The sequence below is a fragment of the Emydura macquarii genome, unplaced genomic scaffold (assembly GCF_026122565.2).
Source record: "Emydura macquarii macquarii isolate MOO-44397 ecotype Brisbane River unplaced genomic scaffold, CSIRO-AGI_Emac_v2 contig_1483, whole genome shotgun sequence".
Lineage (NCBI taxonomy): Eukaryota > Metazoa > Chordata > Testudines > Chelidae > Emydura > Emydura macquarii.
In genome coordinates, this window is record NW_027131620.1 from 16,702,388 (window position 1) to 16,763,752 (window position 61,365).

The window sequence follows — 61,365 nt, forward strand, 5'->3', positions numbered from 1 at the left end:
TTGGCGGGGGAGGGAAAGACATTCAGACAAGAGTTTTCCTTCTTTAAGCTTGTACCTTCTACACTGAATAATAATGGATGTAGTGTCAAATGAGCTGAGTCTTTTCACAAACCTCGTTTGTGTTAGAAAAGGCTATGAGGTCTATCGGTGCAATGTGTGGCTGTGAAATCATAGAATGATAGAAATATAGGGCTGGAAGGCACATTGAGAGGTCTAGCCCAGACCCCTGCGCTGAGGCAGGACCAAGTATATCTAGACTGTCCCTAGGAGGTGTTTGTCTAACCTGTTCTTAAAACCCTCCAATGACAGGTATTCCACAACCTCCCTTGGAAGGCAAGTCTAGAGATTCATTAGTTAGGATTTTTTCCTAATATCCAACCTAAATCTACCTTGCTGTAAATTAAGCCCTTATGCTTTTTGTCCTACCTTCACTGGACAAGGAGAACAATTGATCACTGTCCTCAATATAATAGCCCTTAACACATTTGAAGACTGTTATCAAGTCCTCGCTCAATCTTCTTTTCTCAAGACTAAACATGCCCAGTTTCTTTTTAACCTTTCCTCGTAGGTCAGGTTTTCTAAATCTTTTATCATTTGTGTTGCTCTCCTCTGGCCTCTCTCCAATGTATTCACATCTCTCCTACTGTGTGGCGCCCAGAACTGGGCTCTGTACTGCATCAGTGCCAAGTAGAGCAGGACAATTGCCTCCCTTGTCTTACACACCACACTCCTGCTAACACACGCCAGAATGATATTAGCCTTTTTTGCAGCTGCATCACGTTGTTGACTCATATTCAGTTTGTGATCCGCCCAGATCCTTTTGAGCAGCATTATCACCTAGTCAATTATTCCCCATTTTGTATTTGTGCATTTGATTTTTCCTTCCTCGGTGTTGTACTTTGTACATCTCTGTACTGAATTTCATCTTGTTGGTTTCAAACCAATTCTCCAATTTGTCTGCATAGTACTTCACAGCACTGCCTTGTTTTTCTGCTCTTCCTCTGAAGTGGTAAGACTGTAAAAATATTAAACATGTTGTCATGAATTATCAGTTGACTGGCCACCATGCTCCCGTCCCATCAATTAGCTTCTCCTGCATATATGCAAATGGTGGTGTTAGGCATCCTTGAAGACCACATACCCAGTTGAATACATTAATGGTTTAACACCCTATTAAAACCATTACCACCCAAAGAGCAGTAGAATTGAATGACAACAGAAGAACTGTGAGGTCTGTTATGATGGAGGAGGGGAAGTGCGAATTACATAACTGAAGAGAAATGTGTATATAGTCAGAAAAACTTCCCTGGCGCCATCAAAACTGAAACGTTTCATGAAATTGTGTCAATTTAGCTGAAAAAAAGAGTTCTGAACATGTCAAAACATCCCATTTTAACATTTTTGGAATTAAACGTTTCAATGTTTCATTTTAAAATTATTTTTTTTCATTTTGTACAGTACTATATATTATTATATCAAACGAGATTTTAAAAAGTGAAAATGAAACATTTCAGCTGACCCAAAACAATGTAAAAAAGCTTTTCCTTCGCAGAGATTTGTCAGGTTTCACTCCTATTTGGGATGAAGCCAAATTTTGAAATGTGGGTGGTTGTGGCTACACATGCACAACATGATTTGTCTTTTCCCTGTTATAGTGTGCAAGTCCTACTATATTTCCACTGTGTATTATCACTGTCAAATATATATACGTATACATACATTTGTGAGGTCCACGTAATTTTTGCAGGTGCATCTGTGTGCCTATTTTTGTGCACACCATTAATACATTTGATTGTGTAGATCAGCCATATGGGCATGTGGTGAGTGCTTAGACCTTTAAACTCTATTTGCATTTGCAAGTCTTTTATGCAAAAATGCACATGGACCTCGGGTCTCACTTTACATTCATGGTGAAGGAGGGAGAAGGGGGGTAAGAGTTAGAATGAGCTTTACAGTAACACACAGTTAATACACAATTAACTGTAACAGGGAATGGGATTCATGACCTAATTACAGGACTGTTTCAAGCAAAGTGAGTAAAATGCCCTGGATGAAGGGAGCGCAGTAAGTTTACCTTGTCTTGAGGCTATGGCCAGCTAGTCCCAGGGAGGTGTTGCTAAGATTCTAATTCCACTCAGCCATCTGGGTTGGAGACTGTATATACATGGTCACAATTGCTGCTGAGAGCAAGCCACACAGCAAGCGTGCTTACCCTATACATGAGATGCTGTTGCCCAGAGACACCGGTAGCCTAGAATCTGCTATAGGAGACCCAGGTTCTGTACACTGGAGAGTGCAGTCTGTGCACGTCTTGGCTGCAAAACATCCTTTGTGCCACCCTGTGGCAAGGAAGGAGAAAAATCCCGATTTCAGACCTAAGATTTCAAAAGTCAAGCAGCAAGCTCAGGGCTCGGCCTGAAAGGTTGAAGCTGCCAGTGTCCCAGTGTGCGTACGGGAGAAAGAGACCTCACATTTCAGGAAGTTAGGGATGGAAGATCAGCTTCAGAAGTCACCATCCGGCTGCACTTTTAACATTACCCTGTGTATTGTCCTGTTTGTGGTTTCATGGGGTAATTTTTCAAAAGGCCTGAAGCCTGACTACCTCCTGTTATGTGGGTGCAATGAATTCACACCCACCTTTTTCTGCCTGCAAAATGAATAGTGGGCACCACTCAGACCACCTGCACCTTACAGCATTAATCTCATCTTCAGATTTAATTGAAAAGCCTATTGGCAGGACAATGTGCTAAATTCACAGACCGGTTGGAATAACCACCCAGCAACATAACAGCCTTCCCATCTAATAAAGCAATTAATCTGACTGGAAATATGTAGTGAAAGGAGCCAGTGTCCAGATTTGTTCCTTCAGGTCTGTTGCAGGTACAAAAATGTGGGCCCTAATTGCTCCCACAAGAAGGGAGGTGAGGCTCAGCTCTTTTGAAACTTTGGATCTATAAGTCAGCATAAGAGAAGCCTCTGTGTGTGTTTGTGTGTGTTGGATGTTAGGAAAAACTCCAAGGACAGTTCCATACTGGAATAGGTTACTTCAGGAAGTGGTGGAATCCCAGTCACTGGAGGTTTTAATAGGTCAGACAAATACCTGTCAGGGATGATCTAGGTTTACTTTATTCTGCCTCAGTATTGGGGGGGCAGGACTAGATGACCTCTTGAGAGCCCTTCCAGCCCTACCTATCTATGACTCTATGCATAGTGCGTGTGGGTGTGCAGGATGTATTTGAACAATTGTGTGTCTCTACATCCATTGTCTATGTGTCTAAATATACAGGACATGTTTGCATATACAGGTGAATGTTCTGTGCTCACCATTTCAAAGTTGACCTTTATTGCATTTCCACACCACAGTATAGGAGTGTATCTATTCTTATTCTAGTCACTATATCTCATTCTACATGTAGGAGAACATTGAGCTAACTGTGGGGCAGCTGTTGGTAAAGGCTGACTTTTCACTGGTGACCACTTCATGTGTCCTGGACGCCGAAACATATGCGTGTGCACATGGGTGTGTCTCTGTGCATGGATGCATAAGACTAGTAGCAAGTCAGGATTCAGAGAGCAGATGACTTGTTCTCCCATCGTGCACATTACATGTATAGCCATAGATTCTAAGGAACCCAGGAAAGGCAGCAGGAGGAGCTAGTGAAATCATCCAAGAGAGGCGAGACACTAGAGCCCCGGTATGGATTCTCCAAAGCTAACAGCCCACTCCCAGGCTGCTGATTGTGGAAAGGCTGCATTACCATCTGTCACCTTGACTAGGCATAGAAGCAGATGGCCAGATTTCCAAAAGTGCTCAGGTCCCCAACCCCCATCTCAGAATAATTAGCTGCTGGGTGCTGAGCACTGTTCAAAATCTGGCTTTAGGGTTTTAATCCCACTCACCCACTCTTATCAGGATCAGTTCCCATTACCTATGACTTCACCTTTTCCATTAGAATTACATATAGCAAAACCATGCCCCAAAACCATATTCACACCCTGTTCTCATCTCAGCGTAGCAGTGATGACTGTGTGTGTTTCACACTTCAGTCTGTAACGGTGTCACTTTTCCAGCAGAGGGTTCTAGAGCCCCTAACATAAGGGAATAGAAAGACAACTGCTGCTTTTAGTTGGCCTGATTGCTTTCTGCCAGGGAGTTATTTTACAGCCTTTCCATTCTAGACGGCAGCTGGTATTTCTGGGCTGGAATCTCTGTGGGGTATTAGGTTTGGAATATTTCTTTGCAATAACATGCATATCATCTCACAGCTTTCAGTTACGTCTTGACGGGGGCGAGAGTCTCTTTTATTTCTCCCAAAAACCAAACACGCCCAAAACCAATACCCTGCATTAGGCTGAAACCACCCTTCCAGCTGAGGAAGGCAGCAAGTATTCTGGAACCTGTGAATAATATGGCAGGGGTATCTGAGTAGCATGTGCTGGCCAATGAGCAGAGTAGGCTACCTCTGTAGTGCTCCCACACCATCCACCCCAACCCCTCGAGTGACATTGCCATTTGGGGCTGCTTTGCCCACTTTTTGAAAAGTTCTTCCTTGAAATTAAAATCTGTCCCATAATTAGAATGACTTCCCCTCTGCTGTGCATGTAGGCGTTCATAAATTTGTTATTGTAGGATTGCTTATGAGCACAGATCTGCATACTAGCTCGTTATTTATTGAAGGGTCTCCTCCCTGAGTGCTGAAACGTTGTACTCTGATTTGTTACAGTACTGTACGGTCACTCGTGAGCGATGGGCAGCACATCCTGCTCTGTTATTGTAGGGTCTCCCCCATAATGCTGAATTGTGTGCTGTTCACAGCAAAGTTTTAAAAAGCCAGAACTGACACATCTGTTTTGAAAAAGCATTCCTTAAAAAAGCCCTGAAATTTGCAGAGATTCTCAGCCACACAATCCTAAGCATTCCTTTAAAAAATGAAGTAAGGCTGCCATGTCCTAAACAGACCCTCCCCTGGCCTTTGACTCTAAAAATACACAATAAATAAAGTGAGCAGATAATTGTTTATTATTGCACGTAATCCAGCAGAACTGATTTAAAATTCTGGCTGGTATTACACCAATCATAGTACACATCTTGCAAAACCTGTGGAGAAGGCGTTCCTTGTGAAGAATAAAATCTTTGTAAGACCTGAAAAGTTTATCAAAATATCCTAGTCATTTTTGAAGGCATGCAGTTTGAGGTAAATCTGTTACTCTGCATCTAGAGAAACAAAAGCCCTAAGGGCTTATGTCACATAAAAGCAAATCTACCTACTTTTTTCAGAACATTGCTGGGAACTAAGCATATTACTAAGTGTACATCACATGCATACAAAACTGGGAGCGAAATCACCTCCGCATTTTTGAAAAAAATCTGGTTTTGTGCTTAGAGATAAATAAAGATCTCTTAGATTTCTCAATCATATACATGGTTAAATAAAGCAACAGGCATATTGAAACTGTACAGCTGGCATCTAAGTGCCAGCAAATGGGTTATAAAATTTCAAAGCAACTGAGCCTGGTGTTTACAATATATTTATATTTAGAAAAAGAAAGGGGGAAAAAAGATGAATTGCTCGCACCCTGTGCTGTGAAAGTTCCTAAGAGATACTTCCCTGTTTTTTCAAGGCTGGAACAGCCACATGGTTTCCAGACAGGGATCAAATTAATTTCTCCTCCCACAATTAATATCATGTAATTGCTACTGTTGCAACATTCCTGAGCTAAATAAAGTCACAAAATAAACGTGGTTTGGGGCAAAAAAAAGAAAAGAATTATCGTCACTCCTGTATATCTTAATTTTATCTTTAACAATGGATAAATTATACCTAAACTGCACAGAGGATTTTACACCTGTGTCTCCAGTCTGTATTAACCCCTGCACATTTGCCACATTGTATCTGAAATCTTTACAGATTGGCATTTGGAACTGTCTGGTTTTTTTCCTTTAACCATCATTTTTCTGCCATTCTTTTCTCTCTCTCATTTTCTCCCTGCTAATACTGTGTTGTGGGCCTTCAGAGTACATGACATGCATGATTAATTGTAGATATATTTTTCAATTACCTTAGAAATTGATACAAAATACAAATTGATTTTAAAAAGGAAGAACTGTCCAAGCACTCAGTCTCACACTAAACTGTAACTTCATCTGTGCCATCTTTATATACTTATATTGCTAAGTGTCAGAACATATCATGGAGGAAGCATCTCACTACAAAAGTGCAGTAGGGCTATCAGTTTGTATTTCTTTGTAAGTATTATTGCATCTCACTAAGGCCTTTAAGTCCAGAACAGCAGAACAATGCCTAGAATTATCCCCTCTTTATTTTATTGCTGGTTAAAGCCTATATGCTGTGTATTTTACATCAGAGTCTATCTGGACCACTTGTTTTGTTCTTTTCACAAAAAAATCTGACCTCTTTCATTTTAATTGTGCCACATACATTTGTTTGAAAAATCCATTCCGTTTTGTTGGAACAACAAGGTCGGAAGGCCATGTCTGCAGCCCAAGCATGAAAGAGAGAAGAAACTGGAGATGTGCAATGATGGCACCTCTGTATTTTGAAGCAAGTTGCCTTGTTTAATAGCAACTTACAGCAGATTCTGAATACAACATTTTAATTGAGTTTTTTTTTTTTTTTAAAGGAATTCAGGCCAAACATTTCTTCTCAGATTACAACTGTGGACTAATTTTCTGCAAAACGATCCTATCTAACGGCCGGTGATGTGGACAACTCTCAGCAACAAGACCCAATGCCTGTGTGCTGCATAGTCCGTAAGTGGACATGAATGAACAGCCTGTGATTAGCCAATCTGTCAAGCTTGTATAACACCATGCAACCTGCCCACTGGTTCTTCAGCAGCAGCATCATGTGATCCAGCTCTGTGGTCATGGGCTGTTTCCTTGTTTTACACTCAGCCCAATTTTAGTTGCCCCTCAGCAGGAAACTATTACAGAAGACAGGAAATGAAATGCTTTTGGTTTCTTCACCGTGGATGATAGTAGATTCAATGATTTCCAAGTATGGGTTCCCTTAAGGCTATGCCTTGTGAGTAAACCATTTAACCCCATTTCTGTAGCAGCAGGGGAAGAAGCCTAAGGCTTTTGCTGACAGAGGACTGATAATACACTTGGGTTTAGAGGAATGGTTGAACATCCCCAGCTGTAGCATGGCTATTAAGAGTGTCCCTGGCTATCATGTGCATTGCATTATCTATTTGTGTTTACTGGTATTCTCTGGAAAAATCCCTGACACTGAGTCAGTCAAGGGAGTCAAAGAACACAAGGCATTTAAGAGTGCATGTTTGTACAACTACAGATAAAAATCCCTCTTCCTTGGCATGATCAGTGACTTTGGTGAGAACACTTTAAGGCAATGGCTAGTTCCAAGAAAGGCAAGAACGAGGAAGGACTGCAGAAATCCAGGCTTCTTCTTGGACTGAAGAGTCATCCATCGACTGGAAGCAGTGAGGCTAAGCAGATAATCAGAAAGCTTTCTTTTAAAGGTCATGTTTGTTGTGCAACGTTGGGTTCTAAAGTCCTCTTTGATGGTTCCATAGGTCTGAGAGCTTAATCACTGCCAAGGTCCATGGTCTACATCAGTGGCAACACCTGTTCTGGACAAAGATCAGTGGAAGAATCAGTGAGGAGCAATATGTACAACCATTCATATTTATGTTGTATGAGAGCATGAGGAGCTTGTGCTCAGAGTGAATGTGCTAGGATGGCATCTCCCTTTCTGCTTGGATAAGAGGGTCTCTCCTTCCCTTTATAAGGGAGGAAGCTGGTGGTCCTTGAGGCTGAAACACCTGCTTCACATTCTTCATGATGTCAGGGTGCAGATTTGGAATGAACTTGACCTGGCCACTTTCAAAAAAATCTTTTTAAATTTAAGTCAACAAAAGTTTACCAAGCCTGGCTGCTCAGAGCTGCTGTTTATTCTGCTGCAAAAGGCCATAAAGAATATGAATGTATTTCCCTCACAGGTTTCATTCACAGAATTGGAATAATGATTAATAAATTAAGCTAAATAAAGCAGTGCTTCGTTGAGCAGTTTTATCTACCAGTCGCCCCAACAGAAAAGGAGTTTGATTCAAGCTTTGAATGGATATGGGCTGAAGAAGGGCCCGTGAGCATTAAGTTTGGGTTTGAGGCCAAGTCAGGACTAAGGTTAGGATGAAGAGTCAATAGTTTTCTTGCAAGTTTTCAGCGCAAGATGGTGGAAAGCTGGTGTGTATTTATGAGAGATTTACTCTTTGGGCCTGTAGTCTCACAGGGATCGCATGCAAGATTTTAGCACCACCAAGCCTAAGAAAACCCTCTTGTTTTTGTGAGTTCCAATAAATATTCTAGCACATTAAAAACCTGGCAGCAATGTTCAGGGGAACAGAAAATTTGAAGTGACTTTTGGAGAACATTCATGGAAAACAAATGTCAAATTCAGCATCAAAAGTTCTTGCACTGGAAATCTTACTCTAGGAGTCATGGTCAGCTAACTGGAGCGAGGGAGAGGAGGGGCAAAAGTATATCATGTGACTTACATCCACTTAAAGCAGTTCAGATTTGAATGCTGAAAAACTAATTCCCCCCATGAAAAAACAACTGACCAAGAATTCTTCATTAAAGTTATTCCACAAATAATTTTGATAATGAATACATTTAAGAATCTTTATTTGTTTGCAAACTAATTACAAACACAAAAAGAAGTGACACTTATTGAATAAATTATTTACTATCAATTGTTTGCAAGTTGGTCATATAAAAGAGTCAAAAATTGGAGTCACCCTTTAAGGAAATATTTGAAAAAGCAGTAGGGAATTTTCTCCCACTGAACTCATTTCACCATTTCATTTCCGTGTATTTGTAGATCTTACCTTGTCTGAGGGGCACATCATGTCAGAAAATGTACAAATAAGATGGCCAGACCAATATTCAATAAGATGACCATGCAGATCATGATTGTATTAGGTTCCTAAGGGAAAAAAAAAAAAGCAGAGTATTATCCACCATGATTCAAATGAGGAAACAGATACAGTTCCCTGAGCTACCACCCAATTCAAAAGACATTTTTAACCAATTTCTTTAAAAAATGGGTGCCTACGTGTAGGCGTCTAAATAACTGGACTGATTTTCACAAGTACCGAGTATCCAGCAGTTCCCACTCTTGGTCCTTTGATTAAATCTTTTCTATCTGACCAGGCTGAAAATAGATCAGACCAAGCCAGACTCCCTGGTCTTGGGCAAACAATTTGTACAACTCATTTCAAGTTGCTTTTAAAAATTCCACCGCCTCTGCCACAGAGTGTCCCTGTTTGTAATGCTACTGTCTTTATTTTTGTTAAATTGTCCTAATTTGGGGGACAAAAAGATAAAATAGCATGTGAAGAAAAAAGCCATTTTCTTGTGATATTGATCTTCTGTCGCTGTTGTTTTGTTGTAGTATTGGACGTTCTAACACTGCCATGGGGCTGAGAGAAAAGCAATTTTAATTTCCTCGTAGGTGGAGAGATGGATGAAGCATAGGCCTATATTATACACCTACATCTAATGCGTGAAAACTGCTCCAGGAATAGGGACAGACAAAGGAACATTTTTAATACAATGCTGGAGAATAATTTTCTGTCTGACAATTTGTTTTTCACGGGACTAGCTGTGAAAGTTACTTTGGGAGAAAAAAAAAATCTTTCCCAAATGGCTGTGGGGTCCAAAAGGGAACTAGACGCCTGTAAATGATTACATTGCATCACTGAGGCTAGAGACTGTCGATCACTTTTGGTCCCTTTTGTGTCATGCATGTGAATTGCCCAGCCAGACTGCAGCAGCATCTGGTGTCACAATGACCAGGGAAGGGAAGACCATTGCCTGTAACTGTGGCAGGAGAAATGAGCTGCTAACAAAAGTCAGCAAACTGAATGCATATTACTTTCAGGCTGACTGGTAACTGGATTCCTTCTCAGGGGGACAGTTTTATACAGTAACCTGAGTGTAATAATCAGTCACTCTCACACACTTGTCACCGGGGCTGCCTCAGACTGGTTCAGAATAACATTTTAACAGAATTCTGCCTTCAAGCAATGAAGCCTTTATTGAGCCATGGGTCCAAACCAAAACCTCAGATTTAACTGCCCCCAGGACTTGAGATCCTGATCTGTTGGCCAGCCCCTTCCTCTCTAGTAGCAAACTCAAACCTGGCATCAGAACACAAACATGAGCTTCAGGGAAAATTCAGATCCCAATTTCAGGGCAGGGGCCTGTCCCAATATCAGAGAGGAAGAATAATCCAGTAGTTAGGGAAGTAGCCTGGGGCACAGAAAACCTGCTTTCAATTCCCCACTCTGCCACAGAATTCCTGTGTGACCTTGGGCAAATCACTCAGGCTGAGATATTCAAAAGCAACTAATGATTCTGAGTGTCTTAAATTTGGGGAGCCTAGCTTGAGATATTGGAAAGGGACCTGATTTTCAGAGGATGGGTGCTCAGCACTTTCTGAAAATGAGGGCCCTTTAAATGGCCTCAAGTTGGGCCCCCCAAACGGAAGCACGTAAAATCACCAGTTACTTTTAAAAATCACACTTGGTCTCCCTGTGCCTCACTTCCCCATCTGTACTAACGCAGAGCTGTTGTGGGATAAAATACAGTAAAAGATTGTGAGGCGCTCAGGTACTATGGTAACGAGGGCCATAAAAGTTCCTTTGATAGATTATATGGATAGGGGTTTTTGACATGGGCATCTGACCACTAGGCCACTATGTTGGCTTTAGACCACTGGTTCACTTGATAGAGGCCACCTATCCCTCTGGTAGTAACAAGGGTTTTTGGTTACTGCTAGGAAGAGGTAAGCCACTGAAGGTAAAATAAGGACCCCACTCTAACATTCACCCAAACCTCGAAGCAGAAAGTCATACCCAAACCTCATCTGACAGTCAAAACAATTAATATTGGTAACAAAAGATTCCAAGCATCTATTTCACCTGAGACTGGAAGGCTGGAGACTATCGAAATAAGAAGAGAAACACTACCCTCGTGGTATTACAGGTCCAGTTAAACCCAGCAGACACTGGGAAAGCCAAGTTTTATGAGGGTTCCAGCCTAATTTCTAAGCCATAAAGGTTTGAAGAAGTCTCTGAAACTCTAAGTATCTAAATCTTTGGACTCTTTTGAGGTTCACCTATTAAAAGTCACTGTCTAGTTGTCCAGATACAAACCAGTGAGCTGGAGGTGAAAAGCCAATTCCCAGTCTCCTGAACCATCCTGTTGCTAGCAGGAAACCCTGCATTAGGCCTGGATATAACTACACCAGAGACCTTTCATAGTTTCATAGATATTAAAGCCAGAAGAAACCTTGGAGCATCTAGTCTGACCTAAAGTTGTATTAAATTTAAATTACCTTCTAAAAGTTAAAAACTAACCAAGACACTGGAAAGATGTTTCACTAGAAGCTGAACTCTCAAACCAGCCTTCCAAAGTGCATGTGCAGATTTTGTACCCACGCCCTTGCACATGCAGACCGGTGAGAGATGTGCAGCCACTCACGGTGAATGCACAATTTCAGAAGCTGCTTTGAAAACCTGGCCCCACGTGCATGAAATTCCCATTCTACATAAGGCTACCGTGCAACATCACCTCTTCAAATTCATCCTCTTCCTGTGCCCCTGCTTCAGGGGAAGGCTCCTTCTGAGCTACCACTGTAGGTATGGGTTTAGCCAGAGCCTTGGTCTGAGTCTTTTGCTCAGGCTTGGCTTCAGTCGCAGCTTCCGTTTCCATGGCAGCCTTGTGCTCGGCTGTATGGTGTTGCTTCACCTCTTGTTTATGATTGGGCTCTGGTTTGGGCTGCTCCGGTTTAGATTCTGCTTTGGGCACCGGTTTCTCTTCAGGTACTGGTTCCTGCTGAGTGACGGGTGTACCTCCCCTCCCCTGAGGTTCTGCTTCATGTTCAATAGCCCTCACCTCAGTTCTCGGATCTGGGGAGACCGACTTGGTAGGTGATTTGGGGACAGGGAATGGTTCTTCCTCAAAGTCCAAGGGGGGAGTGACTGGGGAGGTCCTCACTGCGTAGCTGTGATAGCCTTGGTATAATTCGACGTTTGGTTCTTGCACTATCCTCTGAAGGGGTTTGATCTCCATCTGGTCGGCTGAATTCCTCATATTGCTGAGTCGAGTGGAGCTCTGTGATGCAGGTCTGCTACTGGCTGCTGCCTTTTCCCTGTGTGCCAACAGCGCACTGGATGGCGTGTTGGGCCTACTTCCTGTGCGGCTCCCGTCTCTGCTGTGACCCCCATTCCAACTGCCAGAGCTCAGGAAGCCATCCTTCTGTGAACTCTGCCTTGCCCGCTTTGCCTCCGGTGGCGTTCCAACGGGACTCGGAGATGGTGTTTGGGCTGGACTTTCCTTGTGGTGGGCAGAGTCTTTCTCGTGGAGCTGAGGGCTTTCTGGAGGGGTTGGTGGTGGCGGCGCTTTGGTGGGTGGTGCTACCTCTTCCATGTTCCCCGCATTCTCGGCATTCTCAATGATTTCCTGGAGCAGCTTTCTCTTCTGGTACTCAGGGCCTGAGAGAGAAGAAAGGAAGGAATGTTCAGCATCCTTTATGAGTAGACGGTCACCTACTTCCAGCCTCCAGGTTCTCATGAGCTAAAGAGCATGAGTGAACACATGCTCAATGGCCCCTTCAGATACTGGTTATCATGTGGGAACGCAAGGGACCCACTTTTCTGATGCCCCAAGACCTGGCAGCTGTTTTTGAGGGAGCAAGTTTGTGCCTGAAAATAACTTCACCTACATTTTTGGATCTGCACTTCACTACAGGTGCAAATACTACACACCAAGTGACCTGATTTGTAGGTACAAACAGGAAGTTAGATTCTAGCCACAAATATGCTGCACAGACCCAATTTTGCACCTCCAAAACTAAATATCTGAAAATCAGGAACAGGGTGTTTTCAGAATCATAGACATTATAGATGGGAAAGATCCTGTAGTCTATTGAATTGGCCAGAATTGCTCCCTCCAGTTAAAAGCAGGACCTGCTCACAGACGGCAACGTCTTCGTTGTCACTTTGTCAAGATCCTAGCCTAGGATAAAGTAAACCAGAGAGACAAAGTGGGTGAAGGAATATCTTTTATTGGACCAATGTCTGTTGGTGAGAGAGACAAACTTTCGAGCTACACAGAGCACTTCAGGTCGAGGTAAGGTAACTCACTCTGGGTGTGCTTCCTACAGCCCCGCTGCCTGAATGCTGCCGGGTCAGCTCTGTGCTGTCTCGGTCATGTACTCTATATAAAGCACTGAGTTCAAGTAAATAAGCCTTTACCTTAAAATATACTGAAGCCCTCTTATGGGGACTGTTTAGTTCGACAGGAGACAGTCTAAGTCAATAGCTTGGATGTGACCCAGCAGGAAGATGGGGTACCACCCATACTATATTTTTAAGGACAGCCCTAATTTCATGGGTTCATAAAGTTCTGAGTTATGCAAGGTCAGGCTGATCCAGGCACCAGTCGGTGATTCCACACTTTCCTATCGGAAACTGGCACATGAACCCTGCAGGGTTCCATTGAAAAAACAGATAATTTGCAGGAAGTCAAGGAGGTTCTTTTCAACTGGAGAATATTACTGCATTTCATTCAAGTTCCTCCCAAACCAGCCTTTCATTTGCATTTCTCAGCACTAACCAGTCCTGCTTCATTTCTCCAAGTGAGTGACTTAACCAGCTGGGACTTTTGCTGAAGATGACACCCTAATCCGGGTTAAAGGATACACTGAAAAACCCTAGAGAAAATTCTCACCCTCTCTGTTAATATATCTGCCAACTGAAGAAAAATCTCTGCTATTCTAGGGCATGGATGAGAGGGAAATAAAAATTCTCGCATATACCGTTTTAGCTCCTTTCACCCAAGGAGCAAAATGTTCTTTACAAACGATCAGGTACCACAATCAGAGCTAAGCAGAAGAAGCACAGTGAGGTAGCTGCTGTTCTCTCCATTATGCAGATGGAGAAGCTAAGGCAAAGAGACATGCGGTGACTTCCCAAGGTCACACATTGTCATGTGAAGAGCTGGAATAGGACCCCAGAGTTCTGGCTGTGCTGAGTATATACCCACTGGTTTCAGGCAGATTTGTACTTGACACGGCTCAACCATGCCTCAACTGCCACTACTAGTGTGAAGGGAGCTAGTGCGAGTATGTGTACACGTGCAGGAGAATCACACCCCTAGTTGGTAGTGTAGACATAGCCTCAATCTCACCTTCTTGTTTTTCTCCAGACACCTTCATTCCCATCCTTCTGAAGCATATGCAAATGTCTCTCACTCTTATATTCTTTGTTCAATATTCGTATTATATTCACTTGCCCTAGAAATTTGTTCCATGCATTGATTTCCCTTTGCTGGAAGAATGGACTTTCTAACCATCCCATGTGAAAAGAGCCAGGCTGGATTTTCCACAATACATCTAAACTCAAAAAATCACACATGTTTTCACAGAAGGGATTCACTGCACATTGGAAAGAGAGGCTTCGCTCTATCTCTGACGCTGCCCTTCAAACAGACAGTTAAGGGAAAACTGAGACAAGGAGCTATAGGTCAAAATAATAGATCATTCCTTGATTGGACTTTTCTGCACCTGCATGGGGAAAGCCAAACGAGTCATTCAGGCGAAAGGGCCTGCTGTGACAGCAAAGTGTGTAGATGGAGCCTGACTGTAAGCAGATACGCAGACTGTGCAATGTCCAGCTAGATGACGCCTGGCATGGAGATCCTGTTCATAACCGCAGAGTAAAGACCGATAGCAATTCTACAAGGTGACTCCAGGATTTAGGTTTCACTCTGACCTCATCTGACTTGCTCATGTCAACACATCTTAGATTATTGTTTGCTTATCAGTAAATCTTTGCCGCTCCTTAGCCCTGCACAAAGACTGCATGGCAAATCCTCACCAAGCAAACCAGTTTACATTTTGAAATACAGGAGTACAAACTGCTCTATTTAAAACAAGCAACAAAACCCTCCAACACAACACGCCCTGCACATGCGTCTCCCCTTGGGGAGATGATGAGAAAACAAACAACAAACTGATGTGTGGTCACATCGCTTAAAGCACTGCTGGAAGGTGCTCACATACCACAGGGGCAAGTGCAGTGTAAGAATCTGAACAGAATGGAATAGAGTCATTGGCCTATGCTGGCTGTCAAAGGCAGCAGGCAAAGGAGAGGGGATGCAGGGATGGTGCCTTGACCCCTGGTCTAGAGGAGGATGGTTATTGTTATTTATATTTCGATTGTTATGTTGTGGTTGTTATTGTTATTTATGTTACAGAGGTGCCAGCTGAGACCAGGACTGCATTGTGCTAGGTGCTGTACATGCACATTGTAAGAGACAGCCCTTGCCCCCAAAAAACTTGCAGTCTTAATAGACAAGACAGATAAAAGGTGGGAGGGGAAACAAGAAGTGATTTGCCCAACGTCACACAGCAGTTTAGTGGCAGAGCCCTAGTGCCCTAAGCAGGAGACCATGTCATGTTTCCACTGGTTGCAGCATGGTTTCCTTCCACTCCCCGTGGTCACAATCCATGTTACAACACCCATGTTAAAAATCCTTCTGAGCGGTGGTGGAGAAGATGGAGTCTGTTTCATTTAAGTACAAATGAAAAAAAATCCTGTCAACACTAGAGCAAACAAACCAGATTTAAATTCAGATCTGGGTGCTTAATAAGTGAAACATGTCTGTAGCTATTCATCTGAATGAAAGACTGAGTTCATGCCCCTTTTCTGGTCACTTTCCGCCAGTATTTCAGCAAACAAGTTTGCTGGCAGAGACAATGAATTTTAAGGGACTGTTCAAGCATATCATTCATGTAAAGCAAATTTTGAATTTGTAATTATGAATATTCAGACCAAAAACCTGATTCTAAGAGCTCTGCTTAGCCGGTCAGGGAACAGAAATATACCAGGTGATTTGGGTGTCCAGTTAAAAAAGTTTGCATTTTGAACATCGAATGCAATATGCTGCCTGTGACTAATCAGCAGAGCATGAACCACTGGAGTGGCAGGAATTACTTGGCGAATCATTTTGAATAATGAATTTGTTCAGACTTTGTCCAGCACCTAGCACAGTTGGTCGTTGTCTATGACAGGGGCTCCTTTGTACAATGGTAATACATATGATTAATAATTAAAGAAAATCTTAAGCTGCTCACAGACAATCTGGGAACAGACAGAGGCAACACACATGAAAACATTATTTGCTCTGAATTATGCTTTTGGCTCCTGTTCAAACCACACCACCTACAACTGTGTGGTTCTGCTGAACCTGAGAGCTTCTGGGGAACACAGATGTATGAAGCTGAGTAAGTGCTCCAAAGGGGACAGGGCCATTGAGTCTCACTGCAGTGGACAATCTAGCAGGTCCACCTCTATTTCTCCCCTCTCCCAAGTATGAACAGAGGTTTTGAGCCTGGCCTGGAAGTTGAACTTTGTTGATTTACTCGCTCTAAAAACTCAATGGTGTGAGCTTGTGCGCTGTTAATTCTGGCTTGAATAGGGTGACTCCTACCACAGGTGGGGGTGGGGAAGAGGTATAGGATTTATTTTAACCACCCTACCCTGCCTGCACGCTCTTGTCAATCATACGAAGACCCATTCAGGGCCATTTATTTCTGGCTGCAATGAGATAATTTGGAGGCCATTTCTCCAGTTGTTCAGTCTCCTCAAAATAGCGCTCAGCAGCTCTCTGCCTGCTTGGGCTTCCTCGCCTCTCCGCTGGTGCCGTCTTCTCCCTCTGAATAATTCACACAAGAAAAATCAATATCCTAGCAGGTATGTCAAACATCCAGTCACTCCCAGCCTCTCTCCCTCGCCGGCTTTCACTCAGTCTGTGCCTCGTCGCCTGCATCTGGGAGCGTGACATTCAGCTAGGCCCTCTCCCTGCAGGACTTTTGTCCCCTTTTGTTACACCTGTGATATTGGCTGGGGGACAGTGCAGAATGCTTACGAAAGGCCTGCCTTACTGCTGGTGTGGTTTGCACTGGTAACGTATGCACTATTTTTGCACTTGTCTAAATGAACTGCAGGTGCAAATATGTGCACTTCGTACTTCTAGCTACTTGAGTTGCACCCACAAAAGAGGGTGCAGCCCTCTTGGGCTATGTCTTCACTGCACAGTTACCAAGGCCCCTGTCTGGGTTTTAGCCCAAACCGCCAAACAGTACACGCAGAAAAAACTCTGACCTGGGTTTGGAGATGCTTTAAGCCCGGGCTGGTTGGCCCGGAAAGGGGTGTAGGTTAGAAACTGCTTTTGCTTAGGCTGGAAACTGCCCACTTTATAGTGAGACTCGAGGCAAAAATCACTCAAGTAAGGACAGTCTCCCAATGCCTTCTCACAGTTCTACCCAGAGGATAGACAAGTTCTCCCACAACTGACATAATTAACTGGGAATGAATCTAGAGAGTTTCAGTACAAAGAACCATGGGATATGCCCCCAGGGAGAGATAAGGTCAGGTGAGAACACAGAAACATGGGCATAGCTTTGCTGTGAGGATGCTTACAGTCAGGCTAGGCTAACCTGGGTGCTGAGACTTGTGTGTCAATCCCCCAAGCTAACTCTGCAGTGAAGACATACACTGGGGAACTTGACTCTATAAGTCCAGGACTCCTTTAACAAGAGCTGTGCAAACAGTGGACTTTCAGTTTGGTGGAAGTTCTGAAAAATCAGGACAAAAATTGTTTCAAGTCTAACCAAAAATAAAATTTTTGGAGTTCTTAGTGAAGCAAAAAGTAAAAAATATAAAAAAAATTATTTTGGTTTGAAAGAAAGGTTTTGGTTGACTCAAAATGAAACATTTTGTTCCAATTCTGAGCAGTGTTTGTACCTTTTTGCATTTAAAAAAAAATAAAATGGATGGAAATATTGCAATAAAAAATCCTGTTTGAGCCCAAAAAATCAGAACATTTCATTTTGAAAATGTTGACATCAAATGCTATGACTTTTTTAGACAATTTGACAAAACCGCCATGAACTTGCGAAACTTTTGCTGTTGCCAAAAAGTTTCATCCAAAAAAACTTTACCCAGCTCTATTTTGCACACATAACACCGGGAAGGACGCATCTGCAATGAAACATCACGCTGCCAGGTGTGTGTAACCAGTTGTGGCCTGAATCTTGAGGAGATAGCACTGTGAATAGAAATGACTGATGTATCACGTGATGAGACGCCATGGGAATTACTGCCATGGTATTGAAACCATGCAAAAGAGAATAAATGTGTATATATAATTTCTGGGTCATTTGTGTATATATGATTTCTGGGTATTTATTTGGGCCCCATAAACTCAAGTCTGCAGATAAACTGGGGGTTGCTGAGTTATTTAAAAAACACGTACTTAAAATAAAACTCAGTAAAAAAGAGAAGAACGTCCTGACGTAAGGAAGATTGACATGAAGGATTTTCATTTGTATAACACTTGCTTGGAATTTGATTGCTAGTGGGCCAGATTCTCAGTTTATGCTCTGTTTACGCCCTTTTAAACTGGCAGAGTGGTATAAAGGGATCTTAGTGTAAATGAAAATTCTGGCCATTGCAATTTTGTTTACAGATGCATCTTTTCCTGGTACCGTTGTATCATTGTGCTTATCTGTACTCCCACTCTCAATAAAATATAATTTACATTAAAAAAGAGAGTAGAAGAAGAAAACCAGGAATATTAATAAAATATTAGAAGACACAAGAATCTGATGTGAATCTAAATGCAAAAGGCGTTTAGATGATTCAAGCACCTGAGGTTTGAAGCAGGAGTGACATGCTGTTTCAGACTGAGTGGCATTTTGCAAAGGCTGCACAAATTATGTCATGAAATCACCACAGATGCAAAAAAATCTATATATATACTGAAAAAAAACATACACTGGGAATTCCGATTTCCTCTTACATGCATGCTATAAATACCCTGGTATGCGCTGGGTGAATTGTGGAACCATGAGTGACAGGTGACAGTCTCATACTGAGATCAAATGAGCTATTGTTAACTGAAGCATCACATGTTGGCTCACACATATGCCAAGGTGTGTGGTGCTTCCCAGCTTAAAGCCAGCTAAACAGAATTTACCATGCTTTGGGCACCCAGGAAGTCCTCCCACAAAGGGACAAATTTCAGCTATTATAGCCAGGGACAACAGAAGTCTGCAGGGAATTTGGACAATATCTGTGAGGATTTTTCTCCTTCAACCTGCAAAATTTCTCTCTTTGTTGGAGAGGAACAATTTTTCTTTCCTACTAGGTGTCCTGTTTTCATGTGTTAATACTAGAGATCATTGTAATCTTCAAGGTATTCAAATCAAAAGAGAAGTAAGCATCATGGTCTAATGCTTAATGAAGGGGATTGGGAATTGGGATATCTGGATTCTATTCCCACCTCCGCAACTGATTTTCTGTATTACCTTAGGCAAATCACCTAGCCTCCTTGTAAACTCAGGCACAGAGAGGAGGAGTGACTTGCTTGAAGTAACAAAACAAGTCAGGAAAAAGATGTCAGAGTTTGGACTGCAAGTTGTCTACACCAGCCACTAGATCTGCTCCTTCACTTGAGAAAGTCAGGTTTACAAAACTCAGGAAGAATGTATTTCCAGTTGGGTGTAGTTAGGGAAAGTTTCTGGCATTTACGTTGCAGGTTCTAGTACTAAACATCACATCTATTAACTCCCTAATGCTCAATCTCAAGAAATAGCCTTCCATGTATTTTCCTAACAGATTAATCTGCATCAATGGGAACAAATTAAATAGTCACTAATGATAATATTTTGCAGTAGTAACCTTCTCACAGCATTGTATAGGCATTAATTAGCTAAACCTGATAGCCCCCCTGTCCAGTGTAGAGACCCACATGAAACTATGTATTCCTCTCGCAAAGCTAGACCAACAAAATTCAAGATAGAGCTTCACAAAAGTGCAGGTCTGCATGCGATGAACAGCTACAACCCCGATGCACAAGCAGATAATTATGGGAACACAATTAAGGCACAGGCAAATCTGCAGCCAGACCCACAGAAAGGGGAAAATGGAGGAGGGGCGGTGCTAGCTCCAATTTATTTAATGATTTTCTTTTCCTCCAAGTCATTTCTAGCCCTTGCTAACTTGGAGAACGAAAGGCTTTTGGGAAAGTGTCTTGGGTCAGTATCACTGAGCAAACTGGCCAGTCCATATTGTACCAGTGGGCTGCGTTTGACTCACTGGGAAATCGCACAACACTCCTCTGCTCTTCTCAGCCTCTGTTCCTCTTGCACTCTTCCTCTCCCTGCTGACTGGGGCACAGCAGTGGAGAATGAAGTGGAAGTTGCTCCCCCACCTTACCTGGCTGGTAGAAGTCTGGGGACAGTTCCCTGGCCATAGTCCTGGCTATGCTCGATTCACTGTTAGCGGCATGAGCTGCTTGCTCAGCTCCATCTGCCTTGGCTTTGGCATGGGCGGTCCTGTGAAGAGAACACCATCATGATGTTAAGTGCCTTCCAAAGCCATGCTCAGCACTGGCGCATTGGCATTGGTACACACAGAACACTGAAAGAATTAAAAATCTGGCCCCTCATTTCCCAATAATCCCTAGGACAAGTGGGCTGACAGAGCAATGAAAAATTTAGCCTATCCACCTGCCAATTAGTAATCTCACTAGGACGTGCTCTCAGATATGTCTTGCACAGTTTGGGCATTTGTACATGACAACAACATTATGGCTGAAGGGCCAACTGCAGCCTCTAAGGTCTTGTGTGTGATACATAGCCAGCTCCATCTTTCCTGCATAGGAGCGGCCCACGCAGATCCCAGAATGCCACAGTGGGCAAAGCTGGGCAAGTTCTGTCCTGAATGCCTCTCAAGTAACCATAAAGAAACATGAGTCCAGTTTTTCATGCAGGATCCCCTATCCACACCAACGACCAGAGCTGCCCTTGTACTATGAAAATCACAGATGCCTCCTCTTGCTGGCTTCTTGAGTCCCGTACAGAAACGTCTCTTGCTTGCTTCATAAAGCTACCTAAGTTATCTGTCTGGCTGTGATATTGCTAAGATACCTAGATTTTGGTCCCGATGGTCTTCATGTGAGAAGTTAAGCTAGCTTTGTAACAAAGACGCCTGTTTAGTACGAAGCTGACTTCAACAGTACAATTGAATCTCCAGAACAGAAGAGACCAATTCTGTACACACACAAGCCACCCTGTTCCATCCAAAGCCTACAAATATTTGTTTTCCTAACACTGTCATCAAGAGCAGATTTTCAGCAGCTTCCTGAGTCACACCAATCCATATTTGTGGATACGTAAATGTGCCTATGCAAAACCACACACATTTGTATGCATATGGACAGTTAGATGTATGATTATTGATCTTCATGCACAGACCCCTTTGGGGTGAAACACACATGCTGTTTGATGGCACACAATGGTATAGAAACCTCTTAGAACTAGAGCTGAGGAAAGATACTATATTCCATTGAGCCTGCAAAAGGAATTTAAGGTCGACAGAATGTAATCACCCAAATTTCATTTAGCCAGGACACCAGGATTAATTCTCTTATGCCCAATACCCATTTACATATGCATAAGGGGGTGGGAGAAAGGGTGTTGGTGCATGCAAATATTGCAGGTGCAATAAAAGAGGCTACTGAAATTTTGTCCCCAAGATTCTTAAGGGTGAAATGAGATAGAAACTTCCACAATTCTTGGTCACAAAGATTATGGAAAAGAATTAAATGGCTAGAATATTCCCAAACCTTCATGCTCAGCAATGCGGTAAAATACCTGGGAACGCAAAGGGCATTCTGACTCTTAACATGCAGATGACCATGACACGTCCCCCTTTGTTTCAGAATTCCTCTATCTGGAATCCTCTCTCTTTATGTTGGGAACAGGATTCATCCTATTGCTTACATTTACCCATAATCTTGCTTCTGAGCTCGCAAACTGAGCTATTTGGTATATTTTTCTACAATTTTTGTTTTTCTGTCCAAAGTTATTAGAGCTCCGGAAACATTCAGAGACACTAGCTGATGAGACAGAAGTCTGCAATTTTATATCTCAACTGCATACAGGAGATCATGGGAAGCTGTAAACAGAGCAAGTGTCTCCTTTTTTGGTAGCATATAATCAGTGTGATTAATTCCACTACAATCTGGGGAGGGCTTGGTGGCATATTTATGCACTTTTCGTGCCTGGGGAATCAGTATGGATTCAGAGTGCTCCATGTAGAGCCTGAAAGCAGCCTTCGCCTTGCAGAGAGGTGCTCATTTTAACTCTCCAAAGCAACGCTTCAAGAATGAGTGCAGCTTGACAAACCCTGCCAGTGCAGCTCCTGCACCTGGATCCTTGAGGGACAAGCCAGATAAAGAAGCCCAGGATTTAGCTACTAAATTAGGCTGGGAATCTCAGAACCTGCCCGACAGTGTCTGAGGATGTTGTCTGCCCCGCTGATCAAGAGGCTGAAGTTGCACGTTTGGGGCTAGAACGGGCCACTCTTGTGTGTGTTGGAAAGAGCTCACTCCCTTATAGTCCCATTGAAAGGATGGACCAGATCCTCTGTTCCTCCAGCACAGGAACAGAGGGGCTTTAAACCACCACAACAAGGGCTGGATTTGTGCAATCCTTACTGACCATGGCAAGCACGTACTCACACAAGTGGTCCCACGGGGCTAGAGTCTGTGCTCTGCTCCAGCCCCTCTATGCCACTCCATCAGCAGTAAACCTAGCAGAGATGGCCCTCAGGGATCACAGTATGTCAGAATGGCTCTACACTGCCTCTCTTACAGCCCCCAGCAGGGAGAATGTGTTGGGAGATGAAGGGGACATGGTCCGTGCATGATGGGTATAAGTTAGGGTGGCCATGAGGCAGCTCTGACTTTAAACAAGGGCCAAGAAAAGCCGAGGAACGCAGTTCAAACTCTTGTTACATTGGTCTGAGATCAATGCCTAACTCCTTCCTCTGGGGGAACTGCACAGGAGTTCAGGACAGGAAGTGAAGGAGGGCATGGTACCCAACTGAAATCCCAGCTGGTCTGTAGTGCGGCAGAGGGGAGAGGCCTCATTGGAATGTGGGCGGGGCCAATCCTGATCTCAGTTATTGCAGGCAGTGGAGTGAGTCCGGAGTCTCACCACAGTAACTGATTGTGATTTGCCCACAGGCACATAGTCTGAGTTTGGGATCCTCGTGCTGTGTAAATAAGAGATATTGTCATGATGTCGGCTGATTTCCCCACATTTTGCAAGGCTTGCCTCTGCCTCACTCCCACTGATGTAGCGTTTTCCCGCAATTCTTCTAACACGATGAACTTGGGGCTATGGTTACTACAGCTGCAGCATGCTGTGGAGCCACTGTTTAGAAATTGGCACCTTGCCCGCCTCATGTGTCGAGATCTGCCAGCCGCTGGGAGCCCAAGCAGCCGAGTCAGCTCCGCAACCTGTGCCTATGCAACTCAAACAAGTTCTCTTCCACTCGGGCATCTCTCCACGGGCTCAGTGTCTGATTACCCCCCACACACATCATGATACTGCTCCCAGGTGGAGATGTTGACTGCCTGGGCTTGGGTGCTACCGTTATTTAGATCATTTATTACATCCCAGGTTCTGGGATTAGTGCCCGTATTTTCCAGACCTTGATTGGCTTTGGAAATAAATATGGTGCATTCACCTTCCACACACAGCATGCTTGTGACCGGGTGATACTGGGACTGTAGCAGTGAGGAAGGTAGGAGTGGAGATTGCTAAGGAGGATGTGCTAACATGCTGGTCTGGGTGGGAGGGAGGGAGGAGATAAGACCCAACTTACAGCAGAGGAGCTAGTGTTCTGCCAGCAGCAGGATAGGAACAGGCATGCAATCATAATGTTGGTTGGCCAGTCAGATGCTGGTTAGTGATTCTGAATAATAACAAAACCTAGCTCTTACAGAGCCCTTTAAAAGGTATTATTTATTATTTGTATTACTCTAGCACCTGGGGAACACCTGGGCCAATCATGGCCAGGACCCCATTGCACTAGATGCTGTACAAACACTGAACAAAAAGATGGTCCCCACCCCAAAGAGCTTCCAATACGAGTATAAGACAAGAGGCAGCAAGTGGAGGCAGACAGACAGACGGAAGTACCGAGAAACAACAAGAGAATACTGCTCAGCCTGGTGGGCAGTGGTCTCAGCACACTAGCTGTCTAACCCTTGCTAAGTTTTTTGTAGGCATCTCAGCAAAGGAGAGTTTGAAGGAGGGATTTGAAGGAGGACCAAGAGGTAGCTTTTCAGCTGTAGACTTGAAAGTGCTTCAGAGCCAGTAATTTCCCCCAAGGCTAGAGCTAGTGAAAAATGGGAACATTTTTCTGCCAGCTCTATGCAAACACCTAGCACCACTCCGGGAAGCAAACCATGGGGAGACAAGGAGGGCAGAATATTTGTGTGGGAAGGAGGGTGCTGCAGAGTCTGGCACCTCTGAAAATTCCAATCTAAATTTATCGGTGGCAGAAGTCAATAGCTCTTCTTCAAAACAGTGCTAGATAATACACACGATTCCAATCTAATGTATCACAGTGAACAGAAACAAAGGAGAGGGGACCTTAAAAATCATGACAGAGCTCTCTGTCCCAGCTAGGGAGGCAGAAATCTAGGAATGCACCCCCGGGAAAGCCAGCAGCAGCCTACCTATGAGGGAGCACAGACTTCAGGTTGTTGCAGTGGAGAAGTTCTCGACCTAATTTCATCTCCCCAGTCGGCACAATTAAAAATAGCTTGCATGAATTCTTCGGAAGGGGGAGCACTTGTCTGAAGCTGACGTCAGGAGGAGATATGCATGTGATGCATGTGGCATGCTGTCCATTGCCCCTGGAGTGCGTTGCCCTGTATTTTAGTCCCCCTTTATGGTACTTTGGGGAGTTGATATCCTGCTATTGCTCCAGAATCAGCCTTTCATATATGGTGATGCCTTGTGCTGCTGTTGAGCCACCGGCATGGCTTAAGATTTAGCTAGTTCTCCCTTTGATAGAGTAGAAAAGCTCGAATGCTGTAGTCGTTTTTGTATAAGGGCAGGGATACAGCACCATTCCTCTCTTTTCTGGCTGACTCCCAATAGTGTTGCCCAATCTCTTCCTCTGGTTGCTACTAATATCCCATGAGGGCACCAGAATTGCAGTTGAGCATGATCACTAACAGGTGAGCCCATAAGCCAAGCCAATAAATCCATCTTCTTGGACTTTTTATGAATTTTGTGCATCCACATTTTATTAGACTGTAGATGAGATTAGAATTAGCCGAGAATACTGTAAATGCCAGATATGGCCCGAGAGTCACTTACAACCTACAGGTGCCGAGTTGACCTTGTAGCCAGAAATAGTGGAATAGCTCAGATGCCTGCTCCAACTATTTCACATTCAGTAGGGAGAGTTATTCTGTGCACTGTGCAGGAGTACAGCCCCATTCAGCACAGCTCTTACCACTCGGTGTTTTCCTTGGTCAGACTGATGCAGAGACCCCCATCGGGAATGACTGACTGAGTGAGCCCCTTTTTTCTGATCATTCCAGATATCACTGGTTCCAAAAACGTTACATGAATTTTGACTAATCAGCATGTTAAATGAAAGGCAGCTTGGCTTCTCTGCTAACCCATTTGCTCTATTGTTACAGTCTATTCTCAACCCACACCTACCCCGTTTGTTTCATCAGCTTGTTGTGTCCTGTCTTGTGAGCTCTCAGGGACGGGACTGTCTTCTTAGTTACTTGTTTGTACAGTGCCTAGCTCAATGGGGCCCTGGTCCTGCCTGGGATTCCTACATGCTACATATTACATGCATTAATTTGACAGGTCAGATAGCGCTATATATCATATATGTAACAAATTGGCTTCAGGGTATTCAGAAAAGTTGGATGTGTAAAATGAAGAAAGAATTGCACATCTAACTGAATGCACAATTGCTGCACTTGCAAATCCAAACTCGATAACTGTGTATACATATGGCTAGTTATGTTCATTTCAAGTGTGCAAGTCCCTGACTGCATGTACAGTTACTCTAACTGAACCTGCAAAGTGCACTCCCAACTCTTCTAAAAGTCTGGGTCTTGATGGCCACTGTCCATTTAATCAATAAATGCCACACTGGGTACATTGCCGTACCAGTGCCGTGGGGAATTTAAGATATCATAATTTGACTCAGCAATAACATTTACAACATTCTGAAAAAAACAAGGAAAGTTCCATACACATTTAGGCCTATGGCAACACCATAACTTGGGGGGTGAGAGTGGATGGTCAATATGTGTAATGTACAGATGCTTTTGGCTGCTTCTCCATTTTTGGTTCTATGCTTGGAGCCTTCTCTTCCCAATCACTGATCACCCATAACTCTACGGCAACATTCTGCTCTACCTCTTCCCTTTAGCCATCTCTTCTTCTCCTTCTCCTGCCCATGCTTCTATTCAGATTTGTCCCATCCATCTCTCTCTCCCAACCCTTCACCCCTATGCAAATAGAGAAGTGTCTGCTCTAAATGCTAGATGGAGGCCTCACTATCCTCTCACCCTTTGCATATCATCCTTTGTGGGTGTTGTATCCATCCAATTTAAGCTCCTTAGGGCAGGGTTTTTGCTGATAGTTGTTTACGATCATGCACACCAAGGGCTAGTCTACACTTAAAACTTTCAGTGGCACAGCTATCTTGGCACAGCTGGAAAAGGACTTGTGTAGCCACATTATGTTGGCAGGAGCGAGCTTCCCTGCAGACATAATAAAACCACCTAAACGAGCGGCAGTACCTATGTTGGCGGAAGAGCATCTCCCACCAACATAGCGCTGTCCACACAAGCACTTATGCTAGCAAAACTTACGTTGCTTAGGAGGGTGGTTTTTTCACACCCCCGAGTGACATAAATTTTACCAAGTGCTACAAGTTCTACTACAAGTGCTAGTGCAGACAAGGTTCAACGGGCACTATGTAAGTAGTAAATACAATAAAAACAATGCAGCACTACTTAATGCAGGAAATAGACATACTGTTCTAAAGTATGTCACTGTATTTAAAAAAGATAAAATGTAATAATCTTGAAATTATTCTGATTTCTAATCTAATTTCTTAAACAACCAATTTGTGAGATGCACTGGGATTTTCACTCAGTTGTACAAGCACTCAGATACTGAAGTAATCGGCACTGTGCAAATACCTATGCTAGTTAGCTAGATAAACAGTACCTTCTCTCCTTCCTTCTGCATAAAGGGCAATCCTCAGACCACCCTGTCTTGAAGGAAAGCATCTTTTTTAGGGAATGCTTAAGGAGCAAGGAATTGTTGTCAAAGTTCTCTGAAATCTAACAAGCGCAGCAAGCATTAGTCTTTATGATTACCTGGTGAATTTTTAAAATACTGAAATATTCTCCTCAGTCCTAAATAGCTCAAAGCTACTTGTATCCTTCACTGGAATGATACTTCCCCATAGAACAATTAAAGTGATATTAATCTTACGGCAGACGAACCTGCAGCTATCTTCATCAAGATGTCTATCAAAGGATCCCCATTCTGAGCAGGGGAAACTTGATCACTAAAACATTCTAAGGTTTCCTAATTCAATATTGCTTTCTTGCTGCTTAATTAATATATCGTGTTCTTCAATGCTGCACTCAGGCAGCCATTGTCCCAGATGAGGGACCAACATACCTAGCTGGGAGTCCAGGGTTATAGGTGGCAGGCAGCTGCCCTTCTCTTTCAAATGGAGAGGCAGCTCTTGCAGACTGCGGGTCCCAACATGCAGTGCCCCGAGACAGCTCAGGATGGAGCACTGCCTGCTGGGACTTGCAGTCTCCTTAGGCCCCACATATCGGAAATAAAGCAGACTGCATTATACAACTGCATGGGCCTTGTTTGCCCTGCAAGAGTTGAGGGCATCAGAGACATCAGTGTAAGGAATGTAGCAAATGCTTTAACCCTTACTGCTGTCATCACCTGCTACAGGAAGAACATAGAGCCCTGAATTAGAATCTAAAAGCCTTTCCATTCACCCTCCAACTTGGCTGAAAGTATGTCATGACAAAGTTAATGCAGTTCTCTGGAGACAGAACGGTAGATTCAATCTCTCACTATTAGCTGCTGTACTTCCTTTCCCCTGTTTTCTTGGCCTGCTCCCATGCTTTTGTCTGCTTCTTTGCCTGGTAGCAGGAGGGTGAGAATGAGCATACAACTTCCTCCAATCACAGCATACAGCCTAGCCAACCAGTCTGTGCAGCCCCGTGCCTGTGATCAACCACACAGTAATACACAAGGCACACTGCCCTCATGCTGTGAACAATCCCTACAAATGCTAGTGATTTAGACTGACAAACTATATAAAAAGGAGCTCATCTCACGCTCCGCGTGCCGCTTGTATAATTAACTTCCACAGTAAGACCAAATTGGACGATGCATTCCACCAACAAACACATCAAAGACAATAAAGCAAAACCCTTTTACAGAAGACATAGCAATCAAGCTCTTCCAACCTTCCGTCCACTCCCTCTTTGGGGATGCATTTGGGCCTGACAGCGTGCACCTCAGATTGACAAATTTGGGCTATTCCATATCAAGTGCACGCACGTGTGTGTGTGTGGGGAAGCATCAATTCCAAAGTCAAGGACCCCATGGAGAAAACCTTTCCAGCCTCCTTTTGTTCAAGTGCAATATGGCACAGGGAGAAAGGTGGGGTGACAGGACTAAAAACAGATTCCATGCATGATAAAGGGAGCACATTTCTCAGTGGTTCCAAGATTAAATACGTTGCATTTCTTAGTAAAGGTATGTTTTTCCTGACTGACAGCCCTGCAGACTAAAGGTGGGCTCAAGAGCTGATTAGCAAAGAGTATTCTTTCCTGAGGAAAATGTTGATTCTTCATCAAAACCCACGTATCTTTCAGTTTTTGGCAACTATAAACCAAAAATATTTTTGCCTAAAATTGAAAAACCAAAGTATTTTCAGTTTGGGTTCTTTCCATTTTCCAACAAAAAGAAAAAATTGGAAATTTTCAAGGAAAACAGTTTCTGTGAAAAATTTTCATTAAAACAAAAAGTCAATTACCCAGTGCAAATAAGCTGTGATGCAAAATTTTCCTACCAGGCCTTTTGGGCTCAAGAGTCAAAATTCACAGCTTTTAAGTCCAGAAGGGACCATTATGATCACCTAGTCTGACCTCCTGCATAACATGCAGTTCTGGGTTATCTCCCTCATGTGTATCACCACCAGTCAGAAAGGTTGTGCAGTGAATATAGTCCCTCAGTGACACCTCTGCAATCCCATTGTCTTCTGTGGGTTTGCCCAAGTGTCACTGATTGAAACTCAGTAAACAATTTCATTGATGATACACATGAAGGAATAGACTCCAGATCTGTCTTGTCTGTGGAGGCTCGCTAATGGGAATAAAAAAAGAAAAATCCCATTTGTCAGAAGAGCGGGTGGCTGTGGCTGTGGCTTTGCATAACATAGCAGATCTGTTGATTGAGAAGCTGACATTTTTTACAGTCACTCTTCCGAATGAAGCTGCACTTTGATTTTCCTTTTTTTTTTTTTTTTAATTGTTGAGATAAGGATTTCCCTTGAGATCAGGAATCTGGAAAACTGATAAAGCTGTCTGCAAACGCCTTTTGATGAAGATGAAATCCTTTTCAGTTTAAAAATGCACTAGGCCAAAAATATGTCAAAATCTGTTGCTTTGACTCCACAGAAGTGGTGGCTAGTTTGTGTTTTAGATAAAAACTCAGTTCTGGGAAAGACCTAAAAAGAGCAATTTGTATCAGGTGTCTTATTTATATGCATTTCTCTGTTGTTCATGACTATAGTATCTTTTCACATCACAAACATTAATGAATGAAGCCCCACACAATCCCTGTATTATCAGCCACGTTTTACACATGGGGAAACTGAGGCACACAGGAAGTTTACAGCAGACCTAGCAGCAGAACCCAGTTCTCCTGAATCCCAGTTCAGTACCCTAATCCCAAGACCTGCTGTCTTTCAGCTCAGAGTGTAGATGCATTGGAAAGAATGGTTAGGCTAACCCATATTCTATTCTATAACCCAATTCTAACCCTTTTATTCCCAGAATAACTACATGTCTGTGAAAATAACCAAAGGGAATCTCACTTAGATGTGTATTCTCTGCTAGGTTACCAAAGGAAACGGAGAACAGATGGGAGCAGCAAAGACTTTTGGTTATTCCATTTCCTTAGTATGAACAGATAAGCCGGAAACAGTGGAGTCATTCCAGAGACGATCTCTATGAGAATCCAGTTAGAGGTGAAGCCTCATTGACATGATCAGCCTGCAGATCAGTGGAAATGGTTCTACAGGCCTTGGGGTACAATGGTGAGTAAGAGAGGCAGGCTAAATGCCTTCGGGATCTATTCTCCTTCAGGGAAGGATTTGTTCTAGTTGCTAGCTATGCTACCCAACTGTTACTATTGAGAGGTGCTTTGTGGTTATTTCAAATAATGTTTGATTCATCAGAGTTTATGCTGCGGGAGCAGGGCTGTTGTCAATAGCACCGAGTGAAAGATAAAGAGCTGGGGCTGGTCTGAGCATTCTGACATGCAGGTAGCTCCTTGGAGTTTCACTGGACCTCTGGATCTGGCAGCTGGGCTGGCAGTGATGAAAATGGCCCCTTCTTTCCCAAGGATTTCAGTGTTTCTGCTTCTGGCCACAAAGAAACTCATTGCAGCAAACAAACCTAGGCATTAAAGCTGCAATCCTGCAAATGGGCACAACCAGGGTTCAAATCAAGTTTTGAGTCATGGTTCAGGTCCATTTCTCTGAACTGGTTCATTTTGGGTCCAAATCAAAACCCTAGTTCTGACCTTCGTGTCCCCTTTCCCTGCAGGGCAATCAGGATCCAGACCAGAGCAATACAGCTCCAGCCTCTCTCATCTCTGCATTTTCAGACTTTATTCCCAACTCATTTCCCTGTTCACTGTTTTGTGCCACTGCTGGTTGCAAAATGTGCTGCCTTCAGTGCCACACAGATGAGCTTCTCCCCTGCTTCTCAGAGAGCCAAGCCCATTGCTAGACTGGGAAGAAGGGTATCTAGGTGACCGGGCAAACAAATGGATTGGCGCAGTAGCCAAGTTACTCAGTAGCTCCTGTTAAAAGTGTTGTCATAGCAGGAGATGGACGGCTCAAAGCATCGGAGGCGATCAGGGAACCCATCACCACGCACTGTCACTCATGCAAAGGGGAGGGAAGAACAGGATGAGGCAATCCAGAAGTGGCTCAGATACCCCATCTTTGGCACAGTTTAAGATCCTAGATAGAACAGAGAAGGGAAGGGATGGGAAGATACAACACTGGGCCTTCCTTTCAGGACACTCTCCTTCACATCAAATGTCTGCCTTGAGACGAGCCTGGATACCTCAGCTTCCGCCCCAGTCCACTCAGACTTTCAAAGTTCTCATTTGAATGTTTGCACCTATCCCCAAGAGCAATGAACTGGGATTCAGGACTGTGATCATTAGGCCCCATGGAGGAGAAGTCTGGGAGCCCTGGGGTGAGCACTCAGAAACCATTGACACAAATGGAAGGTGTTTTAGCTGCACAGGCAGTGAAATATCACCCAGCAGTGACTGCACAGAACAAAATCCCCTTCAGCTATCGTCAGGTGCGTACTGTTCACCCTCTGCCCACATTAGGGAACCGGCAGCAGGACAGCCTAAGCTAGTGGTGTAGAATAGCATCAGCCAAACACAGTGACAACCACACCAAGCAAAGCTGCTTTCTGCACAAGCAGTACTAGTGCACCAGGTGACGCTTATATGAGCCTGCAGAGTCCACAAACCAGGTGAGTGTGATTTCCTTAAAGGGGCTGCTCGCCATTCCCTAGCATCCTGCAGTGTAATTTACTATTACCCTGAAGGGAGTTAGCAGCAGGCAGCAATCCTTCCTTCCAGCCCTGAACTAGAGGCCTTCTATAGGCAAATCCATAGCTATCTCAACTGGCACCTTTAGAAACTCTTGTCTCTCATGGCCAGATTTTTAAAGGTATTTAGGTGCCTAAAGATACAGATAGGCATCTAGTGGGATTTACAACAATGCCTAGGTGCCTAACTCCCATAGATTTAAATGGGAATTAGGCACCTAGGTGCTTTAGAAAATCCCACTTAGCACCTATCTACATCTGTTGATGCCTAAATACTTTTAAAAATCTTCATCCTTATCAATACGAGTGAGATTCAAAATGGAAAATAAAAATCCCCAAAGATCTCAGTCACTCCTTACAAAACCTGATTCAAAAGTTAGAAGCAGACACTACTGTGACCTGACTAAAACATTCTGCCCTTCTTCACAGCCGGACTGAAGAATCCTTCAGTAATGACTAGGAAACTGCGCTCGGTCTCGCTGCTGAGAGAGAGAAATGTGGACTGGGAGACAAATGCTGCTGACCTCTAATCCCATCTTTGACACTAAATCCCTCTGACACCTTGTCAAGTCTCTTAGCTCTGCGTGTCTCCGCCTCCCTCGGCACACTAACATCTCCTTCACAGTGAGTGGGATGAGGCGAGAGCAGCTAAAGTTTACACAGTGCTTTGATACTCGTAAAGCATTTTATAAGGGCTCAGTATTGGTGTTTGGGAGCAGCATTGCAGAACACCAAAATATTTCTTGTATTTTTTTTCTTTAAGAAATACAACCTTCTTCTGATTTAGTTTTCCGCATTTTTGTAGAGACAACTACACTGCATCACCTCTGAAAACACAAGGATTGTTTCCTGGCATTCTCGGCTAGGTGGAGGGCCACACTCTTTGTTTTAAAAAAAAAAAAAAAAAGCCAAACCAGCCCCTATAATTCAGGCTCATTAAGCTAAAGTGACTAGTTCTGTGGCTCCAGGACAAGAACTGTGTGACAAGAGCTACTAGACCAGTACACAGATATAAATGAGGCAATGTTGCTGATCTGCCATTGGGGTAGGAAGAGCATGTTGACATATTTCTCCTTCTCTAGAAATCCTGGGTAGGATAGGGGAGTTCTGGGGGGTGTAGGGAAGGCAAACTGGGGAAATGTCACTGCAAGGAAGGGGAGAGAAAAGATATACATGAGGGGAAGCGCCAGAGAAAAGCAGCCCAGCAGCATATACTGCCTAGCAATGCAGCCTGAGCTGTCCCAAAACCAGCAAGGTTGACCTCAGCCGAGAGAGTGAGATTCCCATCCATTCCACAAACAACAGCCTGGAAAAACAAGAGTCAGCCATCACACACAAGAGGGAAGGGCTGCATCCAGTCCAGCCAACGAGGCTAGTGTCCCAGTGACACCAGAAAATTTCAGACCACAGTCTCCATGTGTGTGTCTGTACCATCCCTCCCAGAGCTAAGGGATTGTGACATAACTACAGCCCATACATTGGTACACACAGCCCAAAGCCATGCATGGCACAGGCAAGCTTCCAACACACTGCTCCCCACCAACGCTTTTCATTTCTGGCCTGGGGGAACACCTCCAAGGGTGAAAAAGGAGATGAGTCTCCCTCGCGTATTCAGTGTTCAGCCTCTCTGCTGGCCCTTTTAAAGAAGAGACCAATTACTACAGATTTAGCTATCAAGAAAGTGGTGGAAAATGTTTCTTCAATACATGTCAAAGCTCATCAGATCACACTAATCTACGTCTAAATATACAGACAGGGTAGCCTGGATGCTCCACCCATGAGCACAGCGGCAGTTCTTGTTTCCCAGCTCTACTGACAAAACCAGCGAGCAGCTTCCTCTAGAAGTTCGCCTTGGCACCATGCTCCGTCCATGCTAGCTGGCTAATAAGCTTTCCTCATGTTTTGCAGACAGGCCCATTTTAGGTGAGTCAGCCTGGAAATGAAGTTCTGGTACGTGAGAAGCTGAGGCAAGGAAAGCAAACAGGAGCGTGGAAACACACTCTCCATTCTAAGTGGACACTGTGCATTACAGTAACCCAATACGGTGCAGACAGCAGATTCTGTGAAATCCCCTGAGGTCTTTTTTGTCAGTGATTCCCCAGCCCAAGGCTCCCTCAGACCACGTCATAACAGGCTGGTAATGGCTCTTTCAGTGTCACCACATCCCATTCGATCAATAAACTGAATGCTATGGCTGTTGAAGCCCAAATTTTCAGCAAGCCTCCCTTTTGTGCTTGTGCTCCCTCCTTTGTATGCCATAGACCTTGAATTGGCACCAGCAAACAGCACCGATAGGATAACGTGTGCTCAACAGCCCAGCTCATGCAGACCAATAGCATCATGCACAATGCAGGGATTTACAGATGCAAAAGGAAGAGCATTACTCATTTTGCTTCATGTGAGAGAAACAAACATTTCTGGTGCTAGTGCAGCTTTAAGATATCTCTAAAAAGCATTTAAACACAGCAACCAGCCACAAACCAAAGTATTAAAGTCCCTGACTTCAGCTGGAGCTAAAGTAAATGCAGGCGGTTTGGAGATATATGAATTAATGATGAATTAACAGGCTTCATTTGGTATCACCCCCTTTTCAAACACATTTAATTTTAATGGTATGGGAGATGTCTCATTGTACATTAACACTTCAAGCTGGAAGTATCATTTCCAGTTGGAGGAGACCTACCTAAAAACAGAGCGTAGCCATGGTAGCAAGATCAGCTAGCCGCCTCAAGTACACACCTAGAGTCTCAGACAAGATTGTACTTGGGAAAGCTAGAATCTGCCCCCCCCTTGCCCTGCTGCAGCTATGCTGCTATTTTCAGTGTGCTAACTTGATCACAACTAGCACAGATGTGTTTCCTCAGATTGGAAGTTACACCTCTAGCTCAACACGTAGATGTACACTCAGTTGGAAAAGAGAGAAAAAGTCGCTTCCCTTAACCACTGCATTCATGATCCCAGTGAGCTGGGGAGTAGCACACAAGCTCCAGGGGTGTGGTTCAGGGTATGTTCACTTCTCCCTGCCCACGTGTACAGACAGTGACTCCTGTTGAGCAGGTGAGATGTTCATTCATATGATTCCAGATCAAAGGATGCCTGGATAGCCTGGCTGATCAGTGGAGGCTGAACATGCTGTTGTGCGAGAGATCTGAGTTTGGCTCCATGGCTCAGTCACTTGCTCCCCAGCACAGAGTGAGCTTGGGGTGCCTTTCGGAGACCTGGAGTGACTCCCCGTTACTGAGCCATAGACTTCAAGGCCAGAAGGGACCATTATGATTATCGAATCCAGCCTCCTGCATAACTCAAGCCAGAGAATTCCACTAAGCGATTCCGGCATCGAGCCCAATGACTTCTGGTTGAGCTAGGTGGTGTCTTTTAGAAAATGTAAAGGCTTCAAGAGTTGGATACTCAGGGAAGCTTTAATGGGCACTAGAGGGGACTGTGCATAACCCAACTTGGCAAGGAAAAGGGGTCTTCAATGGGGCATCTTGGGAACAAAGTAAAGGACCAGGAATGATCTCTCCCTCCCACCCTCTCAATGTTTCTTTGCTCATATTATGGAAATGGGCTGGAATGAGAGAGTGCGCTGTGATGCAATAATGTGACCTATGTGTCCTCTCACTGGAGCAGCAGGGACCGGTGAGCACCAACTGCAGAACTGTAACTGTCAATAGAACTTTATTTTGGGCAACTCCTTTTTTTTTTAAAAAGGGGTCTGCTCACATTACTGTGGAAATGCTGTTCCCAACTATTCTGGCTCCCTGGCAACCCTATATGGGAGGCTATTATAGCAAATGTCCCATGGAGAACTCATTTCTGTCCTTAGTAAGCACTTCAGTTCCTCCATATTGCCTGCTTGTTACGTGGATAGAGTTCATTTCTATTCATTACACATCCATCATGTGGTATCCAGGCCCGGGAGTGAGCACAAAAATCAAGACAATGAAGAAGGTCCCAGGCCCTTATCTAAACTTGGGGAAACCTCCCTAGTACAGATAGGTCTGAACAACATGCTGCCCACTCTTGCAATTTTATTATGCATGTCACAATGTTTGGTCTTTTTCTTAAAGTGCCAGCTCATGCAGTCATGTGCCTAACTATGTGAATACTGAGCTTAAAACATGACCTCACTGTACCCTAAACACACAGAAATCAGAAGGAAAAGAAAGTTAACCCAAAATGTATTGTTTTTATTAAAATCGCATGATTTTTCAGCCAAATCTCACACTATTAATGCCCACCTCGTGAGCTTTGAATGCTTGGGGCTAGCAGTATTGAAACTCCCAGATCCACACGCTCCCCACCTTTGGGGAAGTTTAGATACAGATACAAACTTTGCAGTTAGCACCTGCCTATATCATAGACTGAACTCTAGATACAAACGCTCCTGGACTAGGGCGTCAGTTTGGCTCCATCTTCACAGGTTGGGTCCTGCTCTCTTTCAGAGAGAGTCTGAATATTAGGTAAGGAGTTTATTTGTGAAAGGCCATGAGCCACTCCTTATGCTGTTTGATTTCCTATTGACTAGTGTAACCCTTTCAAATAGCCCAGGACAGAACGGATGGTAGCTCTTGGATGGGATTTGAGAAAGTCTTGACAGTTCAAGTACTTTATTACTGGAACCTGGAAGCTAAGGTCCACCTTAGTGGGCTCAAGTTTTATTGGCTAACAGCCGCAGGCCTTGGCTGTCAGCTGTTGCATTCTCCTGTAGCTCTGATAAACCATTGCTGAGCATTCCCTTATTAGGCAGGGACTCTCTGCTGACTTCGGTGCTTTCAGTACGTCATTTACACCGTACACCACGGTTCCCTAAGGAGACACTCATTCCTGCCTGTGTAATGTAAATTTGAAAGGCTGAGCACATGGAGATATAAGTAACACTGCTTAAGAATGTGAACGGGCAGAAGAGTTCAGAAAAGTGATATGAGAATGTCAGTTCAAGTCTCAGCAGACAAGTGCCTCTGTTAATTTAAGGGAGAGCTAAGACGTGCCCCACAGAACACAGACAGAAAGGCTGTTTAGAATTCAAAACCTTGAAGCAAATCATTTAGCTGGCAAGAAGAGAGTCCCACACACAATTTTAATTGAGGCCAGGCCTTGGGAAAGAAGGTCCGATGCTGTTTTCCTGTATCCAGAGCTTCACCCCACTTCGTTATGCTATTTATATGCTGCCTGGCCTCTCCTTGAATTATTTCAGCTTATTCTTCAGAGTTTTTCCATTATGTGTTAAAAGGACAACGCAAAGCACTTTGAATCTATGCTATAAAGCTGTGGAAAGATGTATGTTCAGATAGCAGATACTCTGCTGATTTTAGATATTATACAGCCCAAACGTAAAGCAGTGCTGATTTTGATTTATGTTTGTCTCTGGTAAAAAAATCCTGGTGCTTAGATACCTCCATGTCAGATGCCTATAGATAAATTGTTGAGGTGTGGCAGGATTTCTTCCTGCTGTCACATATCTGTGTTTCCAGATGATAATAAAAACGCTGTGTCCCATAACAGAGATATTCCAGAGGATATTTGTGAACAGGATACACAACTTCCAAGGTGTTCAAAAGACAGGGCCAAAGCTAGCATGTACACATTACAGAACACAGGGCAGGGTGCCTTTAAAAAATACTGATTTCATTCCAGTTGGCTAAGAAGTGCTAGGATTTAATTTGGCACAGAAGTCAAATCGCAGAGACTTACAGTGGTCGCTGAGAGAGCTGAGGCTGACCCAGAGCAAGAATGGGTTGCTGAATTTGCATTGTAGATTTAGTCCTTTTAAAAGCCACCTTAAGCAAAGAAGGAAATTCACTCTTAGCAATTGTAAGGACTATTTGGTAGCTAATGACTTGAGAGGTCTCCAGCCTCCAGCAAACCAAGCAAGCGAATCACTCAAGGCTTACCCTTCAAAAAGCAGCCAGGCTCTGTGCCTCCTCAGGTTTTTTTATTTTAAGGAGATGAAAACTGTCCCTCAGCTGCCTGTTTTCGAAGGGATCACTTATCCTCCGCTTGACAAGCTAGCACATAGCCTGCATTCTAGCACAGATGCCTTCAGGTAACCGCACAGACCCCAGCCTTCCTAATTGCACAGCAATCAGCAGCTCGGTGTTCTTTCTGCTGACCAGAAACAACAGGAGCTTCTCAAGGAAGAAAAGTGCTGGCCTGAGGCACCAGCCATGTCAGCAGCTGCTTGAGGCCTCATGTATTTGGGGCATCCACTGCACAGACTCAACAAATCTCAGGCTGGCCTAAGGGGAAGGCAGATTTCCTAGCAGCTTGGAGAGCACCTTTTGTAAGGGTCATGTCACCCCAAACTGAAATACTGGATGCATGTGTACTATAGTTATTTCTCTTGCCTTAGTATTATGCCCCACACAGGGGATCTCGCTCTGCCAGTTCACAGGGGAACATGCTCACAGCACAAGGAACGGAAAATCAAAGGCCATTCTTTGGAATGGGCAGCATTCCCTGGCACTGTGATTCCCATTTGAATGAAACATCCCAATACAGCTTCTTGCCATGTAGGCCAGTACCTTTTTGGTTGTTAGGTAGCCTGGTCATTTGCCCCTCCAAGGTATTTTCTTTTCACTCCCCCCTAACATGATGCTTGTCCTGTACCCAGTGGCTCTCAACCTTTCCAGACCACTGAACACCTTCCAGGAGTCTGATTTGTCTTGTGTAGCCCAAGTTTCACCTCACTTAAAAACTACGTGCTTACAAAATCAGACAAAAAAATACAAAAGCGCCACAGCACACATTGCTGAAAAATTGCTTGTTTTCTCATTTTTAACTATATAATTATCAAATAAATCAATTGGAATATAAATATTGTACTGACATTTCAGTGCATAGTAGATAGAGTGGTATAAACAAGCCATTGTCTGTATGAAATTTTAGTCTACACTGATTTTGCCTAGGTTTACAACAGGCTGCATAAAATGCACTAGCGAATATCTAGATGAGTTGATGTAACCCCTGGAAGACCTCTGCGTACTCGCAGAGGGACATGTAGCCCTGGTTGAGAACCACTGCTTTAGGAGTTCACAATTGCTACTTGGTTGGTGAAATATAATTATAGAACATAAAAGCAGTTTGGGTTTGTGCCCTGTTCCTAGGCAGTCTGCCCTGAGGTTGGCACTCATGCTCATGAACCACTCAAGACAGCATGACAAGAGGGTGAATCAAAGCTGTAACCAACCTGACTACATCGATAATTGATAAGTGACTTCCCATGTGGTATCTCAAGACCTCACTTGTCATCTTTCCTTAGCCACATTAGCCGCACTACATTACACATTTTCACTTAACAAGCCACTCAGACTTGGTAACTGATGAAGAATGAAGAGGACTGGTTTGTGCGCAGCAGTTAGTACATTCAGGCTGTGCTACACCAAACAGCTGGGTTTCATTTCGAAGGTTGCAAGCGAACGTGACGGTCAATCTAGTTCACACTTGACACTCGGCCACATCACAAACACAGTAACTGGGTTTAACTGACAGTCTCTGCTCATTAAACTGGCTGTTGTAGGTCTTGAATGAGATTGAATTTTTTACTAAAATCATAAAAAGGAAAATCAAAATTCCTGAATGGGATGTGATGTCAGCTAGGTCTTCATCCAACTGCATAACATGGAATACTGCTGCATTTCTAATTCAGAGAGAACTATGTTGGGACCTGCTGAGCCAAAACAATACATTTTTGGAAAGAAAACACACTCAATGGGTGATATTCTGGCTGGAGGTGCTCAGAGACAAACACCAGAAAATTCACAGCCAGCAGGGGGCAGAAATTGCAGCCCAGATTCTGTTTCCTTTGAAACTCAGCAGAAATGCTGCTCCAGAGACATTTCACAGCAAGAGATATGGAAGAGTTGTGACCCAGGGGTAAGGTTGTCTGCATGTTATTACATGTTTGTCCCCTGATCTGTCAATGCTTTTTACATATAGATGGTCATGCTCCAAATAAAGGCTTGAATTTTGGCCAAAATGTGGAAGCACATTAGTGCAGAGACTCTGCAGTGTGTTTGTGGGTTTATCTTTCTTCACACCTCTGTGAGCCTCCAAAGCTGCAGAGAGCTGGGGTTTGGCAGGTTGTAGCATTCAGGTTTGTGTTTCACTGGTTTTTCCATGCCTCAAGGAACCTTTTTTTTTTTTTTTTTTGGGGGGGGGCCCACATAAAAAGTGAGTACTGGTCTTTTCATGATATTTCCCCTTCTGAATGGTGGAAATACTGTGAGGAGGCCAGAATTTGCTCCTTAAATGGCTTCCTGAGGTGTAAAAAGCCAGTGAAAAATCATGATCACGTACCAATATGCAGATGCTCAGATTTATTTAGGTTCTTGCAGAATCTAGCTGCTTGGCCTGAATAACCAGATCCTAGCGATAACCTCACATTCCCCCAGAAAAATGCACACTAGCTTCCCTAAATGGAGGAGTCACATAACCTTCCCATGCAGCTAAAGGCATTTCCATGAGGACCAAAAGCCAGGACACTTTTTAACAATCGGAACCAGGGTTCTGTGCTGTTATATTCTGCCCTGGGGTAAGCAAGGCAGTTGACTTCAGTGCACTTTCATCGTGACTCAGGTGGCTCATTCTGTATTTTGATCCCCCAGATTCACCCCAGTAGAATTTGTGCTTTAAAGAAACTTTTTCCACTTCGACACCACCTTCCCATTTCTGCTAAATTCCAGTGTTGCTTCCTTCATAATCCACAAGTTTCAACTCTTACTTTGCAGAGCCCTGTGTTCCACCTGGGAATTGATGCATTCATGACATCAGCACATTTACCAAGGCTCCCCCAGTTTGCCTCATTGGCAGGGCTAGATTTACACCTTACACACCCCTAGGCACAGCATCTTCAGCACTCCACCCCCCATATAGCTGATCTTTGTGTTTTCCGCACCGGGAGAAGAGGGAGACGGGGGGCAGGCTGGGCCAGTTCCGCGCAAGGGGTGGGATGTGAGTTGGGGGGGGGGGGGGAAGGGGCTGGGGCAACTGACTCGGCCAGCTCTGAGCAGGGGGAATATGCTCACCCCTGGAGTCTGGCTTCTGGTCTGGCCAGGGCCTCGGGAAAAGAGGAGGAGCAGGGCAGCAGGGCCCCGGAAGAGAGGAGGAGCAGCAGGGGGTGGTGGGGCCAGAGTTCCAGCGCTCATGCAGGGCCCCCAAATTGGCCAGGGCCACTGGGCATGGGCCCCGTTGGCTTGGGTGGTAATCCGTCACGATTTAAGCGCACCTAGAACGCCGGCGCCCCTATACACACGCCTAACTGGAAATCCGGCCCTGCTCATTGGCAAGTGCCCTGCTGCACAGCCAGAGGAGGCTGGTGGTGGTCCTCTCCCTCCACGTGCCAGGGGCTAACTCCCCTTTCATCACACTTTAGATTTATTTCACTCAGCTTTGTAGGCAGTGCCGCTATCCGTTAGCCCAGGACATGCCAAAGTCTACTGCTTCAGCTGGTGGTCACAGGAGGTGTTAGGATGGAGGGTGTGTTGGAGGGCGTTCGGGTCACTAATGGCTGGATAGGGAGCCTGAAACTTGGGAGACCCGCGTTCAATTCCCTGCTCCCACAGACTTCCTGTGTGGCCTTGGGCAAGTCACTTAGTCCCTCTGTGCCTCAGTTCCCCATCTCTACAATGGGGATCCCAGCCCTGCCCTGCCTCTGGGGAGTGCTGTGAAGATAAACTCATCGAGAATTACGAGGTGCTCAGGTACCATGGTGATGGGAGTGACATAGGCTATGTCTACACTGCAATTAAAAAGCCATGGCTGGCCCCTGCCAGCTGGCTCGAGCTCGGGCTAAGGGGCCATTTAACTGCCGTGTAGACGGTTCAATTCCGGTGCTGGAGCCTGGGTTCTAGAATCCTGCAAGGTGGGAGGATCCCAGAGCTTGGGCTGCAGCCGGAGCCCTCATGCCCCAACGTCTACACCACGATTAAACAGCCCCTTAGCCCGAGCCCCGCAAGCTTGAGTCAGCTGGCACAGGCCAGCTGCGAGTGTTGAACTGCAGTGTAGACAGACCCATGAGAACCTTAGCTAGCTAGATAGTTCCACCTGCAAGAGGGCCCAGAAGCCTAGTTGCAAGGCTTGAGAGGAGAAAAGCTCTGTGGCTGGAAGAAAGTGAATGATGATTAATATTAGTCAACCAGTTCTCACCCCCTCAGAAAGGTAGGAGCCTCATTTTACAGGTGGGGAAACTGAGGCAGGGATCAAGTGGCTTGCCCAAGGTCACAGAGAAAGTCAGTGGCAGTGCTAGAGCTTGAGAGTTTCCTCCAGTCAACACTCCAAGTATTAGATTTATTCTAGACCTCAATGCTGAGATTAAAGGAGAGGGAAGGGACACATTAACAAAAATTAAAAGACTTTGTGGGTAGGGATGTTAGCCCCTTACAAAGCAAAGGTAGCAATTATGGCCCCTCGCTAAAAATTCACTGAAACTATGAATTGATTTGGAAGTGAGCAGAAGACAAAGCTCTGCTCACCCCTTTCCTGAGTAACCCCCCCCCCACAGGTGACCTGGGCTGGATCACCTGCAAGGCCAGGCCTCCTCTTGCAGCAGCTCGAACACAAACTTGCAGTCACAGCTTATTGCATTCAGGAGCCAGAAGCCTGAGCAGGGCTCTCAGTATAGTGTAAGGCTCCCTGAGTTGACTGTCCCAAGAGAAAACCCAAGCACTGCAGAAACAAGGCTGGCATTGCCAGGCCCAGCCTAGGGCAGCACACGAGCCTCGGCTGGGTCCAATCATTGCTTCGCGTGTAGGAAAGGACATACATTTGGTGTTAGGTAGGCACCCAGCTGGAGAACCAGTGAAATATGCTCAGAGGCAAGCTATCAGCTGTGAAAAATGATGCCATCTATTCACTGCCTCAACAGATGCATTAACACCATGCATGAGAGGGGAGGACTCATTAAGGAAAATGGCTGTAATGCCTTGTTTCCTCTGACTCAAAAGTTTCCTTAATAGGAAATGATTTCCAAGCTGTGCTAGCAAGGGATGCAGTCCCCTGTGAGAGCAGTGGATGCATTCCAAACCCTGATGGAAAACACCGCAGAGTCTCCTTTGGATTTGAAGTGTAAATCGTGTATACAAAAGAGAGCCTTACATAAACTGACCAGTGCTTGGGGAGCAGCTTTGCCGCTCTGACAGCATTATTTATGGCCTTTCAGCTCCCTGAATGTGCTTCTTCCAGTGCACAACAAAGCCACGCAGGAATGAAGAGAGCACCAGGCCCGTCCAAATGATGTAACAGGGAGCGCCCCGTGCCAAGACGAACATGGCCCAGGGCCGCCCACGAGCCCAGGCAGCAGCACTGATCTGTTATTTTGATCGCAGCCGTCTCTGGAAGACACTCTTTTGAAACCTTGCCGCTACCTTTCTGACAGTCTCTGTGCTAACCGTGCTCCACTAAAAGCAAGCAAACTCAACCTTCACTTGGTTCAAAACTTTGAGCTGAAATATTATCAGGCAAAAAAAAAAAAAAATCTGCCTGGCTGCCAAGGGATTTCTGGATGAAGCCAGAGCTGATGGTTTTTAAACCATCCTGTATTTCACCGGGCCGACGCTGTTCCCTGCAGCTGCCTGGCAATGAGGCAAAGTCATCAAAAATCATCTCCTGAGAAGCTGAACAAAGCTAAAGGGGACAAACATGTCAAGAAAGGACCATGAGCCACATCCAGAGGCACTTACTCAGGCCAAATGCCCATTGACTTCAATAGCCGTTTGCCTGGGTAAGAAGTGAGTACAAATCTCGTGCCAGATCCTGCCCCCCACACTCACACTGAGTAGTACATTACTCATGATGCTGAAATCAAATTGGCAACATACAAAAGGAACAGTTTGGGGTTTTTTTTTTTTAAACTAGATGGGGCCAAATCCTTTGGTTCTTATTCATAGCTAGATTCCAGCACCATTACTCACACTGAAATCAGTGGGACACCCCCAAAGTAAGCTATTACTTAGCGTAAGAGTGGCAGAACCTATCCCTCAGTGAGGACCTAAGGAACTGGCCCTGTATATTTTAATAAAAGCCTCCTCTTCTATATTACCAATAACTCTTTTGATCATTAAAGCTGATTAAACTTTCAAAAATCTAAATGTACTTTTTCACCATTGCTGCAGGTTCCCTTGCACTTCACTCTGCTTGTCAGGTGAAACTAGATCGGTCAGTTCCATCTTCTGTTTATAGCCCATTTCACTTTGCATCTCTTCTATGCCATCAGGAGGATGCTGTTACGTTTGGGTCTCTAACAGAGCAGGAAGAAAGTTTAATTTAAAAAACTCCAATTATTTGAATAGTGTGTGCTGATATTTCGATTCTTGTAGGTTTTGCAAGCCCCATCTTTTATTTTTTAAATACAAAACCTAAATTTATGGCATTAGATACCAGCCAGTGTTGCTTTAAGCAAAGAGTCAAAAGTGTTTATTTTCAAACCTGCAGCCATTTGGCGAAGGACTGTAAGTGCACACACAAAGCAGGGAGAACCTAGCCAAAGTATTTCATATTACTTTCCAAAGAATCTTAAACCAAGTTAGGCTGAGAGAGCTGTTTCTAAGCTTTCAGTAGCAGAGTTTAGCTGCCTCATGGCCTCCTGCACATGAATCCTGGTAAATCATTCAAAAATCTGGGTGAATGCAAATAGATCGCTTGGAGCAGATCCCCGGTCTCTTGAGTGATACATGGGCTAGCAGTGGAACTCATTGCACCCGTCTGCCATCCTCCCTGATCAGTTTGGTTCCCAACTCAGGGACCTGCCTCCTGAGTAGTGAAATCCAAGCAGAACCTGGCTTTTCCACTATGGAAGTGAGAGAGCCCTTGACATTGGTTTTCTTGTTAAAATTAGGTTATAACAATAACCCTGTCCCCCCACAATCACTCTATGCCCTGAACCCCAATGGCACTGGGTGAGGGGAAGGAGTGGAAAGCAGGGCACAGCACATGCTTTTCAGGAAATGCTGAGATGTTCTGTTAGTAACCCAAAGTGATCAAGGTGTGCCTATGTGCCCAACAGATGGAAAGCCCTCACTAGAAGAGTTACCAAGAGCAGCTGCAGCAGCATTGTACATTACTGATCCCAGTGACTTGCAGTGACTCTACGGTAAGGGGGAATGTTTCTGTAGGACACTGCGGTGGTTTTGTCGTTGGGTTTTTATGTTAATAAAGGAGGTGTCACCCAGATGCCAAACCATCCCTATGCAGAAGGCCGTCCTGATTTACTGTAGCCAAAACAGACTATTTTTTCATTCTAGTAATAACAAAATCCATCTGCTCCAAATGTATTTCAGTGGGCACTAAGGGTGTATCCCTATATTGTTATCTCCAGATATTTCTAGAAATGTTTAGCAGTATTGGCATCTATTTAGGTACTGATGTTCTGCACAATGGACCAGATACTCAGCTGGTGTAAGCTGGTGTTGCCCCACTGATGTCAACAGAGCCATGCGGTTTTACATCAGCTACGGAGCTGGCCCAGCCACCCCATCCTTTCCTGTCCTGTTACAGTCAGTGTTACTGGCTCTGTCGTCTTCCCTTCCACCCCTAGGTACAGCCTCTATTAGATTTGGGGGGAAACAGAGAAACCTGAAAGGCTCACAGGGCCCAAGTAATTGAACTGTGAGATGCTCCTACCATGGCCAGTCTTTCTTCCTCAGCCCTCAGATCTGTCCTATCAGTGCAAGCAGCTCTATGCAGCAGAAAAGCAGCATGTTCAGTGCTTAGAGCATTAGCCTAGGCTCTTGGAGATTTAAGTTCAAGTCCCTGTATCACCACAAACTTTCCTGGGTGACCTTGGGCAAGTCACTTAGCCACTCAGCGTCTCAACTCCCCATCTGTGAGATGTGGATAACAGACCTTCCCTAACCCACAGTGGTGTTGTGAAGATCCATTAACAACAGTGAGCCTGTGGCTGCCAGATGCTGGGACTGGTTGACGGGGCTGGGTCACATGAGGATTGCCCTGTTCTGTTCATTCCCTTTGAAGCGTCTGGTATTGGCCACGGTTGGAAGACAGGATACCAGGACAGATGAACCCTTGGTCTGACCCAGTATGGCCATTCTTATGAGGTGCTAGATGCTACCGCACTGGGAGGCCAAGCAGACACTTAAGATAGCTAAGATGGCTGCATGCACCAACATATTGCTCAGGTGCAGGGAGCTCTGCTCTTTGAAAAGCTGGCTTCCTACCTACTCGTCTATAACCGCAACAAACAAACAAACATCACAATTGGTAACGAACCCGGGGTGTCTATAGTACCTTCCTCAGAACGTTAGAGCTGGAGCGCCTACCTGGAGGCTGCAATCTCTGCCTTCTGCCTGGCGATGGCCGCTGCTCTCTGAGCCCCTTCCACGCTCCTGTCCACCTTCTGCCTGATCTTGGAGCTCTTCAGAGGTATCACCCTCTTCTTCATGCCTTTGATCAGGACGTTCTGCCGGTACTTGCCTTCCTCTTTCTTGCCATCGGGCAGGGTGGTGCAGCCGTAGCCGTGCCGCACGTTGTCCAGCCACTCGCCCTCGTACTTCAGGCCGCTCGACCTCTCGCTCACCCCGAAGCCGGAGCGCTTGTCGTTCTTCCACTCGCCCATGTAGGACTCTGTAGTGGTGGCATCAATGTCAGACTCGAAGGGCAGGAAGGCCTCTCCTTCCGCCCCTTCGCCCAAGCTGACGGTGGAGGTGGCATCGCTGGCAGCGGAGCTGATGCCGCTCTCACTCTTGAGGAAGCTGACTCGGCTCTTCTGGCTGGCCAGGGAGGTTTTGGACTCCGATTTCTTTAGCTTCCCCAGAAGAGAGCTCCGTCTGAAGAGGCTCCCCTTCTTTGGCTTGCTGGCTTCAGCATCCGCATACAGACTGAGGGCAAAGCCTCCCCGTGTGATAGTGGGTGACATGAGGATGCTTTCTGGGCTGTCCGCCGGCGAGTCCTGTTGTGGCAAGGTGCCATTGCTGTGCTCGCTACGGAGGGAAGACAGCGAGGTTCGGAGAGGGGAGCGGACCACAGATGCCATGCCGTACGGGACGCTCTGACGGACGCCGTATCCATGACGCATGCCATTGGTGAACTGGCCCTGGTATGTTCCTAAAGGCAAGAACAGAACCTGGTTAAGCCTGGCACTTCCGCCCCCTTCCCCACCCCCCAACAGATGCCTTGATATAAGGAACATGCACAGCAAATCAAACCACTGCATGACATAAGGGCTGCCCTCATGCCTATGCACCAGCTGCTGCCCTCTGCTGGGTGGGAAAGGTCAGACCTGCATGAGCGATTCTCACTTTGCAAAGTTAGCAGTTCCTAGAGACAGGCGGCCTGGAGAGAGGATGCAAGCAATATTCCCTGCCCTGACAGACAACTGGTATTCTCCTTTAGCTCACCAGGTAGAGGCCAGGGGCAAATTCTGTTCTAATTACACCAGTGTAAACCCTAAATAACTCTAATGGATTTACACGAATGTGATTGGGAGCAGAGTCTGGCCCCAACACGTCTGGAATTTTTGGTTGTGTGTCCTACGCCTGATAGCTGATAGCCCTGGAATCTGTTCTGTACGTGTCCATAGTCTGGTATTTAAACAGCTCTTTTCTAGCATCATGGCAGCCCCTTTCAGTCCACTTCCCTGCTCCACTCTTACTAGTGGATAATAATGTGAATCACAAACACTCTACCCAGGAAAAATGGCTAATATTGTATACAGTGAAAATGATCTTGTGGCCAAGGCACTGGACTGACCTGGGGTCAGTTTTTGGCTCTTCCTCCAAGTCTTTGGGCAAGTCACTCAGCCCGAGTTCCTTATCTGAATAATGACACTGAGGAGTGTTGAGAGGCTAAATACATTAAAAGACTGTAAGGTGCTTGGATACTAATGTGGCTGGGCCCAAAGAAGCACCTACATAAAACAAAACTGTCCTCAAAATGCTAGAGAGACTCTGGGAGATAACACTAAAAGGATTGTCTGTTGGAGACGCTCCATCCTTAGCCCAGGCTGAACTGTGTGTCTGTCTTGGAGAACCTTCTGCAGCCCCTGAATAGAGTCCTTCATTGTTCTCAGAACACAGCATGGAACATATTGTTACCATCAGTAAAGTTCCTAGAGAGGGATAGGTAGAAAAGAGAGGCAGCCACACTCCAAAGGCCTAGCACTGACCCCAGGCACCCTCTCCCTTTCCCTCTTTTCCCCCACCCTTTGAAGGATTTGCATTACACTAAGCTTCCCGCTGGCTGAGGAGAGCTGAGGGTGACTCCCTCAGCATCCCCTTGTGGAAGGGGAAAGAAGGGGGGATTATCAAGAGTGACACCAAGGGCTCCCTTCCCCATCAGGAATGAGCAGGCTGCCTCCAGTGAATTCCCAGCCCCTGCTGGCTTGGGAGGCCAGCTTCCCAAAAGCAGATCTCTGCCCGGCAGTGCCATGTGCATTAGAAGCCTTACCCAAAGCCTATTGAAATCAGACTCCCATTAGTTTCAGTGGGCTTTGGATCAGGTTGCTAGATGCTCTTATTAGACAACCAGGGAGGCTCCTTTCTTGTGGTCCCTTCATTTACAAAGCTCTGGATACATTCAACCCAAAATGATTCTGCTGGGGAGTGAAAATATCCCTTCTGTAGCAGCCTGCCAGCCAGTTTCCCTCTGGCCATTTGAAAAGATGCCCTCAAATGTGCAGAGTTCAAAAGACTGCCTTAAGCCATCCATTCAGAACAGAAGTGACTCGGCAATTCACAGCTGGCAGGTCTGCGGGTGCCTTCCCTCACTCTACCTCAGTGTGGAGTCAAACTGCCCCTTGTATATGCTAATGTCATAGAATCATAGACATGTAGGGCCAGAAGTGACATGAAGAGATCGCTCATTCAGCCCTCCACACAGATGCAGAATGTACCTAGCCTCTCCCAACAGCTGTTTGTCTAACCTGTTCTTAAAAACGTCCCGTGACAGGGATTCCATAGCCTCCATAGGTAACCTGTTCCAGGGTTTAATTACCTTTAGAGTTAGAAAGTTTTCCTAATGTCCAACCTAAATCTTCCTTGCTGTGAACTAAGCCAATTGACTTCTTGAGCTATCCTCAGTGGATATGAAGAACCATTGATCACCAACCTCTCTATAACGACCTTATACATATTTGAAGATCGTTATGTCACCCACTCAAACTTCTCTTCTCTAGACTTTGGGGAAATCACTTCAGCACCTGTGCCTCACTCTCCATAGCTGTATAATAGAGACAATAATCCTGCTTTCTGTCACAGGATGTGAGTGAGGCTTAATTTCCTAATGTCAAGATCCATCCTAAGAAGAGCTCTAGAGAAGGGCAGAGTAGGCTACAGGGAAAACCTTTGCTTATTGTGTTGGGGGCAGGGGCAGGAATATTATTGTGGAGCCTCAATACAGAATGATCGGAAAGAAGCAGATTTTCACTGCTGCAGCTGCTTCAGAGGCTTCCCAAGAGGGAGCCCATTTCTGCCCGGCCAATACCCCAGAATGCTAATTCTGCTCACACTAGAACCCCTATCTCCCTGGATTTCCCTCTCTCTGTTGATACAGTTGCCTCAGTAACTGGCAAACAACCAAAAACAAAAGCAGCATCAGCTCTGCCTCCATCCATCACTGGTGCTGCAGAGTGTGGAATAGGCCATCCCGCCCCAAAACCTGCAAACCACAGCATAGAACACACTCCCCTCACCAAGCTGCCCTCGGTTGGCAGCTGAAAGGTGCTAGTGGAGCGCAGATATTAAATACCATTGTAAAGCATGACCACTTGCCCCTCCCAAGGGCTCAGTTTCCCAAAGGCAAATGGCCAGCTGTGCAGGGGGCATTTTTATGGGCGTCTGTTCTAAATGGTCTGCCTCCCGTTAAACAGGGACAAGATACAGAGTCAGCGATTTACAGAAACATACATTGGCTGGCCAGGGATTCCACATTTAGTTTAAGCTGTTTTTGGCCCTGACCACAGTACCCAGCCACCTCTTGTTAAAGATGAATTTGTTTCAAACATTTGAGCTCACATGGCTTGTGTAGACAGGACCTACGCAGGAACCCCAGACAGAGCAGGCCGAGAAGACCACAGAAAGTCCTTGACTGAGTTCACTGGATGTTTCTGGACAAGCAGTGATTCCCTATAAAGTGCGGAGACACAGCTTTGTATTTTCCATGTCACTTCCCAAGCCATGATTTATAGCCTCTCTCAGAGCTTTCACCTTCTTACCCGAAAAAGTCATAAAACAAACTCCAGAGCCTTGCAGGGCAACTGCTGAGAGTAGTTAGAAAACCTGAGGTAGCCACTGTTGTGCAGCAGTGATCAATGAAGTCAGTGAGCAGCAGAAAGAAAACTTATTCCTGCACCAGCCTGCCAGTCACATAGCAAAGAACAGCATATGGAAACAGTCAAGACAGGTATTCCCATATCCTCTTCCTAACAAGGTCCCTGATCAGTGCAATGGGAGCAGAAAGTGGCAGGGAGAAACCCAGGGAAAGAGGTATTGACCAGACAGAATCAGTGTTAGTGTCAATCTTTATTCACAGTGTCTGTAAACCTAGCTAACACCTATGTAAAGGTTAGTCTGGCTATTCCCCAAATGTGTGATCCTGGCTACCATAGGGACCAGCTTATGGTAAACCACAAACACCTGTACTTTATAGTTTTATACCTTGATAATTGACTGCAGTGAAGACAAGCCCTAAAAAAGAAGCAATATCTTAACTGGGGAGGGGGGAAATGTCATTTTCATCCATGAAAACCAATGTGATAATCCTAGTGTAGACAAGATAAGTGTAGTTTTAACATACATTAACGAGGTTCCCCTTTAGGGTTTAAACTGACAAGCTAACGTGCCAGAATTACAGCTGCCTTGTTTACATTAGGATTTTAACACATGGAAGCTACCTTTTTCTCCTAATGTAGACATGTGCAGAGTATGCAGACCAGGTTTTACTCTAGTTTAACTAATTCAGTTTAAAAACACACCTTGCACTAAATTGGAACAAGTTGGAACAGAGCTAAGCCCTTAGGTAATTAATGCGTGTCAAGCCCTTTAAGTTCCCTGATCAAAGGAGCTGTAAAATGGAGATGTGTAACTATTTATTCTGCATCATTAATACATCTGGGATTAGGATCATGTGCAAATCATCCATCTTCCACTTTGTGAAGATCAAAGCTGGTTGCCAATTTTTAAAAAGTTAAAAAAATTAACTACAAATATGGCTGGGGTGGGGGAGGGATATGGAAGAACCGTGTACATTTTTTCCTAGATATTTTCTCATTATTATGGCCAGCTTTAGTGAACATCCACACTCAGAAATGGCTATATGTCTGCATTCCCCACAGCAAACAGCTGTCTTCAGAGGAAATCACAATATTACCCCTTTGCCTGGGCTGAGCTGCGGATTTGTGGCATTTTAATGGGAAAAAGTTTCCCCTCCTCTCGTCTCCCTTTTAAAAAAAAAATCCAAAAAAAAAAAAACAAACATCAAATATGCGTTTTTTTGTTGTTGTTTTTTTTTTTTAAAAGTGGTCACAATAACTGGTCCCAGCCTCTGAAATCTCCCATTTGCTTTCCCCCAAAATCAGAGGCAATAGCAGAAAAGTGAAGCAGTTTGGAGACTCTTGAAAAGCCTTGAGTACTCTCATTAGAGTCTGAAGCTTGTTGCTGGTGACCCCATTTCAGAGCAGGGCTATAGAGCTGGCAACAGCTAACAAAAAAAAGTCTTCAAAGCAGTTTTGAAAAATGCTGCTTAATGGCATCCTCTTCTTGGTATGAAAAATTGTCCAGAGTTGGAATAGCAGATTCCTCAGAGGTGAGTGGAGGCAGAAGCGAAAGGCTTCAAAAGGCTTCAGAAGCCTGGGCTGGAAATCACCTCTGAATAAAGGCCCAGCCTGATGCAGGCAGCCCATGTCTCTTTCTTCAGATCCACAGAGCTATGTGGATAGCCTCATTCCACCACACAGAACGGGCATGCCTCCCTCCACTACACCCTTGAGAAATACAACTGTTCACAGGACCAAGGGTGGCCCGCAGGAGAAGGGCGATTAAAGGAGACACACACCTGTGTTCTGTCTAGTCTGGACAAAAACAGCCACTCATCACTGAACTGGAGAGAAAGCAACAGCCCTTCCGTGCCAAGGCCCATAAGGACAAGCCCAATGATGGAAAGCGGGGAAAGGAACATACAGAAGCAAGTGGGAGCAGGGTAAACTGACTCAGATTTTCCTTAGTTCTTCTTAACGGCCTGTATAAATTTGTGAACATGAATAAGGGCACTGGCCAGAATGAGATCTAATGCAGGCAGCTACTAAACAATCTCCACCGGCTGAGCTTTGCCAATGCACCTCAGCCCTGCAACCCCTGCTACTCCAGTCCTGCCCCCCTCCCCAGCTCCACCCTGACCCACAGCAACCCCTGCTACTCCAATCCTGGGCCCCCCATCCCCACGCTGACCCACAGCAACCCCTGCTACTGCAGCCCTGGGCCCCAAAATCTCAGGCAATACGCAGTGTTTTTTGTGATGTGGAAAATCCTGTATTTAGGACTAGGACAGGCCACAGTCTTGCTTCCCTCCCCTGCCAAATGGCTCTCTCTTGAGACTGAAGTCAAAGCCTGGAATACATAGATCTGCAGAGGTGAAAGGCCAGAATGTTAATTCGCTGAGTCACTCAATCACTAAGCACTTCCCATTGGTATTAATTCCCGAGCATCTGCAGGCTCAGGCCAGGGCTGATAGATGAAATAACAGGGTGGAAGGGGAGATGTGTAGACAGGAAAGAAAACAACAAAAAGCCAAAAATCCTCCTTTGTATCATCGGTCGAAAGCTCTGCTGTTGCTTTTTAATGACAAGAAATCCTATAAAATGCCCCTTCCCCTCTTACCCAATAGATACTGTACTTGTTTCTTAGTAACCCCTGCTAGGAGGCAAATACGGGAGTCTGGCTGGTTTTTGCTGTGTTTCTAGAGATTTCTGTGTCTGCTCCTAAAGAAACAGAGCTGACCCTTTCTATTTATATACGCACAAGATGGGAAGGATCAAGTTGCAGAGTGGATTAAACTTTTTCTCAGGAGACCTCAGCCCCAATTGCTCTGATTTACAAATGGATTTTGGTGTGCCCCCTGCTTACGCCTGATAACATATCACACCTTCCATGAGTAGCTATGGTCAGTTAGTACAGAGGTAGGATGATCCATAGGTCATTGACAGGTTCAAAGGCCAGGGCTGAAATTTGAGTCAGGAACCAGGGTCCATTTTTCAGGAAATGCCCCCTTCTTCCCTTTCCACAGTGGGCATAAGGTGTAGAATGATAAACTCTCACTGTAGTTTTAAAGAGCTTATGGGCCAGCTTATTGGCACTCCCAAAAGTGTATCCCTAACTCTTACAGTCGTAAAGTTCCATGCCCAGATACCATGATGATAAACAAGTTAGAAGTACTTAGTGTGATGGACAGACAGATTAAACAGACACACAAGTAAGATAAACGAATGAAAACTTAGTGCTTGCTGTTAGCTTAAAAGTCACGTGAGTGAGGATTGATTTAAGACAGGAGATAACTAAAAAGCATCAATTTTGGGCCAAATTCAGCTTTGGTGAGGCTCCACTGGAAAGGCAACATAGGCTAGTGGACAGGAAACAGGACTCTGAGTCTGGGATTCTGTTCCCAGCTCTGTTACTGACTTGCTGCATGACCAAGGGTGAGTCATTTATCCTCAGTTAAATGGGGATAGTGAGGCTTTCTTTGTAAAGCACTTGAAGATCTATGGAGGAACTGTACTATATTAGCCCTGTTATTGTTATTTTTGGGGTCAGTAAAGTTACACTAGGGCTGATTTTGGCCCAGACAATTTAGAAACATCCAAGGCCCTTTGCTGTCTGAGGCTGCAGCTCAGAATTAGTAGGAAATGTGAAGAATTCCAGTACCTCTGCTAGCTATTGCCTGCACTTGGCAATACACAGAACTAGCAGCAAAATCATGGCCACTGCTTCAGGTCCAGCTCTGGAGAAATCCTCCTCTAAGCCTCAATCCCCTCTGAGCTTGATTATTGCTGCTAATTTCCTCTTTGATGGCCTCCCCATGGCCCAGGTGCTCAGACTCCAGCATATGCACAGCCTGCTGCTATTCACTGTATATGCACAAAGAAGCCTGGCTACATCACTCCTCCCCTTAATTCCCTTTCCAGGTTCCCCATTCACTTCAGAGTCCAGACAATTGCCCTCCCTGTTTTTAAAATTCTCCAGACTCACCTTGGCCAGCCCCATGGACCTTCGCTCTCGCTCTCCTTTTCCAGCTTCCTCCCATCACTCATCTAAGCACCCCATTTCACCACTGTTGGTGTAAGAACGTTCCTCTCTACAGCTCCTATCAGCTGCAACAGCCTTTTTGTACCTCTTCACCTCACTGAGTCTTCAGTTCATTTCATATCTCACCTGAAACTCATCTCATCATTTCTTTCCACCACTCCCACCTCTTCACCTCTCTCATGATGACTGAATTTAATTACTTTCCCAAGAGATGAATTTACACTAGTACTTTCACACAGCTGTCCTGCACTATTTAACACTGCAAGCTCTTCTCAGGCCACAGTTGGGACAAAAGACATTTTTAAAAAGATATACAGTTGTATTGCAAAACAGGGGTTGAAGACCAGATTTTTACATTAGCAGCATCTTCTGTGTGGTTTAGTGTGATCAAACACCCCGAGCCCCTCCAAACACCCCCATCTCTCTCTTTTGCACAAATATGATGGGGTTTTGTTTGTGTCGGAAATAAGGTGAGAGATGGGAGCTCAAGCAATGAGCCATTTACTCATTGCTATAATGTGCATAGCTCATTCACACCTACCCAGTGCATTCCTGATCCTAGATCACCTTCCCCTTTACCTACAATGCCCTATTCTCTTAAAGGGCACCAGGCTCACTAGCTGTGAATAGAACTATACCATGATGCTTGGAGTTAACCACATTTAAAAAAAACCCCCAAACATACATGTTCTTAAACCTTTGGAAACAGCTGTGTCTTCTTTAAACATGACTCGCTAATGTCCAACAGGGGCCCTCAAAAAGCTGGTGAAGGCCCTCACCTTAGTGGAGATCACCTTCCTTTCATGCCTACTAGCCAGAGAGTTAGAGAGAAGCAAGTCAAGCTTGCTCCTCTTTGTAGCACGTGGTGGGTCCAGCAGGCTTTCCCAGATCTTTTATTTGGGTGCCTCAGGTACAAATGTTTACAAGTCAGGTTATAGATGAGTCAGGTCATACTTGGATCTCACAAACGACCAGCAGATGCAGGTGGGTGGGAGTCAGGTTGGATGCATCTCCCACAACATAACATGTCCAATGCCTATGAATGCCACCTCCCTCCTCATTTTAAATGTCAGTTACTATTCACAAGCCTGGCTTCTGGCATAGCACTCTGTGTATTATCTTTCCTTCATGACAGAGAAGTTCATATGCAGAATGATCTGCTCAGACACACATTAAGCATGGACCTAATTGTCCAATAAAATTAGGACATACGTGGCAGCTCCACCATCTTGGTCTGTGAACTTCTCAACTCTCCAAAGCTAACCAGCATCAAACTATTTCAGGACTTGGGTGGGAGAATCCCCCAGGAATACTGAGATATTGCATAAAGTGGTTTTGGTGATTCAGTAAGTCACACATCTTTCTGGCTCAGTATTTAGCCTGTGGTTCAAGGTTGTGTTAGGTATATGGTAGGTGACATGATCTCTAATGAATCTGGGGTTCTGCTTCCGTGTTGAACCAGTAGCTTAAGTCAGTGTTTCCCAACCTTTTTGTCTCGAGGGCCACAAATATCATTTTTACAACCCTGAAAGGCCACCAGCTTATCACCTCATAGTAAATGTATTGATCTATACACCATTACGGACTACAAATCACTACATATTTAAAGTAAACATGTTGATGCTACTGTGCTCATTTTGACATTTGCTATTTTACACCTACAAATTAGTCACAGTATGTCACACACTCACAGACAAAGCACTAGTGTAGCTGAGTGACTGTCACTACACACTGAAGCACATGGCCTGGCAGCTAAGTCGGTGGGTGGCCTGCTAAGTGCAGGCCAAACTGGAAAGCACTGATTTTTAGAGTCCTGCCCCTCTCCTGAAGCATGGTGGGTCCTGGCTGCTCCACCAGCAGCCCCTCCCCCCCACTGCAGCCAGATGGAAGGAGTTCAGGGAGGAGGCTGCCTCCTTGCTGATCTCCTGTCCCCCTGGCTGCAGCAGTGAAACCGCAGAGTGCACTCCACCTGGATACCTAGGCAGTGGCTCCCTTCTGCAGCCACGGGGACAAGATATCAGCAGGAACTCCAGTGCCTAGGGACCCAGACAGAGCACTTTGCCATTCTCCCTGCTGGAGCCGGGGAGGGGAATGCTGATCTCTCATCTCCCTGGGTGCAGCAAGGAGCCTGCACTGGTCTTGTAGCCCCGCAGCAATGCGCACCGCCTGGGTCCTTAGGCAGCAGCTCCCTTCTGCAGCAGTGGGAGGGGAGCGGCGGGCCACTTGGAAAGACCCCATGGGGCACTTTTGGCCCCCGGGCCACAGGTTGGGACCACTGGTGTAAGTGATACTCCTCGGGGAATTCTGCACCACTGCGCATACACAGAATTCAGGTCCCCTACAGATTCCCCCCGCAGAAAATAGATTCTGCCAGGGAGGCACTGCAATTACACCTTTCACCCATCAGGGCTGCTGTGGCCCCAGAAGAGAGGGCAGCCGGCTCAGAGCCAGAGCAGCCAGCCATGGAGAGGGAGGGGTCAGAGGCTGCATTCCTCACAGTGACCTACCCACAGGGCCAGATGAGGACAGAGGCACAGGATGTGAGGGCAATGGACAGTGGGCACAAGGGGCTGCTGGGTGGGGGTGTCACAAAGACTGCTGCTCAGAAAGGCTAGTGGGAGGGACAGACTGGGTTGGGGACACAGGTGTTAATAGGGTGACAGCATTGAGCCAGGGGCTGAATGGGAGTGGGGGTGCAGGGACATGGGGGCAGAGAAGGATGCACAACCACATGAGGATGGGAGGAGGGGGTGGCTGAGTGGGGGTGCAAGGATACACAGGAACAGCTGTACCTGACTGAGTAGGAGAGGCTAGGGGTCAGCTAAGGGCTGCATGGAGGAGGCTCCCCAATTCCCTAACACCCCCCCCCTCTCAAAAAAACTGTTCTGTGCATTTCCCACCCACACCCAACAACCCTCCAGCTTCACTCCCAGGCTCCTTCCTAGCAATTACCTCCTTCTCCCTCAGCTCCTCCCTTACCTCTCAACCCTCCCAAGCCTTTGCACTGCTTCTGAGGGGTGCAGGAAATAAATGTCTATATTGGAGTTTAAATGAATGATTCCTCTAAATTTGTATTAATATGCCTAGCAAGCAATCTATTTGTCCAAAAACACTTCCTGCATCTTTGTTGTTGTCTGTACTGCTACAGACCTACTTGCCAACAGGTGTTTTGAAATAAATTACCCAAATAATTGAAACAGGCACGATTCTATTGTGTTATTTTGACAAATAAAATATGCAGAATTTTAAAATCATGTAGGCAGAATTTTTAATTTTTTGCACAGAACTCCCACAGGAGTAAAGTGAGCACTACTGCCATTACAGAGGCGCCCTCGTTTAGATGACACATAACATTAAAGGTCTGACTCAAGGAGAGGAAACCACTACAGGGTTTTGATTTATTTTAGTGCAAGAGTAGGGACGTGTTCACCCTACAATGCCAGTTAAACTTCAAATTCTGCCTCCCTAGATGCCCTTCTTGTGTAGTGCTAATGTCACCTGTTGAATATCTGCAGCATCACTGCCCAAAGGGAGCTGCATTTTACTGGTGGATGATACAATCACTGCATCTAGTTTAAGGCAGTTTGACATGCTTCAGAATGAAAGGTGTTATATAAATGAAAGATATTAGTTGGACAACAGCTGTATGAATGTGTCATTACATACCTTACAAATGACCTAAAGATCCTTATGTCAATAGTTCAATTCATTACAAACACATATAGTTTAGCTTCTGCCCTCTACTATCACTGTATAGTAAACTGCATTGGATTATTTGACAAATCCCATGGCCTGAAGACAGAAGGAGGATGAAGTTTAAAGAACTGGACAAACGAAATGAGTCACCTCTAATCTGCAGCTTTAACTGCAACTTCATGTGCCATAAGTGTAAGAACTTCACCAGGGCTAATCACTTGCTTAAAGTTAGGCATGTGCTTGCTAAATAAGGGCACATTAAAGCAAAACCCTGGAAAGCCAACACTGCATCTTGAATTCTCCCATTTTTCTAACTGCTTTGTGTAATATGGTTTTTTATTATGAAGAGATACATTTCCCAAATTATTTTTCTTCATAAATAATTGGCATTGGGGGTCCTGAATAATAATAAAGTGCAATCCTCAGGCATATATTGGCAACCACTTTCCTCCCCTTCCCCACTCACCCCTCTTGACTTAGCCATACTAAAACATGGCAGCACACCATGTTACGCTATTGAAGAGCTGCAGAATTACTTGCACAGGATTCTTGTGATGTTGCATTATTATTCATCAGTTTCTGAACCTTTCCAACTTGTCTGGTTTTTTTCTTCACTCTTCAGAGAATTTGCAAAATGTATGATGAGTGCCTTGTACCCTGAGTGCCTTTGTGTATGAAGAGGGGCTAAGATTCTCAAAGTAGTCTAGGGGATTTATATTAGTGAAAGATATGTGACTAAATCCCCTAGTCAGCTTTGATAAACATTCTGGTTGAGTTTTAGTCATACAGATGTTCAGTGCATTCATTCAGTGTCATACAATTTGGTATTTAATAAATAGAGCATTAAAATACTGTAGATGACACAGATGTATAAGGTGAAAACATTCACAACTCTTTGCCCAATGAGAATTAATTCTTATCACCTTATAATTTTCTGTAATCATGGATCCATAATTCTGCAATCAGAAGTCCCATAGTATAGTCCAAAGATAGATTAGTCCAGTCTTTCACTAGCCACAAGCAATAGAAAATAGTTTGGAGGAAACATCTCTGATTTGAGGAAATTCTTCAAAGTAGAAAGCATAGTCATCCAGAAGCTTTACAATTATTTGGGGGGGTATTTCTCACTTTTCAGGTGTACGGAAATGAGAATGTGTATAGATCACTGAATGTTGCAATTTTTCAAGGGTCAGCCAGATTTATGGCCTAAATGAGAGTAGATTAAAAAGATGTCACACACAAAGCTCGCTCACACAGAAATATATAAAAATATATGGTAGAAGTAGAATGTTAAAATGCCTTGATTTCTCCTCCCCAGCTTTTGCTGTTGGTGATCTGAATTGAACTCCCTCTCCTGGGGTAATTTACAGTCTCTGGATTTACAGGTCAAATATCACACTGCTCACTGACCTGACCCCAACTGGCCCCTCCATTGTCACCCTTACCTCCATCTGCGTATGTCTCGGTGCCATAACCATCCTGCAGCCCATTATTCCAGGTGCCTTCGTACTTTGCTCCACTGCTCATGCTCTGCCTTGTCCCATACCGTCCCTTAAAGCCATGGGTCCATTCGCCTTTGTAAAGCCACCGTCCTTTGGCTTCGATCCCTAAACCATGCCTCTTGCCTTGAGACCAGTAGCCTTCATAGGTGTTGCCACTGGGCCACGTGTATATGCCCACCACTTCAAAACCATAGTTCCACGAGCCCGAGTACTCCCCTTGGCCCTTGGGACCAGTGCAGATGCCATGGCCATGGGCTTTGCCTCCTTCCCAGCCCCCACAATACGCCCCTCCATCATCAAAATCAAACCTTCCTCCACTCATGGTGCCATCCAAGCCCAGGAAGCTGGGATCTCCACTTTGCTCCTTCCTTCTTACTTAGCTGGACTGTTTTTCATAAGCAAAAGTTTGGGGAATTTAAAATATTGCCACATTTCCAAATTAAACATGCTTAAAGCAAGGTGCTGGGGCAAGGCGACTATTGCCTTGTGCTGCCCTGGCAGAGGCTAGAGGGAAGGAGGGAGGGATTTGGGAAGCGATCCTGTCTTGGGGAGGAGAGAAAGATGGGTGTGAGGGCACGGCAGACGCTGTGAACGCCACAGGGACCTCTGCAAGGCAGCGCCCAGCCCAGCACTAACCTGCCATCTAGGGGACCAGACAAGCAGGCATGGACCATGCTGCGGGACTGGGGCAGATTGGGAGGGAGAGGTAAAACTCTCAGTTGCAAGATCTGACGCCTATCTCTGCAGACTTCGCATTGCCTGGAGGGTGTCTTGGGGAAGCGTCCGGCCCCTTTAAGAGGCTTTCCAGGGAGGGGGGGTGCCTGGCTCCTCTGGGGGGTCCATCTTTCCCGATCACACCCTTCCCCAGGCTGTATGGTCCCAGGGCTCCTGCTGCTGCTCCGGCTGCCTGCACAGTCCCTCCCTCCTTAGAGTCCCATTGTGTGTGTGTCTCTCTCCTTCTTCACAGCCCCTTCCCTCCCTCTCTCCTCCTCCTGCGGTAGAAAGGTCAGCGCTGCCCTAACAAGGCCATCGGATCCCAGGAGCTGCTCCCAAAATAAACCCCTAGAGGCCCGGCCCCCGCCCCACGGACCTTTTATGAAGGAGGAAAGAGACAACCCGCCCCTTGGGCAGGAATCCAGAAAAAGAAGAGGGGAGGGGAGAAGCTGGGAAAATAAGTAAGTGCCTGCTTAAAAATAGACCCTGGGAAGTGGCTAGGGGAGGTGTGCATGCGTGAGAGACAGTTCTGCTAAGATCCTGCTCAGTTACTTTGGCATTTTCCCTCCTTTGCACACAGACCTGCTCAGTGACTGGAGCATGTTTCCTGATTTTGGGGGGCAAGTGGGAGAGAACCAGAGGATGAAGAGGGCAGGAAGTGGATGGATGACTGGCTCTCACAACTGTCATTACAAAACAGCAACTAGGACTCAAGGCGTGGGGGAGACTAGAGGTGAATAGCCAGGAGGACCACCATGTCCCCTCAAAAGTCAGTTCAGAGGGCCCAGTTGCGCCTGCTTTGCTTCCCGCCCCCCTTAGGAGGAGCAGAAACACCCAAGGCAAAAAGCTCATATAAAGCTAATGTTTCTCCCCAGCATGCAACTGCAAACTGCTCCCACTACTTCCCCGCTCACTGAGGCAAAGGGATAACGCCCACCTTCCTAAGCATCCACTCACCCCCCCACTATCTTTCCCAGCATAGCTGGAGAGCAAAATGTAGGCTCAGATCAGTCCCACAGTTCTCAGGCTAGGAAACAGCCTTACTGGACCTCCAGCTGCCTCTCCTGCTAAGCTGGACATAATAGGACCTTTAGTCTGCAGTGAAGTGACTAAGGTCACTGTTAGCTGGCAAGTTCACCTGTCCAGTCAATTGCTCAGTCTTTGCTCCCTAGTAACACCATTCCCTCCACCCCATTTTCTGCCCTATTTACGTGAATGGGGTAGATAGAGGTCATGCTGAAGAGGCAGTTTAGTGTTTAGGTGCCAAAAACTTTGGGGAATCAGATGAAGCACTACTCAAATTATCACCCATTGGTTCACTCACAGGCAATAGTGAGGGGTA

General features: G+C 45.2%; 1 protein-coding gene and 1 long non-coding RNA gene across 8 annotated transcripts; both read right to left on the reverse strand.

Moving 5' to 3' along the window:
• Nucleotides 1-4,997: 4,997 nt before the first annotated feature.
• JPH2 (junctophilin 2) lies at nt 4,998-60,173 on the reverse strand. Of its 7 annotated transcripts, none has more exons than XM_067554334.1 (6): nt 59,253-60,173; nt 46,141-46,924; nt 20,335-20,453; nt 11,621-12,543; nt 8,872-8,969; nt 4,998-7,609 (listed from the first exon to the last, which is right to left on the reverse strand). In XM_067554334.1, exons 1-5 carry the CDS (start codon nt 59,629-59,631, stop codon nt 8,889-8,891), a joined length of 2,286 nt encoding a protein of 761 aa, XP_067410435.1. In that variant the 5' UTR covers nt 59,632-60,173; the 3' UTR covers nt 4,998-7,609; nt 8,872-8,888. The 7 variants fall into 7 exon arrangements, with proteins under 7 accessions (XP_067410435.1, XP_067410436.1, XP_067410440.1 ...); XM_067554335.1 differs by having other exon boundaries at nt 4,998-7,614; XM_067554339.1 differs by lacking the exons at nt 4,998-7,609; nt 8,872-8,969; nt 20,335-20,453 and having other exon boundaries at nt 12,469-12,543.
• Nucleotides 30,322-31,696, reverse strand: LOC137157371 (uncharacterized). Its single transcript, XR_010921096.1, has 2 exons — nt 31,364-31,696; nt 30,322-31,257 (listed from the first exon to the last, which is right to left on the reverse strand). It is a non-coding gene; the product is annotated as an uncharacterized lncRNA (long non-coding RNA).
• Nucleotides 60,174-61,365: the final 1,192 nt, after the last annotated feature.

What these genes read in the sequence shown, in the direction of transcription:
- JPH2 (XM_067554334.1), bottom strand. Translation starts at nt 59,631, where the DNA reads ATGAGTGGAGGAAGGTTTGATTTTGATGATGGAGGGGCGTATTGTGGG. An exon ending in CCCAGACTTCTACCAGCCAG is followed by an intron (nt 12,544 to 20,334) that starts GTAAGGTGGGGG and finishes CTTCTCTCTCAG; the next exon opens with GCCCTGAGTACCAGAAGAGA. An exon ending in AAGAGGATGAATTTGAAGAG is followed by an intron (nt 8,970 to 11,620) that starts GTGATGTTGCAC and finishes TTTTTCCCTTAG; the next exon opens with GAACCTAATACAATCATGAT.